The 59414-nt window shown below is 53.2% G+C and overlaps 1 pseudogene across 1 annotated transcript; it reads left to right on the top strand.

The window, feature by feature from the left end:
- Nucleotides 1-9135: 9135 nt before the first annotated feature.
- LOC147086525 (uncharacterized) lies at nucleotides 9136-45178 on the top strand (annotated as a pseudogene). Its single transcript, XR_015075736.1, has 5 exons — nucleotides 9136-9700; nucleotides 26914-26959; nucleotides 30395-30496; nucleotides 35873-35915; nucleotides 39444-45178. The product of XR_015075736.1 is annotated as an uncharacterized LOC147086525 (transcript).
- Nucleotides 45179-59414: the final 14236 nt, after the last annotated feature.

The raw sequence follows: 59414 nt of genomic DNA on the forward strand, positions 1-59414 counted from the left end.
TTTGATCCAGGCAACCGACACCAGCAGTGCCTCATGTGAGTTACGGGGGCAGCCATCTTCTCCGCCATTTTGTCCAACCTCGTGGGAGACGCCATTTTACCCACCACGCTCGACCGCCACCGTGCCTCTAGACCCGACTACCGCCTCACCCGCAGACTACAGCAACTCGCTCAGCTATACACTAGCCTCCGTCACACTGGACCAAGCCCGCCCGCATCACCTGTCCAAGTCCATGATGGACATCAAAGTAAACGGCCACGCCACGACCTGCCTGTTCGACAGCGGAAGCACGGAGAGTTTCATCCACCCAGACACGGTGAGCCACTACTCCCTCCCTGTCCAGCCAACGCGCAACCGGATCTCGATGGCATCGAGGTCACACGCCACAGACATCAGCGGCTACTGTGTTGTGACCCTGTCGGTTAAGGGTACGGAGTATAAAAATTTTAAACTCCTCGTCCTGCCCCAGCTATGCGCTGCCGTCCTACTAGGGCTAGACTTCCAATCCCACCTCCAAAGCGTCACGCTAGCATACAGCGGACCCCTCCCCCCACTCACAGTCAACAACCAGCAGATTTTAAACCGCCCACCACATAACACCTGCGGCCTATCCACCCTCAAGGTCCCGCCACCTTCCCTGTTCGCTAACCTCACCCCCGACTGCAAACCCGTCGCTACCAAGAGCAGGCGGTACAGCGCCGGGGACAGAGCTTTCATTAGCTCTGAGGTGCAGCGTCTCCTGAAGGAGGGCATCATCGAAGGGAGCACCAGCCCCTGGCGTGCCCAGGTCGTGGTCGTTAAGACCGGCAATAAAAACCGCCTGGTCATCGACTACAGCCAGACCATAAACAGGTACACCCAGCTGGACGCATACCCCCTTCCCCGCATATCTGATATGGTCAATCAGACCGCACAATACCGAGTATTCTCTACCATCGACCTTAAGTCGGCCTACCACCAACTCCCTATCCGCCCTGAGGACCGCCAGTATACCGCCTTCGAGGCGAATGGCCGCCTCTACCACTTCCTTAGGGTTCCCTTCGGCGTCACCAACGGGGTTTCGGTCTTCCAAAGGGAGATGGACCGGATGGTTGACCAGAACGGGCTGCACGCCACGTTCCCCTACCTAGATAACGTCACCATCTGCGGCCGCGACCGGCAGGACCATGACGTTAATCTGGAGAGATTCCTCCGTACGGCCCAACGGCTGAACCTCACCTACAATAAGGAGAAATGTGTGTTTAACACCTCGCGCCTTGCCATCCTCGGCTGTGTAGTAGAGAATGGAGTCATCGGCCCCGACCCCGAAAGAATGCGTCCCCTCATGGAGCTACCCCTCCCCCACTGTCCAAAGGCTCTGAAGAGAACCCTGGGGCTCTTCGCCTACTATGCCCAATGGGTGCCCAATTATGCAGACAAAGCCAGACCCCTCATGAAGTCCACATCGTTCCCCCTTACGGAGGAAGCGTGCGCAGCCTTCTCCCTCATTAAGGGAGACATTGCCAAGGCCACAATGCACGCAGTGGATGAGTCCATCCCCTTCCAAGTGGAGAGCGATGCATCCGACTTCGCCCTAGCCGCTACCCTTAACCAGGAGGGGAGACCAGTGGCCTTCTTCTCAAGGACCCTACAGGGCCCTGAGATCCGACACTCGTCGGTCGAGAAGGAGGCCCAGGTGATTGTGGAGGCGGTACGACGCTGGAGGCATTACCTGGCAGGCAAACGATTTACCCTCCTCACCGACCAGCGTTCGGTCGCTTTTATGTTTAATAACAAGCTGAGGGGCAAAATCAAGAATGACAAGATCTTGAGGTGGAGAATCGAGCTCTCCACCTATGATTATGATATCTTGTACCGGCCAGGTAAGCTGAACGAACCCCCTGATGCTCTGTCATGAATTACATGCGCCAGCGCGCAAAGTGATAGACTTCAGACCCTCCACAACGACCTCTGCCACCCTGGGGTCACCAGACTTTACCACTTCATTAAGGCCCGCAACCTGCCCTACTCCATCGAGGAGGTCAGGACCATGACCAGGAACTGCCAGACCTGTGCCGAGTGCAAACCGCACTTCTTTAGGCCGGACAGAGCAAGCCTGATCAAGGCCACCCGCCCCTTCGAGCGCCTGAGCATCGACTTTAAGGGGCCCCTCCCATCCTCTGACCGTAATGTGTACTTCCTCAACATTGTTGATGAGTACTCCCGTTTCCCTTTTGCCTTCCCCTGCCCAGACATGACCAGTACCACGGTCATTAAATGCCTGAACGACCTCTTCGCCTTGTTCGGGTTCCCGAACTATATACATAGCGACCGGGGCTCATCCTTCATGAGCGAGGAACTTCGCCAGTTCCTACTAGCGAGAGGTATTGCCGCAAGCAGGACCACCAGCTACAACCCCCGAGGGAACGGCCAGGTGGAAAGAGAGAACGCGACGGTATGGAAGGCCGTCCTCTTAGCCTTAAAGTCTAAGGGCCTCCCAACCTCCCGCTGGCAGGAAGTCCTCCCGGCAGCGCTGCATTCCATCCGGTCACTACTTTGCACTGCCATTAACGCCACCCCCCATGAACGAATGTTTGTTTTCCCCAGGAAATCGACTACGGGAACCACTCTACCAACCTGGCTGACCTCTCCGGGGCCAGTCTTGCTGCGAAAGCACGTGAGGGCCCATAAAACGGACCCCCTGGTCGAGAGGGTGGACCTCCTGCACGCCAACCCCCAGTACGCCTATGTGGCATACCCAGACGGGCGGGAGGACACAGTCTCCTTACGAGACCTCGCACCCTCGGGCACTCCGGAGACACCACCTTCACCCCCCCCCACCACCCCCCCAATTCCAGCCCAGGTAGACGGCATGCCGGAACCCCACGAGCCTTCGCCGACCACGCAGACACCAGCATTAACACCGGATAATGCAACACCGCCGCTGCGACGATCAGAAAGGCTTACGAGGCCTCCGGACAGACTGACATACCAGAACTGGTAGTACACTTCACCCCGCCGGACTCAAATCTAAACAAGGGGTGAATGTGGTAAACCACTTTTATCGTTCACTATCGTTACACTATAGTTATCACTGTTATATCGTTACTCTATGGTTATAATCACTGTTCACACTGTTGTATCACTATATGAGGTCGCCTCTTGTCACACTGTTATACCTGGGCTGACCACTGCTGACTCCGCCCATGGCTCCACCTACCTGCCCAGGTATAAAGGTGGTCGACTGGCTGGTATTCCTCCTTGTTGGATCCGATCACCCACGAGGGTGGGCTCTGTTATTTAGCCAATAAAAACCTATAGTTACTTTCTTAACTCGTCGCTTTTCATTGGATGAATTGATAGGTATATCAGATGTAAAAGATCCCACGGCCACTATTTTGAAGAAGAGCGGGGGTGGGGTGGGGGGAGTTCTCCCCGGTATCCCGGGGCCAATATTTATCCCTCAACCAACATCACTTAAAAAAAAACAGATGATCTGGTCATTATCACATTGCTGTTTGTGGGAGCTTGCTGTGCGCAAATTGGCTGCTGCGTTTCCTACATTACAACAGTGACCACACTTCAAAAAGTGCTTCATTGGCTGAAGCACATTGGGACGTCCTGAGATCATGGAAGACGCTATATAAATGCTAGTTCTTTCTTTCTCTCAGCATTTTTCTGACTCGTGAGCGCCTGTTATGTCAGGTATGGCTGGGGTTGTACCAATGGTTGAGAGGAGAGATATTGTTCTTTCAGTTAAAACAAACACAATGCCCCTGAGATGAATTTACATCTGGGGACCCAGAATCTTTATCCAGAAAAATACATTTGTCAGCACTACTGTACCTTAGAGGGAGTCCTAACAGCTGCTTGATCTTTTAGTCTCTCTCCCTCGCTCAGTTCAGTTGCCAGATCTCTTGCTTCTGTGTTTTGTGAGTTGTGAGGAGGATGCAAAGAGGCTTCAAGGCGATTTTAGACAAGTTGAGTGAGTGGGCAAATACATGGCAGATGCAGTATAACGTGGATAAATGTGAAGTGATCCACTTCAGTAGGAAAAACAGAAAGGCAGAGTATTATTTAAATGGTGATGGATTGGGAAATGTTGATGTACAGAGGGACCTGGGTATCCTTGTACACCAGTCACTGAAAGCAAACATGCAGGTGCAGCAAGCAGTTAGGAAGGCAAATGGTTTGCTGGCCTTCATTGCAAGAGGATTTGAGTACAGGAACAAGGATGTCTTACTACAGTTGTACAGGGCCTTGGTGAGGCCACACCTGGAGCACTGTGTGCAGTTTTGGTCTCCTTACCTAAGAAAGGATATACTTGCCATAGAGGGAGTGCAGCGAAGGTTCACCAGACTGATTCCTGGGATGGGGGGATTGTCGTATGAGGAGAGATTGGGTCGACTAGGCCTGTATTCACCAGAGTTTAGAAGAATGAGAGGGGTATCTCATTGAAACGTATAAAATTCTGACAGGGCTAGACAGACTGGATGCAGGGAGGATGTTTCCCCTGGCTGGGGGGGCCGAGAACGAGGGGTCACAGTCTCAGGATACGGGGCAGGACATTTAGGACTGAGATGAGGAGAAATTTCTTCACTCAGAGGGTGGTGAACCTGTGGAATTCTCTACCACCGAAGGCTGTGGAGGCCAAGTCACTGAATATATTTAAGGAGGAGATCGATAGATTTCTAGACACAAAAGGCATCAAGGGGTATGGGGAGAGAGCGGGAAGATGGTATTGAGATAGAGGATCAGCCATGATCATATTGAATGGCGGAGCAGGCTCGAAGGGCCAACTCCTGCTCCTATTTTTCTATGTTCTGGGTTCAAGCCCCACACCGCGACTTAGTTCTTCGGTGCAGTACCGAGGGAGCGCTGCACCATCAGAGGCGCTGTCCTTCAGGTGAGATGCGAAACCCAGGCCCTGTGCTGATGCGTCTGAGAGATCCCGTGGCACGGCGTCCAACAGCCTCCCTCGGCTAACATCAAAATAAAGCAGATTATGTCTCTTCCCTTACTCATTTCAAACTCGCCGGCCGTCATCCTGCGCTATGGGCCTTGGGCCTCTCAGCCATGTGAATAAAATAAAGTAACATTGAGCAAAGATCTCCATCAGAACTCAACAATTTATGTAAGAAAGAATGGACTTGCATCTCCGCAGCACCTTCTATACCCTCAGGACGTCCCAAAGCGTTTTACAGCCAATGAAGTACATTTTTTGAAGTGTGGTCACTGTTGTAATGTAGGAAACGCGGCAGCCAATCTGCGCACAGCAAGCTCCCACAAACAGCGGTCTGTTAATGACCAGATCATCTGTTTTTTTAGTGACGTTGGTTGAAGGATAAATATTGGGCCCAGGACACCGGGGAGAACTCCTCCTGCTCTTCTTCCAATAGTGGCCGTGGGATCTTTTACATCCACCTGAGAGGGCAGACGGGGCCTCGGGTTTAATGTCTCATCCGAAAGACGGCCCCTCCGACAGTGCGGCGCTCCCTCAGTACTGCCCCTCCGACAGTGCGGCGCTCCCTCAGTACTGCCCCTCCGACAGTGCGGTGCTCCCTCAGTACCGCCCCTCCGACAGTGCGGCGTTCCCTCAGTACTGCCCCTCCGACAGTGTGGCGCTCCCTCAGTACCGCCCCTCCGACAGTGCGGCGCTCCCTCAGTACCGCCCCTCCGACAGTGCGGCGCTCCCTCAGTACTGTCCCTCCGACAGTGCGGCGCTCCCTCAGTACTGCCCCTCTGACAGTGCGGCGCTCCCTCAGTACCGCCCCTCCGACAGTGCGGCGCTCCCTCAGCACTGCCCCTCCGACAGTGCGGCGCTCCCTCAGTACCGCCCCTCCGACAGTGCGGCGCTCCCTCAGTACTGCCCCTCCGACAATGTGGCGCTCCCTCAGTACTGCCCCTCCGACAGTGCGGCGCTCCCTCAGTACCGCCCCTCCGACAGTGCGGCGCTCCCTCAGTACCGCCCCTCCGACAGTGCGGCGCTCCCTCAGTACTGCCCCTCCGACAGTGCGGCGCTCCCTCAGTACCGCCCCTCCGACAGTGCGGCGCTCCCTCAGTACTACCCTGGAGTGTCAGCCTAGATTTTTGTGCTCAAGTCTCTGGAGTGGGACTGTGAACCCATGACCATTCTGACTCTTCAGAGACATGGACCATGTACAGCAGGCACCTCAAAGCACTGGAGAGGTACCACCAACGCTGCCTCTGCAAGATCCTGCAAATCCATTGGCAGGATAGGCGCACCAACGTCAGTGTTCTCGCTCAGGCCAACATCCCCAGCATCAAAGCTTTGACCACGCTCGATCAGCTCCGATGGACGGGCCACATCGTCCGCATGCCCGATACGAGACTCCCAAAACAAGCGCTCTACTCGGAGCTCCGACACGGCAAGAGAGCCCCAGGTGGGCAGAGGAAACGCTTCAAGGACACCCTCAAAGCCGCCTTGAAAAAGTTGTAACATCCCCACCGACACCTGGGAATCCCTGGCCCAAGACCGCACAAAGTGGAGAGAAGAATCCGGGAAGGCGCCGAACACCTCGAGTCTCTTCGCCGGGAGCAACCGGAAGCCAAGCGCAGGCAGCGCAAGGAGCGCACGTCAACCCAAGCACCCCACCCACCCGCCCCTTCAACCACCGTCTGCCCCACCTGTGACAGAGACTGTAGGTCCCGCATTGGACTCATCAGTCACCTGAGAACTCATTTTAAATGTGGCAGCAAGTCATCCTCGGTTCCGAGGGACTGCCTAAGAAGATTCTGACTCCGAGGCGAGAGCGAGTGCTACCCACTGAGCCACGGCTTGGGCTCAGTTGTGAGGCTACACGTGGTCGAATAGCACGTGCCAGTTGCTGGCCAGACTGTTTACTTAGTAATGTTGGTTGAGGGATAAATATTGGCCAGGACACCGTGACACTTCGAATAGTGGCCGTGGGATCTTTTACATCCACCCGAGAGGGCGGACATGGCCTCGGTTTAACGTCTCATCTGAAAGACGGCACCTCCGACAGTGCAGCACTCCCTCGGTACTGCACTGGATTTTTGCCATTGCAACAACAACTTGTTTAACGCAGTAAAATGTCCCAAGGCGCCTCACAGGAGCGATTCTCAGACAAACCTTTACACCGAGCCACATAAGGAGATATTAGGACAGGTGACCAAAAGCTTGGTCAAAGAGGTGGGATTTAAGGAGTGTCTTGAAGAAGGAGCGAGAGCTAAATGATTTTATGAAAAGGCAGAAAAAAAGATTTCTCCAACTTTCCAATTGTTGAAATGTAATTTGTAGTTTATTTTTGCTTCACAATTATTTATCTATATTCGAACTAGTTTTATCTCCGCCCCTCGCTGTGCCTCACTGCGAGCACTTGCAGGAGTCGCATTTTTCCAGCAGAGGGTAGCAGACACTACAGCAGGACGGGAATTGGAGAAAGCGTTTAAAGGTGAGTGTGGGTCAGTAATTTTACGTAAAGTCTGTGTTTTACTTTAAATAAAGGGACAGAACCGCCTGCAAGTGGGGGGAGGGGGGGGCGGAGTACAAGAGGCCAGAATTGGAGGAACGCCGAGACCTCCGAGGGTTACAGAGGTAGGGAGGGATTTTTGAACACGAGGATGAGAATTTTAAAATTGAGGCGTTTTCCCAGGGTTTTTTTTCCCCCCCCCTTCTAACGAGGCAGTAAAGGGGGTGGTGGGGCGAATCAGCACATTCGTGCCCAAGTCCCTGTCGTGGCACTACGAACCCGCGACCATTCTGACTCCGAGGCGAGTGCGCTACCCACTGCGATAGGGCTGAAGCCTAGAACATGGTGAGAGATTGCAGAGCTCTGAGACGCAGAGGGATCCGGGGGTCCTCGTGCATGAATCGCAAAAGGTTAGTATGCAGGTACAGCGAGTAATTAGGAAAGCTAATAGAATGTTATCGTTTATTGCGAGGGGAACTGAATACAAAAGTAGGGAGGTTATGCTTCAGTTATACAGGGCATTGGTGAGACCACATCTGGAGTACTGCGTACAGTATTAGTCTCCTTATTTAAGCAAGGATGTAAATGCGTCGGAAGCAGTTCAGAGAAGGTTTACTAGACTAATACCTGGAATGGGCGGGTTGTCTTATGCGGAAAGGTTGGACAGGCGAGGCTTGTATCCGCTGGAGTTTAGAAGAGTAAGAGGTGACTTGATTGAAACATATAAGATCCTGAGGAGTCTGGACAGGGTGGATGTGGAGAGGATGTTTCCTCTTGTGGGAGAATCTAGAACTAGGGGTCACTGTTTAAAAATAAGGGGTTGCCCATTTAAGACAGAGATGAGGAGAAATTTGTTCTCACCGAGGGTGGTGAGTCTTTGGAACTCTCTCCCTCAGAGGGCGGTGGAAGCAGAGTCTTTGAATATTTTTTAAGGCAGAGGTAGATCGATTCTTGGTGAGCACGGGGGTGAAAGGTTATCGGGGTAGGCGGGAATGTGGAGTAATCAGACCAGCCATGATCTTATTGAATGGCGGAGCAGGCTCGAGGGGCCGACTCCTGCTCCTAATTTGTATGTAACAGGGTACTAGAATGGGGGGGTGGGACTAGTTGGAGCGCCCTGGCAGAGAGCTAGCACGGGCTCGAGGGGCCGAATAGCCTCCTGTGCTGTAACCATTCTACGTATTCAAGAAGGAGTTAGATATATTTCTTAAGGCTAAAGGGATCAAGGGGTATGGGGAGAAGGCAGGGACAGGGTACTGAATTTGGATGATCAGCCATGATCGCATTGAATGGCGGAGCAGGCTCGAGGGGCCGAATGGCCTCCTTCTGTGCTGTAACCATTCTACGTATTCAAGAAGGAGTTAGATATATTTCTTAAGGCTAAAGGGATCAAGGGGTATGGGGAGAAGGCAGGGACAGGGTACTGAATTTGGATGATCAGCCATGATCTCACTGAATGGCGGGGCGGGCTTGAGGGGCCGAATTGCCTACTCCTGCCCCTGATTTGTATGTAACAGGGTACTAGAATGGGGAGTGGGACTAGTTGGAGCGCCCTGGCAGAGAGCTAGCACGGGCTCGAGGGGCCGAATAGCCTCCTCCTGTGCTGTAACCATTCTACGCCGCAGCAGGAGTTAAAAATAAATTTGTTTGTTTAAAAAAAATTCAGAAAACAAAAAAACTGTCACACCCTCTGTGCAGGCCACACCCAGTCCCTCTGTTGAAAGCAGCTTCTGTGACAATTGTTGGCCCATTTCCCTGATTAACAGGTTGGACAGGGGCAATTGAATGAGAAGAGGTCACTGGCTCTTGAGCTTCCAAGAGGAAGTAACCGCATTAAATCAGCAAGCAAGCTGGCTTCTGGTGTTGCGAGCTTTGAAGGAGAGGCTTGCTGTTGAAAATCCTGCCTTGCTGGACCAGCTCAGGGGTGGTGGGGGGAAAGGGGAAGGTGTTGAGTGAAAGTAGCGATGGGAGGTAAGAACCCGGTGCTGATTGTGGCGGGTTTGCTGCTGCTGCTGGCCGCCCTGGGCCTCTACCAGTGGATGGTGTTGTCGGAGAACGCCCTGCTGAAGGAGGAGACGGTGCAGGCCAGGGTGCAGCTGGGCACGCTGAAGAAGGAGAGGGAGGCGGTGCAGAACCGGCTGGCCGAGCTCAGCATGACGCTGGACGACAAGAAGCGCTACATCAGCGACATCGACGGCAAGTTCCTCAAAGCCAACGCCGAGCTGGAGCTCAAGAACACCGCGCTGCAACGCTGCACCGAGGAAAAGGTGAGCGAGTCAGGGGAAAAGAAAAATTGCATTCGGCTAGCGCCTTTCACAAGCTCAGCCAATGCAGGACCTTTTTTCTTTAAAGAGTTGTAATGTAGGAAACACAGCAGCCAATTTGCCCACAGCAAGCTCCCACCAACAGCGATGTGATGATGACCAGATTATCTGTTTTTCTTATATTGATTTTGGTTGAAAGATAAATATTGGCTAGTACACTGGGACACTTCCAATAGTGGCCCCCGGGATCTTTTACGTCGGGCAGACAGGGCCTCGGTTTAACGTCTCATTGGAAAGACGGCACCTCTGACGGTGCGGCGCTCCCTCAGTACGGCCCCTCCGACGGTGCGGCGCTCCCTCAGTATGGCCCCTCCGACGGTGCGGCGCTCCCTCAGTACGGCCCCTCCGACGGTGCGGCGCTCCCTCAGTACGGCCCCTCCGACGGTGCGGCGCTCCCTCAGTACGGCCGCTCCGACGGTGCGGCGCTCCCTCAGTACGGCCCCTCCGACGGTGCGGCGCGCCCCTCCGACGGTGCGGCGCGCCCCTCCGACGGTGCGGCGCTCCCTCAGTACCGCCCCTCCGACGGTGCGGCGCTCCCTCAGTACCGCCCCTCCGACGGTGCGGCGCTCCCTCAGTACCGCCCCTCCGACGGTGCGGCGCTCCCTCAGTACCGCCCCTCCGACGGTGCGGCGCTCCCTCAGTACCGCCCCTCCGACGGTGCGGCGCTCCCTCAGTACCGCCCCTCCGACGGTGCGGCGCTCCCTCAGTACCGCCCCTCCGACGGTGCGGCGTTGCATTGGGAGCATCAGCCTAGATTTTGTGTTCAAGTCTCTGGAGTGGGACTTGAACCCACGACCTTCTGACCCAGAGATGGGAGTGCTACCCACTGAGCCACGGCTGCCCCCGTGTTTTTATGAATTTATTTACATAAATAAAATTTATGGAAATATTTAGTACCTTGCTGCTTATTACAGCACAGACCTGGGATTGAACCGATAACCTTCCTGCTCTGTGGGACTTGGTGTCATATGGGCCAATGGGGTCCCGAATGTCTGAATTTTATACACCCCTTTCTGAATAAAATGTATTAAAGAAACAAAACCATGACTTGCAGTTCTACATTCCAGCACAATATTTTCTGGGGGGAGGGGGTTGAAAACAGTTGGATACAATGCGGAGTGAAAGGGTAGCTTTTTCTTTCAGTCTGGATGTGCGCGGTACAGGTTTCAAACAATTTCTTCTACCCATCTTCATTCCACAGCTGCACCTTCTCCATGGAATTCACAGGGTGTTCACAGAGGAGAAAAACACTACCATCCTGCTCCTGAACAGGAAGAGGGGCAGCACAGAGTGCACATGCAAAGAGTGAGAGAAAGCGAAAGTCGGAGTGAGAGAGAGAGAGAGTCAGAGCGCGAGAGAGTCAGAGCGCGAGAGAGAACTGAAAGAGAAAGCAAGAAGGGCTTTCTATGCCATTAAAAAATCAATCCAAATAGAAATCCCAATTAGCATTTGGCTCAAAATTTTCAAATCAGTAATTGAACCAATTGCACTCTGGCAGTGAGGTGTGGGGACCGCTAACACAACAAGAAATTGCAAAACGGGACAAACACCCAATTGAGATCCTACATGCAGAATTCTGTAAAAGCATCCTCCGGACTCAAAGGAAAACTGTAAACAATGCATGCAGGGCAGAACTAGGCCAATATCCATTAATAATCACTATCCAAAAAAGAGCCACCAAATTTTGGAAACACCTAGAAATGAGCAACCCCCAATGCTATCATTACGAAGCCCTGAAATGCCAAGAGAGGACCATAAAGAAGAATACCCTCAGTCAACTAGTCCTGGGACTCAGTGAAGTAACTACTAACACTACTAACAATAACCAGCCCCAGGACAGTGACAGCGTAACACAAAGAATTCGACCCAACACAATCGTCGCTAAGCAAAAGGAAAAATATCTGTCATATTGGGCAGAAACAACAAAAACCCAAAACAAACTCAATTGCTACTTGGCCCTAAACAGACAATACAACATGGCTGATTACCTGACCAGGGTAAAGGATAGCAAACTGAGAAAAACCTTGACAATGTACAGACTTAGTGAACATAGCCTGGCCATCGAAAAAAGTAGACACAGAGAGGACCAAGAGAGGACAGGATATGCTCTCACTGCAGTCAGGGAGTGGTGGAGACAGAGATGCACTTCCTCACAGCTTGTAGAAAATATCAGGGCATAAGGGAGAATTTCTACCCAAAATTCACAAAAATATGCCCGGAATTCAGAAATTTGAATGACGACCAAAAACTCCCATACCTACTAGGGGAAGAGAGAAATTGTGTAACCTTAGCGGCACACTATGTTACAGCTTGCCATAAACAGAGGGACAACCACTAAATATAAGAAAAGAGTATATACAAATTATATGAATATATATTTATACACTCAGGGATATATCTGTTTATACACTGTATGGATAGATCTGTATTTTTGTGTACAACCATGAATGTTTTTCGATGCTTTGGCAACATGAGATGTACCTTGTCATGCCAATAAAGCGATTTGAATTGAATTGAATTGAGAGAGTCAGAGCGCGAGAGAGAGAGAGAGAACGTCAGAGAGAGAGATAGATAGAGAGAGACAGACAGTCAGAGAGAGAAAGAGAGAGATACAGCAACAGGAGAGAGGGAGGCGAGATAGAGACAGATGCATAGAGAGAGAGATATATAGAGTATTACAGAGACAGAAAATCAAAAAGATAGAGACAGACAGCAAGAGACTTCGAGACACAGACAGATATAGTGACGTAGACAGTGAAAGAGTCACACAAACAGGTGTGCAGCGATAAGGACACACACACAGGACAAAGCCAAAGGAGTTTCACACCGAGACATTCTGATTCTGGCTGCTGTTGAAAATTTGTTAACAACTGTAACTTTAAAAAAAACATTGAGAGTCCCTGTTAGAAAGCCATGACACCAGTGAGGATGAAAAGCGTCGGAGGGCATCCAGAGAGAGAGAAAGTTCAAGCAGGGGGCATGGATCTCCCTAACCCAGGGACACTGACTGAGGTTGATTGAGTCAGCACAGAGCAGGGCTGCAGCCTGGGGCCATCCCGCTCTGTGTGGCTCAGCACCACACTTACCCAAACTGGGCCCAGACCTCCGCTATCTTTGACTTGCTTGGATCTTCCCTGCAGGAAAGTGGACCTCCGGATGAGGCCGAGATGAAAGAAAAAAAAGAAAGACGCGCATTTCTCCAGCGCCTTTCACCACCTCAGGACGTCCCAAAGCGCTTTACAGCCAATGAAGTACTTTGTTTGAAGTGTGGTCACTGTTGTAATGTAGGAAACGCAGCAGCCAATTTGGGCACAGCAAGCTCCCACAAACAGCAATATGATAATGACCAGATCATCTGTTTTTGGTGATGTTGGTTGAGGGATAAATATTGGGTCCAGGACACCGGGGAGAACTCCCCCTGCTCTTCTTCCAATAGTGGCCGTGGGATCTTTTACGTCCACCTGAGGGGCAGACGGGGCCTTGGTTTAACGTCTCATCTGAAAGACGGCACCTCCGACAGTGCGGCGCTCCCTCAGTACTGCCCCTCCGACAGTGCGGCGCTCCCTCAGTACTGCCCCTCCGACAGTGCGGCGCTCCCTCAGTACTGCCCCTCCGACAGTGCGGCGCTCCCTCAGTACTGCCCCTCCGACAGTGCGGCGCTCCCTCAGTACTGCCCCTCCGACAGTGCGGCGCTCCCTCAGTACCTCCCCCTCCGACAGTGCGGCGCTCCCTCAGTACTGCCCCTCCGACAGTGCGGCGCTTCCTCAGTACCGCCCCTCCGACAGTGCGGCGCTCCCTCAGTACTGCCCCTCCGGCAGTGCGGCGCTCCCTCAGTACCGCCCCCTCCGACAGTGTGGCGCTCCCTCAGTACCGCCCCTCCGACAGTGCGGCGCTCCCTCAGTACCTCCCCCTCCGACAGTGCGGCGCTCCCTCAGTACTGCCCCTCCGACAGTGCGGCGCTTCCTCAGTACCGCCCCTCCGACAGTGCGGCGCTCCCTCAGTACTGCCCCTCCGGCAGTGCGGCGCTCCCTCAGTACCGCCCCCTCCGACAGTGTGGCGCTCCCTCAGTACCCGCCCCTCCGACAGTGCGGCGCTCCCTCAGTATCGGCCCTCCGACAGTGCGGCGCTCCCTCAGTACTGCCCTGGAGTGTCGGCCTACATTTTTGTGTTCAAGTCTCTGGAGTGGGACTGCGAACCCACAGCCATTCTGACTCGGAAGCGAGAGAGAGCGTGCTACCCACTGGGCCACGGCTTGGGCTCAATTGTGATGCTACACGTGGTAGAGTAGCACGTGCCACTTACTGTCCAGACTGCTCAAACATGCTACTAGAAATTCTGTTGAATTGGGCCCCCTCCTTCACTCCAGCAAGGGATTAATGGTTTCAGGCCGGAGGGAGAAGAGGGGGGGGGGGGGAATGAGTAATGCATTCTGGATAATTAAAATTTTTACTTCACAATTCAGAAATTTTTAATTTAAAAAAGAAAATTACTGGAAAAATGTAAGTGACATTTGTACCCCTTAAAACCCCAAATCAGTCGGCCTTGAGAGGCAGGCCATCAGCAATGAGGGAGTGGCCAACAAAGGCAGCCTTCTATTCGTCCTGAGAACAGATATTCATTGATCTGAATCCTGGATACCACCGGTGGCCTTGGCCCCATTGTAAGTAAAGAATTCCCTCAACCGTCTAAAATTAATCATTCAATAGTCAATCACTCTGCTTGTCCCATTCTTCTGTCAGGTGATTTACCGGAATGCCCGGTTGGGCTCTGCCTCAACTCGGAGAAACCATTAAAAGTAATGGAGCTGAAAGCCATGCCTTTTTGCACTCACAGGTCACACAACCAGGTTTCAACCAGCTCTTCTCCAGAGACACCGAGTCTACAGCACAGAAACAGGCCAATGGGCCCAACTAGTCCGTGCCGGTGTTTATGCTCCACACCAGCCTCCTCCCACCCCTCTTCATCTCCCCCCATCAACAGCAGCCTCCTCCCACCCCTCTTCATCTCACCCCATCAACACCAGCCTCCTCCCACCCCTCTTCATCTCCCCCCATCAACACCAGCCTCCTCCCACCCCTCTTCATCTCCCCCCATCAACACCAGCCTCCTCCCACCCCTCCTCATCTCTCCCCATCAACACCAGCCTCCTCCTCATCTCACCCCATCAACACCAGCCTCCTCCCGCCCCTCTTCATCTCACCCCATCAACACCAGCCTCCTCCCACCCCTCTTCATCTCCCCCCATCAACACCAGCCTCCTCCCACCCCTCTTCATCTCCCCCCATCAACACCAGCCTCCTCCCACCCCTCTTCATCTCACCCCATCAACACCAGCCTCCTCCCACCCCTCTTCATCTCACCCCATCAACACCAGCCTCCTCCCACCCCTCTTCATCTCACCCCATCAACACCAGCCTCCTCCCACCCCTCTTCATCTCACCCCATCAACACCAGCCTCCTCCCACCCCTCTTCATCTCACCCCATCAACACCAGCCTCCTCCCACCCCTCTTCATCTCACCCCATCAACACCAGCCTCCTCCCACCCCTCTTCATCTCACCCCATCAACACCAGCCTCCTCCCACCCCTCTTCATCTCACCCCGTCAACACCAGCCCCCTCCCACCCCTCTTCATCTCACCCCATCAACACCAGCCTCCTCCCACCCCTCTTCATCTCACCCCATCAACACCAGCCTCCTCCCACCCCTCTTCATCTCACCCCATCAACACCAGCCTCCTCCCGCCCCTCTTCATCTCACCCCATCAACACCAGCCTCCTCCCGCCCCCTTCATCTCACCCCATCAACACCAGCCTCCTCCCGCCCCTCTTCATCTCACCCCATCAACACCAGCCTCCTCCCGCCCCTCTTCATCTCACCCATCAACACCAGCCACCTCCCACCCCTCTTCATCTCACCCCATCAACACCAGCCACCTCCCACCCCTCTTCATCTCACCCCATCAACACCAGCCACCTCCCACCCCTCTTCATCTCACCCCATCAACACCAGCCTCCTCCCACCCCTCCTCATCTCCCCCCATCAACACCAGCCTCCTCCCGCCCCTCTTCATCTCCCCCCATCAACACCAACCTCCTCCCACCCCTCCTCATCTCACCCCATCAACACCAGCCTCCTCCCACCCCTCCTCATTTCACCCCATGAACACCAGCCTCCTCCCACCCCTCTTCATCTCACCCCATCAACACCAGCCTCCTCCCACCCCTCCTCATCTCCCCCCATCAACACCAGCCTCCTCCCACCCCTCTTCATCTCACCCCATCAACACCAGCCTCCTCCCACCCCTCTTCATCTCACCCCATCAACACCAGCCTCCTCCCACCCCTCTTCATCTCACCCCATCAACACCAGCCTCCTCCCACCCCTCCTCATCTCCCCCCATCAACACCAGCCTCCTCCCACCCCTCTTCATCTCACCCCATCAACACCAGCCGCCTCCCACCCCTCCTCATCTCTCCCCATCAACAACAGCCTCCTCCCACCCCTCTTCATCTCCCCCCATCAACACCAGCCTCCTCCCACCCCTCTTCATCTCACCCCATCAACACCAGCCTCCTCCCACCCCTCTTCATCTCACGCCATCAACACCAGCCGCCTCCCACCCCTCCTCATCTCTCCCCATCAACACCAGCCTCCTCCTCATCTCCCCCCATCAACACCAGCCTCCTCCCACCCCTCTTCATCTCACCCCATCAACACCAGCCTCCTCCCACCCCTCTTCATCTCACCCCATCAACACCAGCCTCCTCCCACCCCTCTTCATCTCACCCCATCAACACCAGCCTCCTCCCACCCCTCTTCATCTCACCCCATCAACACCAGCCTCCTCCCACCCCTCTTCATCTCACCCCATCAACACCAGCCTCCTCCCACCCCTCTTCATCTCACCCCATCAACACCAGCCTCCTCCCACCCCTCTTCATCTCACCCCATCAACAGCAGCCTCCTCCCACCCCTCTTCATCTCACCCCATCAACACCAGCCTCCTCCCACCCCTCTTCATCTCACCCCATCAACACCAGCCTCCTCCCGCCCCTCTTCATCTCACCCCATCAACACCAGCCTCCTCCCGCCCCTCTTCATCTCACCCATCAACCCCAGCCTCCTCCCGCCCCTCTTCATCTCACCCCATCAACACCAGCCACCTCCCACCCCTCTTCATCTCACCCCATCAACACCAGCCTCCTCCCACCCCTCTTCATCTCACCCCATCAACACCAGCCTCCTCCCACCCCTCTTCATCTCACCCCATCAACAACAGCCTCCTCCCGCCCCTCTTCATCTCACCCCATCAACACCAGCCTCCTCCTGCCCCTCTTCATCTCACCCCATCAACACCAGCCACCTCCCACCCCTCTTCATCTCACCCCATCAACACCAGCCTCCTCCCACCCCTCCTCATCTCCCCCCATCAACACCAGCCTCCTCCCACCCCTCTTCATCTCACCCCATCAACACCAGCCGCCTCCCACCCCTCCTCATCTCTCCCCATCAACACCAGCCTCCTCCCACCCCTCTTCATCTCCCCCCATCAACACCAGCCTCCTCCCACCCCTCTTCATCTCACCCCATCAACACCAGCCTCCTCCCACCCCTCTTCATCTCACGCCATCAACACCAGCCGCCTCCCACCCCTCCTCATCTCTCCCCATCAACACCAGCCTCCTCCTCATCTCCCCCCATCAACACCAGCCTCCTCCCACCCCTCTTCATCTCACCCCATCAACACCAGCCTCCTCCCACCCCTCTTCATCTCACGCCATCAACACCAGCCTCCTCCCACCCCTCTTCATCTCACCCCATCAACACCAGCCTCCTCCCACCCCTCTTCATCTCACCCCATCAACACCAGCCTCCTCCCACCCCTCTTCATCTCACCCCATCAACGCCAGCCTCCTCCCACCCCTCTTCATCTCACCCCATCAACACCAGCCACCTCCCACCCCTCTTCATCTCACCCCATCAACACCAGCCTCCTCCCGCCCCTCTTCATCTCACCCCATCAACACCAGCCTCCTCCCGCCCCTCTTCATCTCACCCATCAACACCAGCCACCTCCCACCCCTCTTCATCTCACCCCATCAACACCAGCCACCTCCCACCCCTCTTCATCTCACCCCATCAACACCAGCCACCTCCCACCCCTCTTCATCTCACCCCATCAACACCAGCCTCCTCCCACCCCTCCTCATCTCCCCCCATCAACACCAGCCTCCTCCCGCCCCTCTTCATCTCCCCCCATCAACACCAACCTCCTCCCACCCCTCCTCATCTCACCCCATCAACACCAGCCTCCTCCCACCCCTCCTCATTTCACCCCATGAACACCAGCCTCCTCCCACCCCTCTTCATCTCACCCCATCAACACCAGCCTCCTCCCACCCCTCCTCATCTCCCCCCATCAACACCAGCCTCCTCCCACCCCTCTTCATCTCACCCCATCAACACCAGCCTCCTCCCACCCCTCTTCATCTCACCCCATCAACACCAGCCTCCTCCCACCCCTCTTCATCTCACCCCATCAACACCAGCCTCCTCCCACCCCTCCTCATCTCCCCCCATCAACACCAGCCTCCTCCCACCCCTCTTCATCTCACCCCATCAACACCAGCCGCCTCCCACCCCTCCTCATCTCTCCCCATCAACAACAGCCTCCTCCCACCCCTCTTCATCTCCCCCCATCAACACCAGCCTCCTCCCACCCCTCTTCATCTCACCCCATCAACACCAGCCTCCTCCCACCCCTCTTCATCTCACGCCATCAACACCAGCCGCCTCCCACCCCTCCTCATCTCTCCCCATCAACACCAGCCTCCTCCTCATCTCCCCCCATCAACACCAGCCTCCTCCCACCCCTCTTCATCTCACCCCATCAACACCAGCCTCCTCCCACCCCTCTTCATCTCACCCCATCAACACCAGCCTCCTCCCACCCCTCTTCATCTCACCCCATCAACACCAGCCTCCTCCCACCCCTCTTCATCTCACCCCATCAACACCAGCCTCCTCCCACCCCTCTTCATCTCACCCCATCAACACCAGCCTCCTCCCACCCCTCTTCATCTCACCCCATCAACACCAGCCTCCTCCCACCCCTCTTCATCTCACCCCATCAACACCAGCCTCCTCCCACCCCTCTTCATCTCACCCCATCAACACCAGCCTCCTCCCACCCCTCTTCATCTCACCCCATCAACACCAGCCTCCTCCCACCCCTCTTCATCTCACCCCATCAACACCAGCCTCCTCCCGCCCCTCTTCATCTCACCCCATCAACACCAGCCTCCTCCCGCCCCTCTTCATCTCACCCATCAACCCCAGCCTCCTCCCGCCCCTCTTCATCTCACCCCATCAACACCAGCCACCTCCCACCCCTCTTCATCTCACCCCATCAACACCAGCCTCCTCCCACCCCTCTTCATCTCACCCCATCAACACCAGCCTCATCCCACCCCTCTTCATCTCACCCCATCAACAACAGCCTCCTCCCGCCCCTCTTCATCTCACCCCATCAACACCAGCCTCCTCCTGCCCCTCTTCATCTCACCCCATCAACACCAGCCACCTCCCACCCCTCTTCATCTCACCCCATCAACACCAGCCTCCTCCCACCCCTCCTCATCTCCCCCCATCAACACCAGCCTCCTCCCACCCCTCTTCATCTCACCCCATCAACACCAGCCGCCTCCCACCCCTCCTCATCTCTCCCCATCAACACCAGCCTCCTCCCACCCCTCTTCATCTCCCCCCATCAACACCAGCCTCCTCCCACCCCTCTTCATCTCACCCCATCAACACCAGCCTCCTCCCACCCCTCTTCATCTCACGCCATCAACACCAGCCGCCTCCCACCCCTCCTCATCTCTCCCCATCAACACCAGCCTCCTCCTCATCTCCCCCCATCAACACCAGCCTCCTCCCACCCCTCTTCATCTCACCCCATCAACACCAGCCTCCTCCCACCCCTCTTCATCTCACGCCATCAACACCAGCCTCCTCCCACCCCTCTTCATCTCACCCCATCAACACCAGCCTCCTCCCACCCCTCTTCATCTCACCCCATCAACACCAGCCTCCTCCCAACCCCTCTTCATCTCACCCCATCAACGCCAGCCTCCTCCCACCCCTCTTCATCTCACCCCCATCAACACCAGCCTCCTCCCACCCCTCTTCATCTCACCCCATCAACACCAGCCTCCTCCCACCCCTCCTTCATCTCACCCCATCAACACCAGCCTCCTCCCACCCCTCTTCATCTCACCCCATCAACACCAGCCTCCTCCCGCCCCTCTTCATCTCCCCCCATCAACACCAGCCTCCTCCCACCCTCTTCATCTCACCCCATCAACACCAGCCTCCTCCCGCCCCTCTTCATCTCACTCCATCAACACCAGCCTCCTCCCACCCCTCTTCATCTCACCCCATCAACACCAGCCTCCTCCCACCCCTCTTCATCTCACCCCATCAACACCAGCCTCCTCCCACCCCTCTTCATCTCACCCCGTCAACACCAGCCTCCTCCCACCCCTCTTCATCTCACCCCGTCAACACCAGCCCCCTCCCACCCCTCTTCATCTCACCCCCATCACACCAGCATCCTCCCACCCCTCTTCATCTCACCCCATCAACACCAGCCTCCTCCCACCCCTCTTCATCTCACCCCATCAACACCAGCCTCCCTCCCGCCCCTCTTCATCTCACCCCATCAACACCAGCCTCCTCCCGCCCCTCTTCATCTCACCCCATCAACACTAGCCTCCTCCCGCCCCTCTTCATCTCACCCATCAACACCAGCCTCCTCCCACCCCTCTTCATCTCACCCCATCAACACCCAGCCTCCTCCCACCCCTCTTCATCTCACCCCATCAACAACAGCCTCCTCCCGCCCCTCTTCATCTCACCCCATCAACACCAGCCTCCTCCCGCCCCTCTTCATCTCACCCCATCAACACCAGCCTCCTCCCACCCCTCCTCATCTCCCCCCATCAACACCAGCCTCCTCCCGCCCCTCTTCATCTCCCCCCATCAACACCAACCTCCTCCCACCCCTCCACATCTCACCCCATCAACACCAGCCTCCTCCCACCCCGCCTCCTCATCTCCCCCCATCAACACCAGCCTCCTCCCACCCCTCTTCATCTCACCCCATCAACACCAGCCTCCTCCCACCCCTCTTCATCTCACCCCATCAACACCAGCCTCCTCCCACCCCTCTTCATCTCACCCCATCAACACCAGCCTCCTCCCACCCCTCCTCATCTCCCCCCATCAACACCAGCCTCCTCCCACCCCTCCTCATCTCCCCCCATCAACACCAGCCTCCTCCCACCCCTCTTCATCTCACCCCATCAACACCAGCCGCCTCCCACCCCTCCTCATCTCTCCCCATCAACACCAGCCTCCTCCCAACCCCTCTTCATCTCCCCCCATCAACACCAGCCTCCTCCCACCCCTCTTCATCTCACCCCATCAACACCAGCCTCCTCCCACCCCTCTTCATCTCATGCCATCAACACCAGCCTCCTCCCACCCCTCTTCATCTCACCCCATCAACACCAGCCGCCTCCCACCCCTCCTCATCTCTCCCCATCAACACCAGCCTCCTCCTCATCTCCCCCCATCAACACCAGCCTCCTCCCACCCCTCTTCATCTCACCCCATCAACACTTGCCTCCTCCCACCCCTCTTCATCTCACCCCATCAACACTTGCCTCCTCCCACCCCTCTTCATCTCACCCCATCAACACCAGCCTCCTCCCACCCCTCTTCATCTCACCCCATCAACACCAGCCTCCTCCCACCCCTCTTCATCTCACCCCATCAACACCAGCCTCCTCCCACCCCCTCTTCATCTCACCCCATCAACGCCAGCCTCCTCCCACCCCTCTTCATCTCACCCCATCAACGCCAGCCTCCTCCCCACCCCTCTTCATCTCACCCCATCAACACCAGCCTCCTCCCACCCCTCTTCATCTCACCCCATCAACAGCAGCCTCCTCCCACCCCTCCTCATCTCCCCCCATCAACACCAGCCTCCTCCCGCCCCTCCTCATCTCCCCCCATCAACACCAGCCTCCTCCCACCCCTATTCATCTCACCACCCACCAACACCAGCCTCCTTCCACCCCTCTTCATCTCACCCCATCAACACCAGCCTCCTCCCACCCCTCTTCATCTCACCCCATCAACACCAGTCCCCTCCCACCCCTCTTCATCTCACCCCATCAACACCAGCCTCCTCCCACCCCTCTTCATCTCACCCCATCAACACCAGCCTCCTCCCACCCCCTCTTCATCTCACCCCATCAACACTTGCCTCCTCCCACCCCTCTTCATCTCACCCCATCAACACCAGCCTCCTCCCACCCCTCTTCATCTCACCCCATCAACACCAGCCTCCTCCCACCCTCTTCATCTCACCCCATCACCACATCCTCTAATCCTTTCTCCCTCGTGTGTTTATCTAGCTTCCCCTTAAATGCATCGATACTATTCGCCTCAACCACTCCCTGTGGTAGCGAGTTCCACATTCTCACCACTCTCTGGGTAAAGAAGTTTCTCCTGAATTCCCCATTGGATTTATTAGTGACTCTCTTATATTGACGGCCCCCAGTTCTGGTCTCCCCCCACAAGTGGAAACATCTTCGCTACGTCGACCCTATCGAACCCTTTCATAATCTTAAAGACCTCGATCAGGTCACCCCCTCAGCCTTCTCTCTTCTAGAGAAAAGAGCCCCGGCCTGTTCAATCGTTTTCCTGATGGGTATAACCTCTCAGTTCTGGTGTTGCCCTTGTAAATCTTTTTTTGCACCTTCACCAATGCCTCGATATCCTTTTTGTAATATGGCGACCGGAACTGTGCGCAGATAAGATTGACAAGTCTTAACTCCATGAACTGGAAGAGCCGACGGGGTCAAAGTTAAAGGGGCAGTGGATAGAGTCATAGAGTTATACAGCGCAGAAAGAGGCCCTTCGGCCCATCGTGTCCGCGCCGGCCATCAAGCCCTGCCTATTCTAATCCCATTTTCACACAGAATCACAGAAACCCCACAGTGCAGATAGAGGCCATTTCGGCCCATCGAGCCTGCACCGACACATATCCCACCCAATCCCGTAACCCTACACCAACACATATCCCCACCTATCCCCGTAACCCCACGTATTTAATCCCCCTAACACTAAGGGTCAATTTTTTATCATAGCCAATCAACCTAACCTGCACATCTTTGGACTGTGGGAGGAAACCGGAGCACCCCGGAGAAAACCCACGCAAACACGGGGAGAATGTGCAAACTCCACACAGACAGTCACCCGAGGCCGGATTCGAACCCGGGTCTCTGGCGCTGTGAGGCAGCAGTGCTAACCACTATGCCACCATGCTTGGTCCGTAGCCTTGTATGCTATGGCATTTCAAGTGCTCATCTAAATGCTTCTTGAATGTTGTGAGGGTTCCTGCCTCTACCACCCTTTCAGGCAATGAGTTCCAGATTCCAACCACCCTCTGGATGAAAAAGTTTTTCCTCAAATCCCCTCTAAACCTCCTACTCCTCATCTTGAAACTATGTCCCCTGGTTATTGACCCCTCTACAAAGGGGAAAAGTTCCTTCCTATCTATGCCCCTCATAATTTTGTACACCTCAATCAGGGGGGGGGACCTTCTCTGCTCTAAGGAAAACAACCCCAGCCTGTCCAGTCTCTCCTCATAGCTGAATCGCTCCAGCCCAGGTAACATCCTGGCGAATCTCCTCTGCACCCTCTCCAATGCAATCACATCGTGGTGTGCCCAACGAGGTCTGGCCGAGGGTTTTCCCTGCAACTCAAAATCTCTCCCCCCCCCCCCCCCCCCCCCCGCCACACCTTCTCCAAAGGGGATACAGCCACTCTCTAGTACTCCACCCAAGCCTTTGTACTTTTCTGGTCTATAGGGCACCAGTGGGCAGAAATCATGGGCCAATGATCCAGTGGTGAGCTAGTGGTTATGGTGCAGACAGAGCAACCCAGAGGGTCATAATCCCACCGAGACACGTTGTGAAATTGAAATCAAAGAAGGTGGTCATCGTGGGCTGGCACCAGAGAGTGACCATGATCTGGAACGCGCTGCCTGAAAGGGCGGTGGAAGCAGACTCAATGGTAACTTTCAAAAGGGGAATTGGATAAATAATTGAAGGGAAGAATTTGTAGGGCTGTGGGCAAAGGGAAAGGGAGTCGGGTTCATTGGCTAACTCTTTTCAACGAGCCGTCACCGGCACAATGGTCCGAATGGCCTCCTTCTTGCTGTATAATTCAATGAGAGAGTTGTTGTAAAAATCCAACTGGTTCACTAATGTTCTTAATGCCCTCAGGGTAACGAGGGCTGAGCAATAAATGCTGGCCTTGCCAGTAGCGCCAACACCACGCAAGAAGCTTGACATCCAGGACAAAGCAGCCCGCTTGATCGGCACCCCATCCACCACCTTAAACACTCACTCCCTCCACCACCGGCGTACCGTGGCTGCAGTGTGTACCATCTACAAGATGGACCGCAGCAACTCACCAAGGCTTCTTCGGCAGCACCTCCCAAACCCGCCACCTCTTCCACCTAGAAGGAACAAGGGCAACAGGTGCATGGGGACACCACCGCCTCCAAGTTCCTCTCCAAGTCACACACAGCATCCTGACTTAGAAATATATCGGCCGTGACATAATAAAACTCACTACGCACTTGGTTCGAGTATAAAGCAAGACTAATCAACTTGTTTCAGGACATGGAGGTCTAGTTGTACTTCACTAGTTCCTGTCTTACAAAATGTCCTGGGAAAGCTGGGCCCACGCCCGAGTATTTATACTCCTTGGACGGCGCCACCAGCTGGCTGTCCAGTGTTATTTCATGAGTCGTTTCTTCATGATGATGAGATTTATAACAGGCCGTTCCTTCATCATCGCTGGGTCAAAATCCCTCCAGTGCTGTACTGAGGGAGTGTCGGAGGGTGCTGTCTTTTGGATGAGACGTTAAACCGAGGCCCCGTCTGCCCTTTCAGGTGGATGTGGAAGATCCCATGGCACTACTGGAAGAAGAGCAGGGGGAGTTCTCCCCGGTGTCCTGGGCCCGATATTTATCCCTCAACCAACATCACTAAAAGCAGACGATCTGGTCATTATCACATTGCCGTTTGTGGGAGCTTGCTGTGCGCAAATTGAGCTGCCGCGTTTCCCGCATTACAGCAGTGACCACACTTCAAAAAAAAAGCACTTAATTGGCTGTGAAGCGCCTTGGTGGTGGTGAAAGGCGCTGGAGAAATACAAATCTTTTTTGAAAATCGAGAACTGAACAATTGCGTGCTGTGTTGCTGCTGTCTGTAGTTTGGTTTGGCTATTAGCCAGCTGTCAACTCACCAGCCAGTGTGGTTGTGTGACATGCAAAACAGGGCAGGGATCTGCAGCCTCTCTCCGTTTACTCAACACAGATTGGGAACAGCCGGCTCCATCGGCAATAACCTCACAGCCGGCTGCACAAGCACACACAGGAGCTTGAAGGGGGAACGGTTTGTGATTTAACCGTTTCTGTGCGGTACCTTCTATGTAATGGGTGGGGGCGTGTCAGTCCTGGTGAATGGCATTTGTTCAGTGGGTGACTGCTGACGTGCAATCCTCATTGAAACTTGTAAAATTCTAACAGGGTTGGACAGACTAGATGCAGGAAGGATGTTCCCGATGGCGGGGGAGTCCAGAACCAGGGGTCACAGTCTAAGGATAAGGAGTAAGCCATTTAGGACAGAGATGAGGAGGAATTTCTTCACCCAGAGAGTGGTGAACCTGTGGAATTCTCTACCACAGAAGGCAATTCATTAAATATATTCAAGAAGGAGTTAGATATATTTCTTAAGGCTAAAGGGATCAAGGGGTATGGGGAGAAAGCAGGGACAGGGTACTGAATTTGGATGATCAGCCATGATCTCATTAAATGGCGGAGCAGGCTCGAGGGGCCGAATGGCCTACTCCTGCTCCTATCTTCTATGTTTCTATGTAGGGCTGGAGGAGGTTACAGAGATAGGGAGAGAGACAGAGGCCGTAAAGCGCTTTGGGACAGCCTGAGGCCGAGAACGGCACTATATAAATGCAAGTTTTTTTTATTCTTCTTAACTTAGCTTCTCTTTTCTTGTACTCTCTTTTCAAACTTGGTGGCAACCTACATTGTGGGCCATGACTCGGGGTCCTCGGTAAGTCAGAAGGTCGTGGGTTCGAGCCCCCACTCCAAAGACATGAGCCCATAATCCAGGCCAACACTCCCAGTACAGTACTGAGGGAGCGCCGCACTGGCGGAGGGGCGGTACTGAGGGAGTGCCGCACTGGCGGAGGGCGGTACTAAGGGAGCGCCACACTGTCGGAGGGACAGTACTGAGGGAGCGCCGCACTGTCGGAGGGACAGTACTGAGGGAGCGCCACACTGTCGGAGGGACAGTACTGAGGGAGCGCCACACTGTCGGAGGGGCGGTACTGAGGGAGCGCCGCACTGTCGGAGGGCGGTACTGAGGGAGCGCCGCACTGTCGGAGGGACAGTACTGAGGGAGCGCCGCACTGTCGGAGGGGCAGTACTGAGGGAGCGCCGCACAGTCGGAGGGGCGGTACTGAGGGAGCGCCGCACTGTCGGAGGGGCGGTACTGAGGGAGCGCCGCACTGTCGGAGGTGCCATCTTTCGGATGAGACGTTAAAGCGAGGCCCCGTCTGCTCGATTGCAAATGACCGCACAGCACTATTGAAGGAAGAGCAGCGAGTTCGTCCCGGTATCCTGGGGCCAACAGTCCTCCCTCACCCAACACCACCCAAAGACAAAGTAACCGCTCACCCATCTCATTGTTGTTTGCAGGATCTTGCTGTGTGCATTTACCCAGTTAACTGCGCGGTTCAGGTAAGGCGCTGTGTCCAAATGGATTTGACGGTTGTGATGTTCTCATTAGCCCGGAGAGACTGGGTTAACTGCATTGGATGCTGTGTTGCTATCTCTCTAACTTCCTCCAAATAGCTCAATGTCAAATTTTGTCTGGTTTACGCTCCTGTGAAGCGCCTTGGGATGTTTTACTACTTGAAAGGCGCGGGATAAATCCAAGCGGTTGTTGTGTCCTTTCAAAAGTTTATTATTTCTTGCCCTCCCTTTCCAGAAAAAAGATGCTGAGAAACAGAAAACTGAGCTAAAGGCAAAGGAAGGTAAGAGGTCAAGCACTCTTTCTAAATGTATTTATTTTTAGCGAATGCTGCCCAAACCCTCGCTCCTCCCTGTTCCGGTGTTTCATTCTGGGCCCAAAGCTGACATTTTCGTGTCTCCTCCCGCCCTCGGCTCCTCCAGTGCCTCGTGGGTAAATGGAGCGCCCGGTCTATGCCGAGACGGCTAATCTCAGCCAGTGGGCGGAGGTGATGTGTGGAGGGGCGCGGTACTGCCGTGCTTCAGAGCGAGGGAAGCGCAAAAAATCAGCCAGTGGGTCCCCCCCCCGCTCCCGATGGCCGACATCAGGCCCGGCTGCGATGCCTCTCACGGTCGAGCGCCCCGCCGGCTCTCCTGGCCTGGGCCTGGCCTGTGACAAGTGGTCGCAGTCCGAGCAGGCGGCCTGTGCCCATGGAACCTGCACCCCAGCACCTCCAGTGTAGGGACATAAGAACAGGAGGAGGCCATTCAGCCCCCTCGAGCCTGTTACACAGGAACAGGAGGCCATTCAGCCCCTCGAGCCTGTTACACAGGAACAGGAGGAGGCCATTCAGCCCCCTCGAGCCTGTTACATTAGGAACAGGAGGAGGCCATTCAGCCCCTCCAGCCTGTTACATTAGGAACAGGAGGAGGCCATTCAGCCCCTCGAGCCTGTTACATAGGAACAGGAGGAGGCCATTCAGCCCCTCGAGCATGTTACATAGGAACAGGAGGAGGCCATTCAGCCCCTCGAGCCTGTTACATTAGGAACAGGAGGAGGCCATTCAGCCCCCTCCAGCCTGTTACACAGGAACAGGAGGAGGCCATTCAGCCCCCTCGAGCCTGTTACACAGGAACAGGAAGAGGCCATTCAGCCCCTCCAGCCTGTTACATTAGGAACAGGAGGAGGCCATTCAGCCCCTCGAGCCTGTTACATAGGAACAGGAGGAGGCCATTCAGCCCCTCAAGCCTGTTACATTAGGTGCAGGAGGAGGCCCTTCAGCCTGTTACATTAGGAACAGGAGGAAGCCATTCAGCCCCTCGAGCCTGTTACATTAGGTACACAGGAGGAGGCCATTCAGCCGCTCCAGCCTGTTACACAGGAACAGGAGGAGGCCATTCAGCCCCTCGAGTCTGTTACCATAGGAACAGGAGGAGGCCCATTCAGCCCCTCGAGCCTGTTATACAGGAACAGGAGGAGGCCATTCAGCCCCTCCAGCCTGTTACATTAGGAACGGGAGGAGGCCATTCAGCCCCTCCAGCCTGTACCGCCATTCAATCAGATCACGGCTGATCTGTATCTTAGCTCCATCCACCCGCCTTGGTCCCGTCACCTTTCACACCCTTACCCAACAAAAATCTATTGATCTGAGTTTTGAAATTTTCCATTGACCCCCCCAGCCTCAACAGCTTTTTGAGGGGGGGCGAGAGTTCCAGATTTCCACCCCCCTTTGTGTGAAGAAGTGCTTCCCGACATTAGGTTGATTGGCTATGATAAATTGACCCTTCGTGTTAGGGGGATTAAATACGCGGGGATAGGGTGGGATATGTGTTGGTGTAGGGGTTACGGGGATCGGGTGGGATATGTGTCGGTGCAGGCTCGATGGGCCGAAATGGCCTCTATCTGCACTGTGGGGTTTCTGTGTGATTTCTGTGTGATCACCCCTGAACGGCCGGGCTCTAATTTTAAGGTGACGCCCCCCCTTGTTCTGGACTCCCCCCACCAGAGGAAATAGTTTCTCTCTCTCTCGACCCGATCAACTCCTTTAATCATCTTAAACACCTCGATTAGATCACCCCTTAATCTTCTAAACTCGAGGGAATACAAGCCCAGTCTGTGCAACCTGTCCTCGTAGTTTAACCCTTTTAGCCCCGGGGAGGGAAGGGAAGCATCCAATCTGCTTCTCGTACCTGGTAACCTCATAGTCCTAGGGGACATTAAGAAAGATATCTCAATAAAGGGAAATAAGCCAAGCCTGAGGCTGAGGTGGAGGGTGAGATGACGCACATTTCCTCTCACCTGACGCAGAGGTTGAAAGCCAATTAAACAACGCTGCATAGTTCTGTGCACGGGTAGCATAATTCCTCTCAAACACACTCCCCGTGACCAAACACAAATTCCCCGCCCAGTCCGGGCTCGGCTCCAGTTGGTTACAGGCCCAGCGCCCCCTAGATTCGGGAGTGGGGGGGGCGGGGGGGTGGAATTTCAATCCGGGTCCCCCCCCCTCCCCTCTCCTCCACCGCCCGCCCCCCCCCCCCCCCAACACCACTGCCAATCATTGACCAATGACCCTTGCTGGGGAAGTGCATGCTGGGTAACATAGAAACCTAGAAGATAGGAGCAGGAGTCGGCCCCTCGAGCCCGCTCCGCCATTTAATGAGATCATGGCTGATCATTTTTTTAAATCCGGGACCGGCGTGGTGCCGGTTGATCAAAAAGTCCGGATTACAGAGAGGTATACTTACCAAGGTACGAGAGCCCCGTACACGGCCACAGATCCAGGCGTCCCTGTTGCACGGCAACAGGTGCAGGAACCCCGGTTACACGGCCACAGGTCCAGGAACCCCGGTTACATGGCCACAGATCCAGGAACCCCGGTTACACGGCCACAGATCCAGGAACCCCGGTTACACGGCCACAGATCCAGGAACCCCGGTTACACGGCCACAGATCCAGGAACCCCGGTTACACGGCCACAGATCCAGGAACCCCGGTTACACGGCCACAGATCCAGGAACCCCGATTACACGGCCACAGATCCAGGAATCCCGGTTACACGGCCACTAATATATAGTAAAACTTAACCGGCAAAATTCAGGAGTAGGTTCAGGTAAGAGAGAGTTTCCTGTATGTGACCTCCTTATTCACCCAACCAAAATGCACCACCTCACACTTCTCTATATTGAAATTCATTTGCCATTTACACGCCCATTCTGCAAGCTTATTCATGTCTTCCTGTCTTTTGTCGCAGTCTTCCTCAGTATTAACTACACCCCTTCCCCCCCCCCCCCCCCCCCCCCCCCCAAACTTGGTATCATCCACAATTTTTGAAAATGTACTTCCGATTCCCGAGTCCAAATTGTTTATGTAAATGGCCCTTGATTCCCGCCATTACGCTTCACACGCAGAAAGCTTGTGACAGTTGTACAGAATCTCAGGACGGTGGGATATAAACAGCCGCTTTACCCGCGCTCCACTTTATAGCAGATATCCTGGCCTCGCTACAAGTGACCCAGCATCAGAGAAGTGGGAAGTGAGGCTCGCTGAGCCAGCAAGAGGAAACTATTGAGGGAAAAAGTTCAAAGAAAGGTCTCGACTAATGTACCCTATAGGACGGGGGTTGGGTGGGGAGGGGAGGGTGTATAAAGGAACAAAGGTGGTCCGATTTAGAAATAGACAAAATGTCACGAAAAGCTTGTTTGCTTGTTCAGAAATGTTGCACTTTTAATTCATCACGCAGATCAGCAAAAGAAACTGGAGGAAGAGAAAAGAAGGTGCTAACCGACCTGGAGGAATTCAAGAAACTCTGTACGGTGGCACGTATGACTACAGACCTGGCAAAGTAAGAATCGCTCTGTCAAAGGGCAATACAACCCTGACGAGAGTGTGTGCGTGTGCCAGAATCTTACAGCTTACAGCACAGATGGAGGCCACTCTTTGAAACGTATACAATTCTGACAGGGCTAGACAGACTGGATGCAGGGAGGATGTTTCCCCCTGGCTGGGGGGGGTGTCTAGAACGAGGGGTCACAGTCTCAGGATACAGGGTAGGACATTTAGGACTGAGATGAGGAGAAATTTCTTCACTCAGAGGGTGCTGAGCCTGTAGAATTCTCTACCACAGAAGGCTGTGGAGGCCAAATCACTGAATATATTTCAGAAGTAGATAGATTTCTAGACACAAAAGGCATCAAGGGGCATGGGGAGAGAGCAGGAATATGGTATTGAGATAGAGGATCAGCCATGATCGTGTTGAATGGCGGAGCAGGCTCGAATGGCCGACTCCTGCTCCTATTTTCCGATGTTTCTATTCGGCCCGTTGAAGGATCTGTCCAATTTAATCAACGTTGACCCTCTCCGCACCCTTGGCGCAAGACAGTCTCAACAGGAAGTCAAAGAGGCCGCAGTACCCCGGCGGTAATGGTTTCACTAATGCCGCCTTAGGGAAGGAAACCTGCCGTCTGGGCCTACACGTGACTCCAGCCGCCACACCGACTTGGTTGACTCTCAGCTGCCCCTCTGAAGTGGCTGAGGAAGCCGCTCGGTTGTGTCAAACACTGGGGCCGGATTTTGCCAATGGGGAGCTTTTGGAGGCGGGACTCGCAATTGTCGGGTTTTAGTCCCGCCTCCATCGACTTCTGGCCAACCCCACGCTATTTTCCCTTGATTGACCTTGTTAAGCCCGCCCAGCGGGCTCAGCAGGCCAATTAAGGGGAAGCCGGTTACAGAGAACGTCAGCGTATGACGTTTGATCTGTCAAAAAATTTTGACAGATGAATTGTCATCGTTTTGACTGCTCTGTGAAGCTGTCAAACACTGACATTCACTGTAGTTTGATGAGTTCTTGAATTCAAGACTGATCAACCTCTTTCGTGAGCAGAAATTAGATGGTTGTTGCATTGGAGAATGCAGCGGCCATCTGTCATCTCTGCCGCGGAGGTGCGAGACTCTCCGCATCCCCAACGAGTGAAGCCTGCAGGAAGAAACAAAGGTAAGTAAACTTTTTCTAACACTTTCCACTTACCTCAGATACTCACCTCTCCACACTTGCACCCATCACTTAGCTTCACAGCGCACTTTTGCACCCCTCCCGCAGACCCACTGCTCGCCTCGGTGACCCTGGCGGGGTTCGCAGCCTTCGGGAAGCCCACACTTGTGTGGGTAAGATGGGGAGAATCCTCTTATCTGCCTGTTAACTACCTGTTAACAGGCAGATAAGTGGCTGTAATTCCCTTCCCACCTCCAGGAGACGGGACCCGGCGTGGGTCGGCTACCCGCCTCCTGGGAAGATGGCACGGAGGCGGGTTGGGGGCGGGATGGGCACCCGCCCCCAGATTCTGCCATTTTCCCGGCAGACCCGCCTCCCCAGGGCTGGCAAGATCGGCACCCATTGAGCATCGAGGGGAATGGGCGCCGAATGCCGGCCTTGCCAGCGACACCCACATCGCGTGGATGAGAAGCAAAACGAGCACAAGGAGGCGCCATCGAGTCCTTGGCCTCCATGCCGTCGCGCTCCATCACCCCACGTGCTTTTCATCAGCTGCCTAGTAAGAGCCTCAGACATGTTAAGGACATGGATGTGCTAGGAGGGTGACATTCCGTATTGACACACTCCCATGGACCCTCTGCAAATATTGACACGCTATTATAAGCCCAAAATCTTCGGCAGCACCTCCCAAACCCGCGACCTTTACCACCTAGAAGAACATAGAAAGATAGAAACATAGAAGATAGGAGCAGGAGTAGGCCATTCGGCCCCTCGAGCCTGCTCCGCCATTCAATACGATCCTGGCTGATCATCCAAGTTCAGTACCCTGTCCCTGCCTTCTCCCCATATCCCTTGATCCCTTTAACCTTAAGAAATATATCCAACTCCTTCTTGAATATATTTAATGAATTGGCCTCCACTGCCTTCTGTGGTAGAGAATTCCACAGGTTCACCACTCTCTGGGTGAAGAAATTCCTCCTCATCTCTGTCCTAAATGGCTTACCCCTTAACCTTAGACTGTAACCCCTGGTTCTGGACTCCCCCACCATCGGGAACATCCTTCCTGCATCTAGTCTGTCTAGTCCTGTTAGAATTTTATAAGTTTCAATGAGATCCCCTCCCATTCTTCTAAACTCCAGCGAATATAAGCCCAATCGACCCAATCTCTCCTCATACGTCATTCCTGCCATCCCTGCCATCCCAGGTATCAGCCTGGTGAATCTTCGCTGCACTCCCTCCATGGCAAGAACATCCTTCCTCAGATATGGCGACCAAAACTGCACACAATACTCAAGGTGCGGTCTCACCAAGGCCCTGTACAACTGCAGCAAGACATCCTTGTTCCTGTACTCGAACCCTCTCGCTACGAAGGCCAACATACCATTTACCTTCTTAACCGCCTGCTGCACCTGCATGCTTACCATCAGCGACTGGTGCACAAGAACACCCAGGTCTCTTTGCACTTCCCCTTCTCCCAATCTATTGACGTTCAGATAATCTGAACAAGGGCAGCAGGCGCATGGGAACACCACCGCCTCCAAGTTCCCCTCCAACTCGCACAACCCAACTGGGAAATATATCGCCCGCCGTTCCTTCATCGTCGCTGGGTCAAAATCCTGGCACTCCCTCCCTAACAGCACTGTGTGGGAGCGCCTTCACCACACGGGGCGGCTCACCTCCACCTTCTCGAGGGCGATGAGGGGATGGGCAATAAATGCCGGCCTCGTCAGCGACGCCCACATCCCAAGAACGACTAAAAAAAAAAAAATCAGGCATCCGCAAACCAGGTTGGATGGGTAGTAGGGTTGTCAACGCTCCTTGCTCGCCCTGGAGTCTCCAGCGATCAAAGACTAAACTTCAGGACACTGCTGCGAGGAAAACAAGTTCTGTAAACGCGTTTCTTCTTTATTAGTTATAAAAATATTAGTTATAAAAGTATTGGCGATTGGGGGAGAAACGTCTGTGCGACTGACGGTCAAGAATCACCCAGTCGGGTAACGAAGAGTCTGTACGCTTTCCGATTGGCCGAGGGAAGGTGGGGTTGACATATCGGGCAACCAGTGTGGGGGCGGGGGGGGTGCGGTTGGAGGCAGGAGGTCAGGTGATGAAAGCTCCAGGAGTGCGTCCAGCCAGAACGGGCGACCCTGGTGGCTAGGTCGGAGTGCTAGGCCCGAAGCCTGACCACGACTGGAAGGAAACCGGGCAGGGAGCAGGAAGGCTGCAGCCCAACGGCCCAAAGAGCGATGCTGAGTGGCCGTAAATGGGTAGGCGGGTTGGGGAGGAGGCGACCCGGCTGCCCTAAGGATCAGGCGGGGAGACGAGGTAAACCTAACAATCCGACTGAACATTGCGTCGTAAAAAAATCCAAAATGGCCGTGGAGAGACTGGAGAAGCCGAGGTGGTTCTCCTTAGAGCAGAGAAGGTTAAGGGGAGATTTAATCGAGGCGTTCAAAATCGTGAAGGTTTTTGCTAGAGTAAATAAGGCAAAATTAAGGCACATGGGATTGGGGGCAAGGTATTGACTTGGATAGAGAACTGGTTGGCGGACAGAAAGCAAAGAGTTGGAATAAACGGGTCGTTTTCCAAGTGGCAGGCAGTGACTAGTGGGGTACCGCAAGGATCGGTCCTAGGACCCCAGCTGTTCACAATATATATTAATGATCTGGACGAGGGAATTGGATGTAATATCTCCAAATTTGCAGACGACACAAAGCTGGGTGGGAGGGTAAGCTGTGAGGAGGATGTCGTGAAACTCCAGTACGATTTGGACAGGTTGGGTGATTGGGCAGAAACATGGCAAATGCACTATAATGTGGCTAAATGTGAGGTTATCCACTTTGGTGGCAGAAACAGGAAGGCAGATTATTATTTGAATGGCAATAGATTGGGAGAAGGGGAAGTGCAAAGAGACCTGGGTGTTATTGTGCACCAGTCGCTGAAGGTAAGCATGCAGGTGCAGCAGGCGGTTAAGAAGGCAAATGGTATGTTGGCCTTCGTAGCAAGAGGGTTCGAGTACAGGAACAAGGATGCCTTGCTACAGTTGTACAGGGCCTTGGTGAGACCGCACCTTGAGTATTGTGTGCAGTTTTGGTCGCCTTATCTGAGGAAGGATGTTCTTGCCATGAAGGGAGTGCAGCGAAGATTCACCAGACTGATACCTGGGATGGCAGGAATGACGTATGAGGAGAGATTGGGTCGATTGGGCTTATACTCGCTGGAGTTTAGAAGATTGAGAGGGGATCTCATCGAAACCTATAAAATTCTGTCAGGCCTGGACAGACTAGATGCAGGAAGGATGTTTCTGATGGCCGGGGAGTCCAGAACCAGGGGTCATAGTCTAAGGATAAGGGGTAAGCCATTTAGGACTGAAATAAGGAGGAATTTCTTCACCCAGAGAGTGGTGAACCTGTGGAATTCTCTACCACAGAAGGCAGTAGAGGCCAATTCATTAAATATATTCAAGAAGGAGTTAGATATATTTCTTAAGGCTAAAGGGATCAAGGGATATGGGGAGAAGGCAGGGACAGGGTACTGAGTTTGGATGATCAGCCATGATCTCATTGAATGGCGGAGCAGGCTCGAAGGGCCGAATGGCCTCCTCCTGCTCCTATCTTCTATGTTTCTATGTGACACTGTTTCCAGCGGGCGGGAGGGTCGGTAACCAGCGGACACAGATTTAAGATAATCGGTAAAAGAACCAGAGGGGGAGATGAGGAGAATGTTTTTAACGCAGCGAGCTGTTGTGATCTGGAACGCGCTGCCTGAAAGGGCGGTGGGAGCAGATTCAATAGTGACTTTCAAAAGGGGAATTGGAGAAATACTTGAAAAGGAAAAATTTGCCGGGGAGAGTGGGACTGATTGGAGAGCTCTTTCAAAGAGCTGGCACAGGAACGATGGGCCGAAGGGCCTCCTCCTGTGCTGTACAATATGGCGCAAGGTGGGTACTGGAGGTGGGAGTGGGGGGGGGGTGCGCAATAGCACCAGCTGGTGTCCGGAGGACTGGAACGATTCATATCAACGGAAGACATTTGGCAGCCTATTGGGACCATCTAGATTAACAATGACAGGCACGTGACACAAGTCTTGGCACCGTATTAGTGTTGAGATGTAAAAGCCGTGACACAGTAAACAAGGTTAATGAGTAAAAGTGACATGCAAAATGGCGAATGTATTACAGAGATATAGACCGATGGATAATTTTTAACCTGACCTAATGTCTCTTGCTTGCAGGAAACTTTGCCCCCCGCCACCAGTGGTTCAGCCCAAGCAATAGGTAAGAGTTAACTTCAGTTTTTACATTTTTCCATCTCTTCACCCCCCCCTTCACACATGACCGTGGAGCAGCCCGGCCTATGGAGAGACACCCCTTCCCCCTACCTCTACCTCCCCCACGAGTGTTGCTTCCTTTGGCTCGTTCTGAGGCTGTTGAGTGTTTTGCCAATTATCGCTCCCCTCCCTTCCCTCTGGATTCATTGCTGGGGGTGCGGTTCCATTAGTGTTTTTCACCCTCATATGTTTCTGTCTGAAAAGGTGGGAGGAGGCTCGTGTGGAGCATAGACCAGTTGGACTGTGCTGTAAATAATTCTGTGTTGCCCTCAGTGACTCATGTGTGTTTAACTCTTCCACTTAATCTATCCTACTGAGGAAATCTCTCGTTCCTTCTAGCTCCCCCCTCTCTCTCTCTCACACACGTTCTCTTTCTGTATGTCCTCTCCGTTTCTCTCTTTTCCCCCCCCCCCCCCCAACTCTGTATGCCTCTTGTACATGCACAGTTTGTCACAATTATAGATTCACAGAATGATACGGCACAGGAGGATCCCACTCGACCCATCGTGCCTCTGCCAGTGAACGAGCTGTCCAATGAGTCCCACTCCCCCCTGCTCTTTCCCCACAGCCCTGCCAATGTTTCCCCTTCAAGTATTTCTCCAATTCCCCTTTTGAAAGTCACTATTGAATCTGCTTCCACCGCCCTTTCAGGCAGCGCGTTCCAGATCACAACAACTCGCTGCATAAAAAAATTAAATTCTCCTCATCTCCCCCCTCTGGTTCTTTTGCCAATTATCTTAAATCTGTGCCCTCTGGTTACCGACCCTCCTGCCACTGGAAACAGTCTCTCCTTATTTACTCTTAACAAAACCCTGCATGATTTTGAACACCTCGATTAAATCTGAATTAGACAGGGAATGATTCCATGGGGGTGATTTTGCCCAATGGGGAGCTTTTGGAGGCGGGACTCCCACTTGTCGGGTTTTAGTCCCGCCCCCATCGACTTCTGGCCAACCTCACGCTATTTTCCTTTGATTGACCTTGTTAAGCCCGCCCAGCGGGCATAGCAGGCCAATTAAGGGGAAGCGGGTTACAGAGACCGTCGGCGTATGACGTTTCATCTGTCAAAAGTTTTTGACAGATGAATTGTCATCGTTTGACGGCTCTGTGAAGCTGTCAAACACTGACATTCTCTGTAGTTTGATGAGTTCTTGAATTCAAGACCTGATCAAACCTCTTCCTTTAGCAGAAATTAGATGGTTGCTGCATTGGAGAATGCAGCGGCCATCTGTCATCTCTGCCGCGGAGGTGCGGGACTCTCCGCATCCCCAACTCTTGAAGCCTGCAGGAAGAAACAAAGACAAGTAAACTTTTTCTAACACTTTCCACTTACCTCAGATACTCACCTCTCCACACTTGCACCCACCACTTAGCTTCACAGCGCACTTTTGCACCCCCCCCCTCCGACCCCCGCAGACCCACTGCTCGCCTCGGTGACCCTGGCGGGTTTCGCGGCCTTCGGGAAGCCCGCACTAGTGAGGACAAAAAGGGGAGAATCCTATTATCTGCCTGTTAACGACCTGTTAACAGGCAGTTAAGTGGCTGTAATTCCCTTCCGCTTCCAGGAGACGGGACCCGGCGCAGGTTGGCTACCCGCCTCCTGGGAAGATGGCACAGAGGCGGGTTGGGGGCGGGATGGGCACCCGCCCCCAGATCCTGCCATTTTCCCGGCAGTCCCGCCTCCTCGGGGCTGGCAAGATCGCGTCCCATATTTGCAACCTGTGAGTCTTGAAATAACATTTTTATTGATGCTGTTATTACTTTCTATTTGCAGTGAGGAACTGATACAGGATTGCGCAAGTCACAGAAAGTGCCCTAAGTGGCAAATCCAGTGAGCTTGCGGTGCCAAAGTGATTGGTCACTTTGAGTGCACAAGTTTCTGACAGTATCTCATACTGAAACTTCTTTGTGGGTTACTGTGGCTATTAAATCTCATCTCCTGAGTCAGAAGGTGATGGGATCAATGTCATAGTCCAGAGACTTGAGCACAAAAATCTAGTCTGACACTCCCAGTGCCGGTACTGAGGGAGCGCCGCACTGTCGGAGGGGCGGTACTGAGGGAGCGCCGCACTGTCGGAGGGACAGCACTGAGGGAGCGCCGCACTGTCGGAGGGGCGGTACTGAGGGAGTGCCGCACTGTCTGAGGGGCGGTACTGAGGGAGCACTGCACTGCCGGAGGGGCGGTACTGAGGGAGCGCCGCACTGTTGGAGGGGCAGTACTGAGGGAGCGCCGCACTGTCGGAGGGGCAGTACTGAGGGAGCGCCGCACTGTCGGAGGGGCGGTACTGAGGGAGCGCCGCACTGTCGGAGGGGCAGTACTGAGGGAGCGCCGCACTGTCGGAGGGGCAGTACTGAGGGAGTGCCGCACTGTCTGAGGGGCAGTACTGAGGGAGTGCCGCACTGTCGGAGGGGCAGTACTGAGGGAGCGCCGCACTGTCGGAGGGGCGGTACTGAGGGAGCGCCACACTGTCGGAGGGGCAGTACTGAGGGAGCGCCGCACTGTCGGAGGGGCGGTACTGAGGGAGCGCCACACTGTCGGAGGGGCAGTACTGAGGGAGCGCCGCACTGTCGGAGGGGCGGTACTGAGGGAGCGCCACACTGCCGGAGGGGCGGTACTGAGGGAGTGTCGGAGGGGCAGTGCTGAGGGAGCGCCGCACTGTCGGAGGGGCGGTACTGAGGGAGCGCCGCACTGTCTGAGGGAGCGCCGCGCTGTCGGAGGGGCAGTGCTGAGGGAGCGCCGCACTGTCGGAGAGGCCGTCTTTCGGAGGAGACTTTAAACCGAGGCCCCGTCTGCCCTCTCAGGTGGACATAAATGATCCCATGGCTACTCTTTTGAAGAAGAGCAGGGGGAGTTCTCCCCGGTGTCCTGGGGCCAATATTTATTCCTAAACCAACATCACTAAAAGCAGATGATCCTGTCATTATCACATTGCTGTTTGTGGGAGCTTGCTGTGTGCTAATTGGCTGCCGCGTTTCCTACATTACAACAGTGACTACACTTCAGAAGTACTTCATTGGCTGTGAAACACTTTGGGACGGCCTGAGGTGGTGAAAGGCGCTATATAAATGCGCAAGTCTTTATTGGCCCTGGGTTTTTCTGTTACTTTTTGCCGGGGGGGTGGGGGGGTGACATGAATCAACTGAGCGGCTTGCGGGTGGCGCTGACCAGGGAGAGTATAAATACTCAGGCACGGGGCCCAGCTTGCGCAGGACATTCTTAACAGGAACTAGTGAAGGACACAACTGGGCCTCCATGTTGTAAAACAGTTGATTAAAGCTTTGTTTAACGCTTAGACCAAGTGCCTAGTAGTTTGCTTATGTCAGGGGGCGCGTAAGAAGTGTCTAGTCATGATACTCCAGCCATCGTGGTATGTGGGGCAGGATTGATAGACCAGCTGGTCATTTCCTGCCCGGCATTTTTATATGTTTGCTTCACAGTAAAACCTAACCTCCTGTGTAATTTTTCCTCTTTCAGTCACCTCAAGGGAGCCTGCTCCCAGGGCTCGCTGGGCACATCAATCAAGGCCTCATTCCTACTACCTTCACACAGAGCTGCGCTGTTGAGATCAACCTGCGGGGGTCACGGAAATGACCACGGGCACTGGGCACATCCACCCCGCTCCTTCCACAGCCCGTGTCCAGACTGACCAACAGTGGACTCGACCCTTTTCCTATCTATCTCCTGAAGAAAGCGTCTCCACTACACTCAAAAGTGCATGAGCACATGAATCTAACACCTACAATATTCAGATAACGTCCTCTATGGCATTGCCTCATTTTAATCATTATCAGCTCGTCTGTCTGTAACCGTGTTGTCCAATACCTTAACCACTTGCCACATGTGCCTAATTGGGAATCCAGATATAACGGATTACATTTCTGATTAGCAAATAAAAGCTAGACACCATCAATGGGCACCTTATCGCAATACCCATTTACACAGCGTATTCAAATGTACTTTAACACTTGTGTATCTTTGTTGGCCAAATGGTAAGACCCCGCCCCCCCCCCCCCCACAAACGATATGACTGGCATGCACTTCCATTAGCCGTCACACTTAAGATGTCACACTTTGGCGCATGGTCTGACTCGCGGCGAGCAGCGCCACGGAGAGACCCGCTAGCGCTACACCAAAAGTCTTGCGCGCGCTTCCTGCAAGCGGCGCCCTCGCCTCCCTGTAACGCGGTCCCCCCCCCCCCCCCGTAACGCGCTCTGATAACACTCACCACGAGCAATGCCAGAGGAGATCTGCTAGTCATCCCATAACCCTTCAGCGGCGTTCCCAACCGGCTCGTTGCAGCAGCTTTAAAGTCAAGGATTAAGAGCAGGCCCGTTGAACCTTGTCCCCCTTATCTCTCTACTAACCCAGCTCTTGCCAACTCTCCGCCCAGCTGTGTCCCTGTGCCTTGCCTGGCAGAGCAGCTCAGGCAATCTTTAACCTGGTGTGAAGTTCCTTCTGTTTGAATTTGTTCTTTTTCGCCGTTAATGTTTCTAAGCTCTGTTTCAGTGGTCTTATTTAAAAGTAATCAGGATTTGGTTAATCGAAGCGATTTAATACTCGTTTCACCTCTTCGAACGGGAATTTTCATATCGGCTTGCGCGTTCCGAGTCCTGTTAGAACCTGCCTTTGTTTACTTGTGTGAGGCGCAGGATGTCAGCGCCGGGGACTGCGAATACTTTCAGGCAACACGGGTCGGTTTTAAGGCTGCCATCTGCTTCGGGCCCTCTCCGCCCCCCTCCCCGAGTTAAAATTGACCCTCGAGTGGAGGCATCGGACGCCCCCCCCCCCCAGTTCAGCCACTGCACGTGTTGGACGCAAAGCAGCGCTCCCTCCGCTCCGCCCCGCCCCAGATGTCGTTCCGGTTCCCACGGGTGCCTCGCTCTGTCTCTGTGTCTGTCTCTCTCTCTCTCTCTCTCTCTCTCTGTGTCTCTCTCTCTCTCTGTGTCTCTCTCTCTCTCTGTCTCTCTCTCTCTGTCTCTCTCTCTCTGTCTCTCTCTCTCTGTCTGTCTCTCTCTCTCTGTCTCTCTCTCTCTGTGTCTCTCTCTCTCTGTGTCTCTCTCTCTCTGTGTCTCTCTCTGTCTCTCTCTCTCTCTCTCTGTCTCTCTCTGTGTCTCTCTCTCTGTGTGTCTCTCTCTGTGTCTCTCTGTGTGTGTCTCTCTCTGTGTCTCTCTCTCTCTGTCTCTCTCTCTCTCTGTCTCTCTCTCTCTCTGTCTCTCTCTGTCTCCCTGTCTCTCTCTCTGTGTCTCTCTCTCTGTGTCTCTCTCTCTCTGTGTGTCTCTCTGTCTCTCTCTCTGTCTCTCTGTCTCTGTCTCTCTGTCTCTCTCTCTCTGTCTCTCTCTCTCTGTCTCTCTCTCTCTGTCTCTCTCTCTGTGTCTCTCTCTCTGTGTCTCTCTCTCTGTCTGTCTCTCTCTCTCTCTCTCTCTGTCTCTGTCTCTGTGTGAAATTGATTGGTGATGGATTAGAGGCAGCTTTCTTGTGCAGCGGGCTTAGGGAACTGTGATCCCACCAAACCTATTTCACGTCGGAGCCACCTGACCGGACTTTGGGGTTTTGAAATTCGCCTGGAGGAAGCGGCGTAAGGGGGGGGCGCTATGGCACAGTCCAGGGTATCGACCGTGGCTCCGTGGAAAAGATCCCGCGGCCACTATTTCGATGAAGAGCAGGGGTGGGGGGGAGTTCTCCCCGGTGTCCTGGCCCAATATTTATCCCTCCATCAACATCACTGAAAACAGATGATCCAGTCATTATCACATTGCTGTTTGTGGGAGCTTGCTGTGCGCAGATTGGCTGCTGCATTTCCTCCATTACAAGTGACCACACTTCAAAAAAAGTACTTCATTGGCTGTAAAGCGCTTTGGGACGTCCGGTGGTCGTGAAAGGCGATGTATAAATAAAAATTACTTAATTTTTTATATGCCTGCCCAGCATCAATGCAACTGAATATCGTATAGCAGGCAGCCAATGCAAGACGAATTTTGACCCTCCTTTGAGTCATAGAATGGTTACAGCACGGAAGGAGGCCATTTGGCCCGTCGAGCCCGTGCCAGCTCTCTTCAAGAGCACTTCAGCTAGTCCCACTCCCCCGCCCTTTCCCCGTAGCCCTGCAAATTTCTTTCCTTCAGGTACTTACCCAACTCCCTTTTGAAAGCCACGATTGAATCTGCCTCCGCCACCCTTTCAGGCAGTGCATTCCAGATCCTAACCACTCGCTGCGTAAAAAAGTTTTCCCTCCGGTCGCCTTTGGTTCTTTTTCCAATCACCTTAAATCTGTGTCCTCTGGTTCTCGACCCTTCCGCCAATGGGGACAGTTTCCCTCTATCTACTCTGTCTAGATCCCTCATGATTTTGAACACCTCGATCAAATCTCCTCTCAATCTTCTCTGCTCTCAGGAGAACAACCCCAGCTTCTCCAGTCTGTCCACGTAACTGAAGTCCCTCATCCCTGGAACCATTCCCGTAAATCTTTTCTGCACCCTCTCTAAGGCCTTCACATCCTTCCTAAAGTGCGGTGCCCAGAATTGGACACAATACTCCAGTTGGGGCTGAACTAGAGTTTTATACAGGTTCTTCATAATTGCCACACTTTTGTACTCTCTACCTCTATTCATGAAGCACAGGATCCCGTAAGCCTTTTTAACTGCTTTCTCAACCTGCCCTGCCACCTTCAACGATTTGTGCACAGTTATACCCCCAGGTCTCTCTGTTCGTGCACCCCCTTCAGAATTGTACCATTTAGTTTATATGTTCTCTCCTCATTCTACCAAAATGCATCACTTCACACTTTTCTGCGTTAAATTTCATCTGCCCTGTGTCCGCCCATTTCACCAACCTGACTATGTCTTCCTGAAGTCCATCACTCTCCTCCTGACTGTTCACTATACTTCCAAGTTTTGAGTCATCTGCAGATTTTGAAATTGTGCCTTGTACATCCACGTCCAAATCATTAATATATATCAAGAAAAGCAGTGGTCCTAGTACCGACCCCTGGGGAACACCACTGTAGACCTTCCACCAGTCCGAAAAACAACCGTTCACCACTACTCTCTGTTTCCTGTCACTTAGCCAGTTCCGTATCCATGCTGTCACTGTCCCTTTTATTCCATGGGCTTCAACTTTGCTGGCAAGCCTATTATGTGGCACTTTGTTGAACGCCTTTTGTAAATCCATGTACACTGCATTGCCCTCATCAACCCTCTCTATTACCTCATCAAAGAACTCGATCAAGTTAGTTAAACACGATTTGCCTTTAACAAATCCGTGCTGGCTTTCCTTAATTAATCCACACTTGTGCAAGTGACTGTTAATTTTGTCCCTGATTACTGTTTCTAAAAGCTTCCCCACTACCGAGGTCAAACTGACTGGCCTGTAGTTGCTGGGTTTAACCTTTTTTTTGAACAATGGTGTAACATTTGCAATTCTCAATTCAATTCAATTCAATTCAATTCAAATCGCTTTATTGGCATGACAAGTTACATCTTATGTTGCCAAAGCATCGGAAAACATTCATGTTTGTTCACAAAAATACAGATCTATCCATACAGTGTATAAACAGATATATCCCTGAGTGTATAAATATACTTTCATATAATTTATATATACTCTTATCTTTAGTGGTTGGGCCTCTGTTTATGGCAAGCTGTAACATAGTGTACCACTAGTGTTACACAATTTCTCTCTTCCCCTAGTAGGTATGGGAGTTTTTGGTCGTCATTCAAATTTCTGAATTCCGGGCATATTTTTGTAAATTTTGGGTAGAAATTCTCCCTTATGCCCTGATATTTTCTACAAGCTGTGAGGAAGTGCATCTCTGTCTCCACCATTCCCTGACTGCAGTGAGAGCATATCCTGTCCTCTCTTGGTAGCCGGGTCTGCCTGTGTCTACCTTTTTCGATCGCCAGGCTATGTTCACTAAGTCTGTACATTGTCAAGATTTTTCTCAGTTTGCTGTCCTTTACCATGGTCAGGTAATCAGCTATGTTGTATTGTCTGTTTAGGGCCAAGTAGCAATTGAGTTTGCTTTGGGTTTTTGTTGTTTCTGCCCAATATGTCAGATATTTTTCCTTTTGCTTAGCGAGGATTGTGTTGGGTCGAATTCTTTGTGTTACGCTGTCACTGTCCTGGGGCTGGTTATTGTTAGTAGTGTTAGTAGTTACTTCCCTGAGTCCCAGGACTAGTTGACTGAGGGTATTCTTCTTTATGGTCATCTCTTGGCATTTCAGGGCGTCGTAGTGATAGCATTGGGGGTTGCTTATTTCTAGGTGTTTCCAAAATTTGGTGGCTCTTTTTTGGATAGTGATTATTAATGGATATTGGCCTAGTTCTGCCCTGTATGCATTGTTTACTGTTTTCCTTTGAGTCCGGAGGATAGGAAGATTATGGCCAGTACCTCCGCGATTTCCTCCCTCAAGTCCCTCAGCATCCTAGGATGCATCCCATCTGCTCCTGGTGACTGATCTACTTTAAGTACAGCCAGCCTTTCTGATACCTCCTTTTTATCCATTTTTATCCTATCAAGCATCTCCACTACCTCCTCCTTTACTATGTCTATGGCAGCATCCTCTTCCTTGGTGAAGACAGATGCAAAGTACTCCTTTAGTACCTCAGCCATACCCTCTGCCCCCATGCGTAGGTCTCCTTTTTGGCCCCTAATCGACCCCGCCCCTCCTTACTACCCGTTTACTATTTATATGCCTATAGAAGACTTGGATTACCTTTTATGTTGGCTGCCATTCTATTCTCATACCCTCTCTTTGCCCCTCTTATTTTCTTTTTCACTTCTCCTCTGACCTTTCTATATATAGCCTGATTCTCATTGGCAACCTGACATCTGTCATACGCGTTCTTTATCTGCTTCATCACATCCTCGATCTCTTTCGGCATCCAGGGAGCCCTGACTTTAGTTGCCCTGCCTTTCCCCCAAGTGGGAATGTACCTCAACTGTACCTGAACTATTTCCTCTTTAAAGGCAGTCCGTTGTTCCATTACAGTTTTGCCTGCCAATCTTCAATTTCAGTTTACCCGGGGCAGATCCGTTCTCATCCCACTGAAATTGGCCTTCCCTCCCCAGTTAAAATGTGTACTGTAGATTGCTCCCTGTCCGGTGGGCAGTGGTATTTTTACACCACCTTTCCCTCTTACAGTCTCCTTCAGTCGGTGTTTTTTTAATATGTACCTGCTAGATTTTTAATAAATATTTTATTACTCAGTAACAGTTGTAAGCCTTTCACTGTGTAGTTGTAGATCATAGAATCTTACAGCACAGGAGGAGGCCATTCGGCCCTTCGTGCCGGCGCCAGCTCTTTGAAAGAGCTCTCATAGAAACAGAGAAGATAGGAGCAGGAGTCGGCCATTCGGCCCCTCGAGCCTGCTCCACCATTCAATGAGATCATGGCTGATCATCCAAACTCAGTCCCCTGTCCCTGCTTTCTCCCCATATCCCTTGATCCCTTTAGCCTTAAGAAATATATCTAACTCCTTCTTGAATATATTTAATGAATTGGCCTCCACTGCCTTCTGTGGTAGAGAATTCCACAGGTTCACCACTCTCTGGGCGAAGAAATTCCTCCTCATCTCTGTCCTAAATGGCTTACCCCTTATCCTTAGACTGTGACCCCCTGGTTCTGGACTCCCCTGCCATCAGGTACATCCTTCCTGCATCTAGTCTGTCTAGTCCTGTTAGAGTTTTATAAGTTTCAATGAGATCCCCTCTCATTCTTCTAAACTCCAGCGAGTATAAGCCCAGTCGACCCAATCTCTCCTCATACGTCATTCCTGCCATCCCAGGTATCAGCCTGGTGAATCTTCGCTGCACTCCCTCCATGGCAAGAACATCCTTCCTCAGATAAGGCGACCAAAACTGCGCACAATACTCAAGGTGTGGTCTCCAATTAGTCCCACTCCCCCCTGCTCTTTCCCCACAGCCCTACCAATTTTTTTCCTTTTCCAGTATTTAATCAATTCCCTTTTGAAAGTTACTATTGAATCTGCTTCCATCTTCCTTTCAGGCAGCGCATTCCAGATCACAACAACTCGCTGCGTTAAAAAAAAAATCCTCATCTCCCCCTCTGGTCCTTTTGCCGATTATTTTAAATCTGTGACCTTTGTTTACCGACCCACTTGCCAACGGAAATAGTTTTTCGCTGCTCATAATTTTGAACGCCTCTGTCGGGCCTCCATTTAACCCCCTCTGCTGTAAGGAAAATAATCCCAGCTTCTCCAGTCTCTCCACATACACTCCCTCATCCCTGGTACCATCCTGGTAAACCTCCTCCGCCTCCCCCCCCCCCCCCCCCCCCCCCCTCTCCGGGGTCTTGACATCCTTCCTAAAGTGTGGTGCCCAGAATTGTACATCATACTGCAGCTGAGACCTAACCAGAGTATTGTGAAGGTTTAGCAAAACATCTTTGTCTTTACAAAGCCAAGCACCCCATACATTTTCTTAACCGCCTTATCAACTCCAAGGTTTCTTCGGCAGCACCTCCCAAACCCGCGGCCTCTGCCACCTAGAAGGACAAGGGCAGCAGGCGCGTGGGAACACCACCGCCTCCAAGTTCCCCTCCAAGTCACACACCATCCTGACTTGGAAATATCTCGGGCCGTTCCTTCATCGTCGCTGGGTCAAAATCCTGGAACTCCCTCCCTAACAGCACTGTGGGAGCACCTTCACCACACGGACTGCAGCGGTTCAAGAAGGCGGCTCACCACCACCTTCTCAAGGGGCAACTAGGGATGGGCAATAAATGCCAGCAATGCCCACATCCCATGAACGAATGAAAAAAAAACGACCTTGACAATGGTTTCTGGTAGTTTTTCCACCACTGCCATTAGACGGATTGGCCTGTAGTTACCAAGTTTATCCCTCTCCCCTTTTTTGAACATTTGCAATCCTCCAGACCTCAAGCACCACTCCAAAATCCAAGGAGGATTAAAAGATCGTGGCCAGAGCTTCAGCTATCTCCATCCTAGCTTACTCAGCAACCTCGGATACATCCCATCTGGACCAGGTGACTTGTTAACTTTGAGTGATGCCAACCTCTGTAGAACCCACTTTCTATCGATTTTTTTTATCCTATCCAATATCTGTACTTTCTCTTCCTCTAATCTGACATTAACTTCATTCTCCTCTTTTGTGAAGACAGATGCAAAGAATCATCGAATAGTACATAGAAACATAGAAGATAGGAGCAGGAGTCGGCCATTCGGCCCCTCAAGCCTGCTCCGCCATTTAATGAGATCATGGCTGATCATCTAAACTCAGTACCCTGTCCCTGCTTTCTCCCCATATCCCTTGATCCCTTTAGCCTGAAGAAATATATCTAACTCCTTCTTGAATATATTTAATGAATTGGTCTCCACTGCCCTGTGTGGTAGAGAATTCCACAGGTTCACCACTCTCTGGGTGAAGAAATTCCTCCTCATCTCTGTCCTAAATGGCTTACCCCTTATCCTTAGACTGTGACCCCTGGTTCTGGACTCCCCCGCCATCGGGAACATCCTTCCAGCATCTAGTCTGTCCAGTCCTGTTAGAATTTTATAAGTTTCAATGAGATCCCCTCTCATTCTTCTAAACTCCAGCGAGTATAAACCCAATCGACCCAATCTCTCCTCATACGTCATTCCTGCCATCCCAGGTATCAGCCTGGTGAATCTTCGCTGCACTCCCTCCATGGCAAGAACATCCTTCCTCAGATAAGGCGACCAAAACAGCACAGAAGGAGGCCATTCGGCCCATCGAGTCTGCGCTGGCTCTTTCGAAGAGCAATCTCGTTAGTCCCGTTCTCCCGCTCTTTCCCCATATCCCTGCAATTTTTTCTCCTTCAAGTATTTATCCAATTCCCTTTTTGAAGGCTAATATTGAATCTGTATCCACCGCCCTATCAGGCAGCGCATTCCAAATGCTGACCACTCGCTGCGTAAAATAATGTTCTTCTTGTGTCGCCTCTGGTTCTTTTGCCAATCATCTTCAATCTGTGTCCTCTGGTTACCGACCCTTCAGCCACTGGAAGCGGTTTCCCTTTATTTATTCTGTCTAAACCATTCATGATTTTGAACACCTCGATCAAATCTCCTCTTAGCCTTCTCTGCTCTAAGGAGAAAATCCCCGGCTTCTCCAGTCTCTCCACGTCACTGCAATCCCTCATCCCTGGAACCGTTCTGGTCAATCTCCTCCGCACCCTCTCCAAAGCCCTTCACGTCCTTCCTAAAGTGCGGTGCCCAGAATTGGACAGAGTACTCCAGCTGGGGCCGAACTAGTGTTTTATAAAGGTTTAGCATAACTTCCTGGTTTTTGTACTCTCTGCCTCTTTATGAAGCCCAGGATCCCGTATGCTTTATCAACTGCTCTGTTAACCTATCCTGCCACCTTCAAAGATTTTTGCACAAAGACTCAGACAGACCGGAACGTCGTACTGATATCGTTGCCCGGGAGCTCAGACGTTTTGACATTGACATCGCCGCCCTAAGTGAGACCCGGCGGGCAGGGGAAGGCCAGCTCAAGGAGCAAGGCGGTGGCTACACCTTCCTCTGGAAAGGCAGCAACCACCGTCTGCCCCTCCTGTGACAGAGACTGCAGGCCTCGCATTGGACTCATCAGTCACCTGCGAACTCGTTTTTAATGTGGAAGCAAATCATCCTCGGTTCCGAGGGACTGCCTAAGAGAAGAGAGATTCAGTACAATCCCCACCATTCCTTTAACTATCCTTTGACTTTTTATATGTTTATAAAAGATTTTTGGGTTCCCTTTTATGTTAGAACATAAGGAATAGGAGCAGGAGTCGGCCATTCGGCCCCTTGATCCTGCTCCGCCATTCAATGAGATCATGGCTGATCTTCTGCCTCAACTCCATTCACCAGCCCTATCGCCATATCCCTTGATGCCTTTACTAGTCAGAAATCTATCCACTTCTGTTTTGAATATACCCAATAACTGAGGCTCCACAGCCCTCTGGGGTAGAGAATTCCAAAGATTCACCACCCTCTGTGTGAAGAAATGTCTTCTCATCTCAGTCCTGAATGGCCGACCCTTTATCCTGAGGCTGTGGCCCCTGGTTCTAGACTCCCAGCCAGGGGAAACATTCTCCCAGCGTCCACCCTATCAAGCACTGTAATAATTTTGTATGCTTCAATGAGATCCCCTCATTCTTCTGAATTCAAGAGAATACAGGCCTAGTTTACTCAATCTCTTCTCATGCGACAGTCCTGCCATCCCAGGAATCAGTCTGGTGAACCTTCGCTGCACTCCCTCTATGGCAAGTATATCCTTCCTTAGGTAAGGAGACCAAAATTGTACACAGTACTCCAGGTGTGGTCTCACCAAGGCCCTATATAATTGGAGTAAGACGTCTTTACTCCTGTACTCATGTTACCCGCTGAACCTTTCTCATTCTCTTTGCCCTTCTTACACCCTTTAACAATTTCCCCCCGCACATTCCGTATTCTGCCTGGTTTTCGACAGTATTCTCTTACCTGACATTTGTCACCAACCTCCCTTTTCCGTTTTATTTTAGCCTCTATTTTCCTTTGCCATCCAGGGAGCTGTAGCTTTGGGCGTCCCACATAACCTCCTTATGGGAATGTGCTTGGTTTGTCCCCGAACTATCTCCGCCCTGAAGGCCTGCCATTGCTCACTTACTGTTTCCCTGGCCAATCTTTGTTTCCAGTCCACCTGTGCTAAATCCCTTCTCAAATCACTAAAATTGGCTCTCTTCCTGTTGGGTATTAACTAAACCTTATATTACATAATATAAAAACAGAAAATGCTGGAGAAACTCAGCAGGTCAGGCAGCATCTGTGAAGAGAGAAACAGAGTCAATGTTTCAGGTCGATGACCTTTCGTCAGAACCGGAAAAAAGCAGGAAAGGGAACAGATTTTTAAGCAAGTTTAGGAGCTGGGAAAGGGGGGAGGGGATGAAAGAACAAAAGGGAAGGCCTGTGATAGGATGGAAGGCGGAAGAGGTTAAGAGACATTAAGAGATATTCAAGGCGAGAGGAGATGGTAATGGAACAGGTTAAGCATGCAGGTGCAGCAGGCGGTTAAGAAGGCAAATGGTATGTTGGCCTTCGTAGCGAGAGGGTTCGAGTACAGGAGCAAGGATGTCTTGCTGCAGTTGTACAGGGCCTTGTTGAGACCACACCTTGAGTATTGTGTGCAGTTTTGGTCACCTTATCTGAGGAAGGATGTTCTTGCCATGGAGGGAGTTCAGCGAAGATTCACCAGACTGATACCTGGGGTGGCAGGAATGACGTATGAGGAGAGATTGGGTCGATTGGGCTTATACTTGCTGGAGTTTAGAAGAATGAGAGGGGATCTCATTGAAACTTATAAAATTCTAACAGGACTAGACAGACTAGATGCAGGAAGGATGTCCCCGATGGTTGGGGAGTCCAGAACCAGGGGTCACAGTCTAAAGATAAGGGGTAAGCCATTTAGGACAGAAATGAGGAGGAATTTCTTCACCCAGAGAGTGGTGAACCTGTGGAATTCTCTACCACAGAAGGCAGTAGAGGCCAATTCATTAAATATATTCAAGAAGGAGTTGGATATATTTCTTAAGGCTAAAGGGATCAAGGGATATGGGGAGAAAGCAGGGACAGGGTACTGAGTTTGGATGATCAGCCATGATCTCATTGAATGGCGGAGCAGGCTCGAAGGGCCGAATGGCCTACTCCTGCTCCTATCTTCTATGTTGAGTCCAGGGGGCTGTAAAGTGCCTAATCGGAAGATGAGGTGCTGTTCCTCGAGCTTACGTTGAGCTTCCGTGGAACAATGCAAGAGGGCGGTGAGGTCAGAGTGGGAATGGAGCGGTGAATTAAAGTGACAGGCGACCGGAAGCTCGGGGTCCCCCTTACGGACTGAACGGAGGTGTTCCGCAAAGCGGTCACCCAATCTGCGTTTGGTCTCCCCAATGTAGAGGAGACCGCATCGTGAGCAGCGAATACAGTATACTAGATTGCGAGAAGTACAAGTAAATCGCTGTTTCACCTGGAAGGGGTGTTTGGGGCCCTGGACAGTGGGAAGGGGGGGGAAGTATAAGGGCATGTGTTGCATCTCCTGCGCTTGTACGGGAAGGTGCCGGGTGAAAGGGAAGGGGTGTTGGGGGTGATAGCAGAGTGGACAAGGGTGTCGCGGAGGGAGCGGTCCCTACAGAATACTGAAAGGGGAGGTGAGGGGAAGATGCATTTGGTGGTGGGATCACGCTGGAGGTGGCAGAGGATGATCCGTTGAATGTGGAGGCTGGTGGGGTGAAAGGTGAGGACAAGGGGAACTCTGTTATGCTTCTGGGATATTATTATATTATGATCGCTATTACCCAGATGTCCCCCCTCAATACACTCTCCACTTGCCCTACTTCATTCATCCAGCACTGCTTCCTTCCTCGTTGGGCTAGAAACATATTGATTAAGAAAGTTCTCCTGTACACATCTTAAGAATTCTTCACCCCCATTGCCCTTTATTGTTTTCCCCTAGTCTAAATTAGGATCAGTGAAGTCCCCAAGTATTGATGCTCTATTATTTTTACATTTCTCAAATTCGGCTGCCCTCAAAAGTTTGTCACCATCCTCCGTCTGCTTCATGACGATATGCAAGCCGTGATCCTGACCAACGGTTTGCCACAGACCCAATTCAGGTACGGACCGGGGTCAAGCAAGGCTGTGTCATCGCACCAAAGCTCTTCTCGATCTTCCTGGCTGCAATGCTCCATCTCACCCTCAGTAAGCTCCCCGCTGGAGTGGAGCTAATTTACAGAAGAAATGGAAAACTGTTCGACCTCCGTCGCCTCCAGTCCAGATGCAAGGTCGTCCCATCCTCTGTCGTCGAATTACATTCAACACTGAATACCGGTGTCAGCGTTGCTGTCACGGGGCCGTGTAGACATGGGGCCGTGCTGTACAGGCGAGGCTGGTTCTGGACCCAAGTGCAGACAGACGAGGAGAGAAGCAGATATGCAGTCTTAAATAACAGTACTTTACTAGAATCACACAGGTAAACAGTTACAAAACATAGGAGCTCTAGACAAGCTACCACATAGGCAAATGGCTAGTCAAGATAGGAACTCAAGACAAGCTACCGTGAGGCAACCGGCTTGTCCAGACTGAGCTCAAGACAAGCTACCCCAGGGCATCCGGCTTGTCAAGATAGGGACTCAAGACAAGCTACCGTGAGGTAACCGGCTTGTCAAGACTGAGCTCGAGACAAGCTGCCACAGGGCAACCGGCTTGTCCAAACTGAGCACCTTATCAAGACTGAGCAACTTGTCAGCACCTTGTCAAGACCGAGAACAAAGGGAAGAACCACAGAACTTAAATACAAGCAAAACATAACACAGATAAACAGTTATAGATATAGGAGCTCAAGGCAAGGCAATAGTCGAGACTGAGCACCTAGTCCAGACTGAGCATCTAGTCGAGACAGAGCACCTAGTCGAGACAGAGCACCTAGTCGAGACAGAGCACCTAGTCGAGACAGAGCACCTAGTCGAGACTGACTCCCTTGTCAGGACTCAGCCCAGAAACCATCCCGTAAACACTCCAGGAATTCCTCCTCCACAGTATTGTTACTAATTTGGTTAGCCCAATCTATATGTAGATTAAAGTCACCCATGATGACTGCTGTGCCCTTATTGCACGCTTCTTTAATTTCCCTTTTAATGCTATCCCCAACCTCCGCCTTACTGTTTGGAGGTCTATATACCACTCCCACTAATGTTTTTTTCCCCTTAGTATTTCTCAATTCTACCCATACAGATTCCACCTCATCAGAGCTAATATCCTTCATTACAATTGTGTTAATCCCTTCTTTAACCAGGATTGATTGGGGAATGGCACTCAAAGGGTTGACGGTGGATAGGCAATGGCAAACATTCAAAGACCGAATGGATGAACTACAGAAGTTGTTCATCCCAGTTTGGCATAAAAATAAAACAAAAAAGATGACTCAACCGTGGCTAACAAGGGAAATTAGGGACAGCATAAGATCCAAGGAGAGGACATACAAATTGGCCAGAAAAAGCAATAATCCTGAGGATTGGGAGCAGTTTAGGATTCAACAAAGGAAGACAAAGGGATTAATTAAGAAAGGGAAAATAGAATATGAGAGTAAGCTTTCAGGGAACATAAAAACTGACTGTAAAAGCTTTTATAGATATGTAAAGAGAAAAAGATTGGTGAAGTCAAGCGTAGGTCCCTTGCAGTCAGAATCGGGGGAATTTATAATGGGGAGCAAAGAAATGGCAGACCAATTAAATACATACTTTGGTTCTGTCTTCACAAAGGAGGACATAAATAACCTCCCAGAAATACTGGGGAACATAGGGTCTGATGAAAGGGTGGAACTGAAAGAAATCAGTATTTGTAGGGAAATGGTGTTAGGAAAATTGATGGGACTGAAGGCCGATAAATCCCCAGGGCCTGATAATCTACATCCCAGGGTACTTAAGGAAGTGGCCCTAGAAATAGCAGATGCATTGCTGGTCATCTTCCAGAACTCGATAGACTCTGGAACAGTACCCATGGATTGGAGGGTAGCCAATGTTACCCCACTATTCAAAAAAGGTGGCAGAGAAAAAGCGGGGAATTATAGACCGGTAAGCCTGACATCGGTAGTGGGGAAAATGCTAGAGTCCATTATAAAAGATGTAATAGCAGAGCACTTGGAAAGCAGTGACAGGATCGGACAAAGTCAACATGGATTTACAAAAGGTAAATCATGCTTGACTAATCTACTGGAATTTTTTGAGGATGTAACTGGTAAAATAGATAAGGGAGAACCAGTGGATGTGGTGTATTTGGACTTTCAGAAGGCTTTCGATAAGGTCCCGCATCAGAGGTTAGCGTGCAAAATTAAGGCACATGGGATTGGGGGCAAGGTATTGACTTGGATAGAGAACTGGTTGGCGGACAGAAAGCAAAGAGTTGGAATAAACGGGTCGTTTTCCGAGTGGCAGGCAGTGACTAGTGGGGTACCGCAAGGATCGGTCCTAGGACCCCAGCTGTTCACAATATATATTAATGATCTGGACGAGGGAATTGGATGTAATATCTCCAAATTTGCAGATGACACAAAGCTGGGTGGGAGGGTATGCTGTGAGGAGGATGTCATGAAACTCCAGTACGATTTGGACAGGTTGGGTGATTGGGCAGAAACATGGCAAATGCACTATAATGTGGATAAATGTGAGGTTATCCACTTTGGTGGCAAAAACAGGAAGGCAGATTATTATTTGAATGGCAATAGATTGAGAGAAGGGGAAGTGCAAAGAGACCTGGGTGTCCTTGTGCACCAGTCGCTGAAGGTAAGCATTTAGGTGCAGCAGGCGGTTAAGAAGGCAAATGGTATGTTGGCCTTCGTAGCGAGAGGGTTCGAGTACAGGAACAAGGATGTCTTGCTGCAGTTGTACAGGGCCTTGGTGAGACCACACCTTGAGTATTGTGTGCAGTTTTGGTCACCTTACCTGAGGAAGGACGTTCTTGCCATGAAGGGAGTGCAGCGAAGATTCACCAGGCTGATACCTGGGATGGCAGGAATGACGTACGAGGAGAGATTGTGTCAATTGGGCTTATACTCGCTGGAGTTTAGAAGATTGAGAGGGGATCTCATCGAAACCTATAAAATTCTGTCAGGCCTGGACAGACTAGATGCAGAAAGGATGTTTCCGATGGCCGGGGAGTCCAGAGCCAGGGGTCATAGTCTAAGGATAAGGGGTAAGCCATTTAGGACTGAAATGAGGAGGAATTTCTTCACCCAGAGAGTGGTGAACCTGTGGAATTCTCTGCCACAGAGGGCGGTGGAGGCCAGTTCATTAAATATATTCAAGAAAGAGTTGGATATATTTCTTGAGGCTAAAGGGATCAAGGGATATGGGGAGAAGGCAGGGACAGGGTACTGAGCTTGGATGATCAGCCATGATCTCATTGAATGGCAGGGCCGAATGGCCTACACCTATCTTCTATGTTTCTATGAAGAAACCACAGAACTTAAATACAAGCAAAAACAGGTGAAACCAATAAACCAGATGAAAGGCAGTTAAGTAATAAACAGGAGAAACAAGTAACAATTAACAAAGGGAAACCCACCAGTGAAGGTGCCATCTAGGGGTTAGTGAAGGAACTGACCGGCACCCTCAGAGGAGCTCATTGTGTTGCAGCAGTGAGAGGAGAAGGCTGTGCTGTTCCTGAGCTCCTGCTGCTGTGGGGAGCACCACTACTACTAGCAGCCTACATCATTTACAGAGGTGCCTGGAGAGGACGGAGGAGAGGACAGAGGAGGAGGCCAGCATTCCAACAGGAGGGGCTTTTTTTTTTTTTTTCATCACTGCCTCCCAAGTCAGCCTCCAGCCCAGGAGAGGGAGAGAGGAGACCAAACAGCTCCACGTGGAAGGAGGGGAGGAGCTGCAACTCGAAACATCTGCAGGTGGGTGTCTATGTGCATTCCCCCCTAAAGACTTTACATCCTAGGCGGGGGGAGGAAAGAAGACGGGCCGAAAGCCTGGCCTGGGTTGGCTGGAGCCTGCCCAGGTGAAGTTTTGTTTCCTCCATACCAAGAAGACCTGGTGTGGGCTGAGCCTGGGCTTTTTTCCAGCCTACCCAGGTGAAGACATCTTCTCCCCCTGCCCGAAGACCATCGGGAAAGACTTTTTTATTCCATCGGGGGAGTGCACCCAGCTGACGCCCACCCACCGACCAACACCTTAAGTGGGGACCCTGCCTTTGCGGCCCCCCCTCCTTCCCATCCCCCTCTTTCTCTCTCCTTGTCCTCTCTCTGCCTCTCCAAAAGGCACCTCTTTTATTTTTTCTAATTACCCATTGAGCAGAGGGAAGGAAGGGCCCCCCTCCCAATTAATACCATCAGGGGGAGAGGCGGGCCAGTTAATTTACACTCCCTCTGCTCTGGGAAAGACACACTTACTGAGGCCATTAACATCTTGGGGCCTGTGACTTTTGGGGTGTGTGTAGCTCTTCCTTAAAAACCGCCCCATGATGGCGAGCACTTCTTCGGCGGTGACGGGGTCAGCAATGACCTATGCGGCGGCGGCGGCCAAGGCCGGGGCTGCTCCCGCTGCTGCTGCGGCCCCGTCGCCGTTCCGACTAATGACCATGAAGCTCGGGGTGAAGAGCTACACCCACCCCAACATGACTATTGAGGCGTGTGTGAAGGCTATGGCCGGGGTTGTCGGCCCTCCGGCCATAGTCGCCGCCTCAAAAATGTACGGGAAGGCTGTCTTCTTCCTGGAGTCCGAGCGGGCGGTGGCCCTGGCCATCGCCCAGGGGCTCACCGTGGGCGGGACTTTCCTGCCGGTGGACCCGCTGGAGTCCACCGCGCAGAGGGTTGTCCTGTCGAATGTCCCGCCCTATATCGCCGGTGAGCTCCTCCTCCCCCACCTACGTCAACTCGGGGAGGTGAGGTCGGGGATTTCCCCGATCCCGCTCGGGCTCCGGGAAAGCAGCCTTCGCCATGTCTTCTCCTTCCGGCGCCAGGCCTTTGTCCAGCTGGCGCGGGAGGGGGAGAAGGACGGGGCTTTCACGGTCCTCCACGGGGGGACCCCGTACCGCGTCTTTTGGACCACGGACGGCGTGCGGTGCCATGCCTGTAGGGAGGTGGGGCACGTTCGGAAAAACTGCCCCACCTCCAAAGCCGCCAGGGTGACTGGCGCGACCAAGGCTGGCGCCGCCGCCGCTCCTCCCTCCGGGTCTAGCCGCGCCTCCTCCCGAACAAAAGCTAACGGGGCGCGGTCGTCGTCGGAGGCCAACGTCATCCAGGCCTCCGGCAGGGGGGAGGAGGGAGGTCCGGTCGGAAGGAAGGCGCTGGGCAAGAACAAACACCGTAGGGTGGGTCCCCCCGTGGAGGGCGAACCCTTTGATATGGACCCCCTGACGCCCGAGAGCATCGCGGCATTGTTCGTGGAGTGCGGAGCTGGGGGGGACCCCGTGCCTGAGCCCGTGGCCGCGACCGCCGAGGCGGGACCACCGGAACCTGCGGCCGGGCTTGGGTCCGGGGGACCCAAAGAACTCGCTCCTCTGGAGGGAGCAGGGGAGGCCCCTGAAGACATGGAGGCCTCCCTCTACCCCTCCGCACTCAAGCGAAGGCGCGACTCCCGGGACGAGGGGGGGGACCGGGAGGTGGAAGGTCCCTCCGGTCAGGGGGAGTCGTCGCCCGCCGCGGGCGCTGCGCCCCACCCCACCGCTATCACCATCGCGAGCGAATGGCAGGGGTCGCTTGTCCCCGGGGAGGCTGAGGCAGAAGCGTCTGCCCAGCTCGTGCCTCCCGGGGACGGGGACGAGACCCTGCCCGTGGGGGGGGTCGCGGAACAACCCGCGGCGGGGATTGACCCTCTAATGGTGGCATTACCCCTCGACGGGTCGGGCGGCCAGGGGACCGGGCCGGGCGAGTCATCCGATGATGAGCTCGCCCAGAGCGGCCCGGACCTTTCCCAGGTGCTGCTCGACTTCGTCGAGGTCTGCGGGAAAATCACCCCATCTGCTGGGTCGGAGGCCGGTGGCGTAGCAGAGGAGGGCCCTCTGTCTGTGTCTCCGGCGCCGGGCGACTTGGAGGAGGCCGGGTCCACGTATTCTCCCGTCTTTCCGGTTTCTCCAGTCGTCCCGGCGCCTGGGGCGGAGGGGGTCTCCGAACCGCCGCCGTCTTCTGGCCCGGCCCCCCTAGAGGAGCCCAGGGAGGAATCCTCCGCTACCGATCCTGGGGGTGGGATCCGGGCGGAGGCGGGGCTGGCCGTTGCGGCCGGGCCGCCCGATGCGCACTGCGTGGCGGACGGTTCGGCCGCCAGTGGCGACCCCCCGGAGGAGGACGGGGACTCGGTGGTAGGGGCGGAGGAGGACTTAGATTCCTTCGCCGATGAGGCGATGGATGACCTCGCGCCCCTCGCCGGGACCTCCCTCATTCTTATTCCCATCAGGGAGCTCCGGGACTTTGTGGCCGCGTGCCAGGGTCGCCACAGCACCCGGCGGGCCCTCGACAGATGGTCGGAGCTGGCGCTGCTCATCGGGTCGGCCCGCGTCGCCTACAAGACCATGGGCGAGGACGCGGGCGTGAACCCGCTCGAGCTGCGTCAGTTCCGGTTGTTTCTCACTGGGCTGCTAAGGAAGTGGCGGTCGACTAGCGGCCGCCCTTCCTTCCCCCGTTAGTGATAAGTAGGGGTTGGTTTATGCTTCTGAAATGAAGATAACCATAGCCAGCCTCAACATCAACGGCAGCAGGGAAGCTAGCCGCAGATTTAATAACTTTTCGGTCCTTCAGGACGGGAAGTATGCGGTGTGCTTCCTGCAAGAAACCCACACCGTTCCGGGAGACGAGGCCACGTGGCTCCTGGAGTGGCAAGGAGGGGTCAACATGAGTCACCTCTCCAGTGTTTCCAGTGGGGTGGCTATCTTGTTGGCCTCGCATTTTCAGCCGGAGATCTTGGGGGTCAAGGAGCTCGTGCCGGGCCGCTTGCTCCAGGTCACTGTTCGCCTGGGGGGCGTGCCACTCCATCTAGTGAACGTGTACGCCCCTCAGGCCGGTGCGCAGCAGGCGCGCTTCTTTGAAGAAGTGTCCACTCTTTTGAGCTCAATCGACGCTACGAGTGCGTTATCCTCGGAGGGGATTTTAATTGTACCCTCGAGGCGAGGGACCGCACGGGTGCCCTGCCTTGCCCGGCGGCGACGGAGAAGTTGAGGGACCTGGTCGGGTCCCTCGACTTGGTGGACGTCTGGCGAAATCTCCATCCCGACTCCAGCGCCTTCACTTGCGTGAGGTCTGGGAGAGGAGCGTCCAGGATCGACTGCCTCTACATTTCTCGGGCATACGTCTCCTGCGTTCCGGCGGCTTCCATGCGGCCGGTGCCGTGCACGGACCACCACCTGGTGTGGGCGGAGCTCGTTCTGCCGCGCGCACGGGGGGGGTCCGCGTATTGGCACTTTAACAATCTGCTGCTGGAGGACGCACGGTTCCGGGATTCGTTTAGTCGGTTCTGGGCCGGCTGGAGAAGGAAGCAGGGGGGCTTCCCCTCCTTGAGGCTATGGTGGGATGTGGGCAAGGCTCACATCCGTCTCTTCTGTCAGGAGTACGCGAAGGGGTCGACCAAGAGGCGGGAGGCCCGGGTCGGGCAGTTGGAGAAGGAGGTGCTTGACCTGGAGTCCCGTCTCGGTCAAGTCGTCGAGGATCCGGCCCTGCGGCTGGTGTACGAAGAGAAGAAGGGCGTGCTGAAGGACCTGCAGCTCGTCGGGTCCCGAGGCGCGTACGTGAGGTCGCGGATCCAGTTCCTGCGGGACCTGGACCGCGGCTCCCCCTTCTTCTACTCGCTGGAAAAAAGACGGGGGGTCTGTAAGCAGCTCTTGGAGCTGCTGGCCGACGACGGATCTCTGGTCTCGGATCCGGAGGGAATCCGCGCGGAGACCCGCGCCTATTACGGGGCTCTGTTCTCTCCGGATCCGTCCAGCAAGGACGCGCGCAGAGTT

This window comes from Somniosus microcephalus, unplaced genomic scaffold (assembly GCF_052327205.1).
Source record: "Somniosus microcephalus isolate GS21.2 unplaced genomic scaffold, FLI_Smic_1.0 unresolved_chr7, whole genome shotgun sequence".
In the NCBI taxonomy this organism is placed as follows: Eukaryota; Metazoa; Chordata; class Chondrichthyes; order Squaliformes; family Somniosidae; genus Somniosus; species Somniosus microcephalus.